Raw genomic sequence first — 72,089 nt, 5'->3', positions numbered from 1 at the left:
ATTTCTGCAGCGCAGAAGGGATTCGAAGAGAGCTCGTAGCTCCCCATAACCCACAACAGAACAGGGTTGCTGAGCAGAAGAACAAAACGATCGTGGGTGCTGCATGGGTGATGTTGCATGATCAGAGCCTACCCCTTCACTTGTGGGTGGAAGCATGCAATACTACAGTATATGTGTAGAACCATTGTCCTCACAGGATACTTGGCATGAGTACACCCGAGGAGGCTTATTCTGGTAAGAGACCTGATATTTCTCATTTGAGGATTTTTGGTTCTAACGTTTACATGCATGTGACAAATGATGCCAGGAAGAAGCTAGAGCCAACCGCAGAAGTTGGGATATTTATGGGTACACTGATACGCCCCACAACTATCGTGTGTATTTTCCAGACAGACGCAAGACTGTTGTGTGACGAGATATAAAATTTCAAGAGGAGAAAGCCATGAATTGTTCGCTTGAGAGGGAGCCACACTTGCATGCAGATGAGGAGCTATTAGTTCCTAAGGATGAGCTTCAGGACATGGATCAGCCACATGATGAAGTTCATGGAGTGGAAGAAACCACTCATGCAGCGCCAACCATCAGAGGGCGAAAGCGCTTGACAGAAGCTAAGCGACTGGATCAAGATGCAGAGAAGGTTGTAGGACCACCTACAGCTCAACGTAGATAGAGACAGTCACTTGATCGGTACACTGGATACATGGCTCTTGTGAGCAAATGTGTTGTGACTGAGCCATCCTCTTTCGAGGAAGCTGTGGAGGATCCCGCATGGGTAGATGCCATGGTGCAAGAGTATGATTCAATTGTCAGAAATAGTGCATGGGAGATTGTCCCAAGACCGGAAGGGAAATCAGTGGTGGGTTCGAGATGGATCTACAAAGTTAAGCAGGCAGCTGACGGGAGTGTGGAGAAGTACAAGGCAAGATTTGTTTCTCGAGGCTTTTCACAGATAGAGGGGATCGATTATGAGGATACCTTTGCACCTGTCGTAAGGTATTCTTCCATACGGATGATTCTTTCTCTCTTAGCACAGATGGGGTGGCACATCCATCAGATGGATGTGAAGACTGCATTCCTCAACAGAGTCATTGAGGAGCAGGTGTACATAGAGTAGCCCGAAGGTTTCGAGATCTTCAGCAGTGAGTTGCATGTGTGTAGGCTCAAGAGAGCACTGTATGGGTTGAAACAAGCACCACGTGCTTGGTACACACGGATAGACAGTTATTTCACCGGACTTGGATTCTCCAAGAGTATCCTAACCTATACCAAATTGTGGTGGAGGGTAAGTTGCTTATCATTGTACTTTATGTAGATGATTTAATTCTAACAAGTGATGTGCTGTTGATACTTTCATGCAAGGATGATCTTGCTAAGGAGTTTGAGATGAAGGACTTGGGCCTCTTTCATTATTTCCTGGGATTGGAAATTTGGCAGCGCAGTGATGGACTATTTATTTCTCAGGGTAAGTATGCTCGGGAGATACTGGAGAAGTTCAACATGCATGGCTGCAAGCCTGTTGATACTCCTCTTCCTGGAGGTTGGAGGAAGGAGGATGCTACTTCAGCGGAAGTAGTGGATGCCACTGTTTATCTACAGTTGGAGGGTTGCTTATGTATCTGGTCAATACATGACCCGATATATGCTATGCTGTTAACCAACTTTCACAAACTATGGTTAAGCCAACCAAGCTCTTCTGGAAGGCAGGCAAGCATGTATTGCGTTATCTCAGAGGCACATCGGGATATGGATTGTGGTACAAACAGGAGGATGAGGTGAAGCTATGTGGCTTTACGGATGCAGATTGGGCAGGGAGCCTGTTGTAGATCTGATCCAAAAGATACATGATAACAGAAATAAACCCAAGAAAGAACAAGATCAAAATAGATAGAAATGATTCTCTTTATTAATCAAACCCTTAAGGTAGGGCAACACCATACATTCACTCCTTAAGGAAGGAGAGCACTCCACAAGCCATATGCATCTTCATACAATAATACTTCTCTTCATATCTCTCCATGTGGAGTCTTTAGCCTCTATATAGGCCTCATACATACAATACCATGGGTCATTACCATGGTTCCCTCATACCATCAACTAATACCATGGGCCCATTACATTATTATTAACTACTTGTGGTCCCTTACATGACATGGGTTAACCGCCTTATTTATTACTATGGCCCATCCCATTATTACATTATTACCTTGGGTACCTCCCTTGGTACCCCATATTATCCCCCCTAGGTATATAACATTCCACCCCCCTAAGCATGTTTCGTCCCCGAAACATGGGAAGAACACAAATAATAAGATCTACTCAAAAGAGTAGTCCACTGATACCATGCACGTGCATCTAGCCATCCAAGAGAAAGGTGAACTCTCGATCTCGCTGTTGCCTCGCTCGCTTGAGATGGAAGTTGACCGTGGCAGCTCTTCTGTGTTGATGTGTAGTGGGTGGATCTTCTCTCCTCGCTATCCGTCATGGGACTACTTGGTTTCCATCTTGATGGTTGTCTTGTGGGGTGATGTGGGTGATGATATGTTGAAGTTTTAACCCACGATGGCTTTTTCTTTACTTCACCCTGCTGTGGTGCCTGTTGTGGTGTCTTCTTTTTCAATATGACTTCAACCACTGAGCCCTCCTCTGATGTATCATCACCTGTAACCTTTTCTTCTGCAGCCTCTGTTTGTGTTTGATTGTCGATCATCAAAGGCTCATCATCTGATATGTCATTCCCTTGAACATCTTCTGCTTCAGCCTCCATGTGCTCTACCTGTTTATGGATGGAAATATCCTGTAATGTAATTTTGTTCTTTTTATATCATAGCTTCAGGAATTTCTTCTGCACATTAATATTGATAGTACCCACGGATTCCATCCAAGGGTATCCCAAAACAACATCCATTTTATCCATCTCTGAAGCATAAAAATCACCATGCAACACATATTTATCCATAGAAATCTTCAAATCCTTGTACACTTGAACATCCTCATTATCAACCTGTGTATGTACAATTTGTTTTACTGGGACTTGCAATTTTTTTGCCAAATTAACACTGATAAAATTATGTTTACAACTAGGATTGATAGAAACAATGATCTTCTCTTTCTGAATCAATCCATGAATCTGCAATAAGGATATACCAGTAGGAAATAACCCCACATGTTTCCCCTTATCTTGTTTTCTAGTCTGAGACCATTTGTCCATAAGGAGTTTTTCCATTTCTTCATTCGAGAATTTGGACAAGCCTCTAATGCCCAGTGAGTTCCACCATATGGCGGCCTCTTCTTTCAAAAAAAGTGGTACCATAAACCTCCATATCTCCTCTGTATATATTTTCTTTAGGCTTTGTATGAATTCTTCAATAGTAGGGCTATCATCTTTTCCAGCAAAATATTCCATGAAGAGGGTTTGAAAAAAATTTCACTTACTTTGGCGAAAATTTGAAATTGTCACAGTTTCGTCAATATTGCTCAGAATCTCTATTATAACCTGTTTTTGGAAATGGAGCAACCATTCTGCATCTGCCCATGTGATAGAAATCCTGATTCAGACACTAGAATTTCATATCTGCGCTGCTACTCTCCCGCCGTCACCCAAAATTTCTGAAAAAAGAGCTGATTTTAAATCAACGATATCTCCCTCATCTGGACTCCGATTCGACTTTTTTTTTTTTGAAGTTGGGTATTTTTTCCCAAAGAATCCAGATCTGCAATTAGATTTTGCAGATCTTGTACCAGGACGTCTAGATCTGCGCTGCAAAATCTCTGCCCTGAAAATTGTCTGCAACCCCACTGATTTTTAAATCAGCGATATCTTCTTCATCCGGACTCTGATTCAACCGATTTTTTTTTTGAAATCGGCTATTTTTTCACCAGGAATACAGATCTGCAATTAGATTTTGTAGATATTGCACCAAAATGTACAGATCTGATCTGCAATTTCGCCACCCAAAAATCCCTACAAAAATAAAAAATTTCTCAACGGTTTGCCCAAGAAAGTGCTCTGATACCAATTGTTGTAGATCTGATCCAAAAGATATATGATAACAGAAATAAACCCAAGAAATAACAAGATCAAAATAGATAGAAATGATTCTCTTTATTAATCAAACCCTTAAGGTAGGGCAACACTATACATTCACTCCTTAAGGAAGGAGAGCACTCCACAAGCCATATGCCTGTTCATACAATAATACTTCTCTTCATATCTCTCCATGTGGAGTCTCTAGCCTCTATATAGGCATCATACATACAATACCATGGGTCATTACCATGGTTCCCTCATACCATCAACTAATACCATGGGCCCATTACATTATTATTAACTACTTGTGGTCCCTTACATGACATGGGTTAACCGCCTTATTTATTGCTATGGCCCATCCCATTATTACATTATTACCTTGGGTACCTCCCTTGGTACCCCATATTATCCCTCCTAGGTATATGAGCCCAACAGACAGAAAGAGCACATCTGGAGGGGTCTTCAGTATCGGGTCGATAACAGTTTCTTGGTACAATAGGAAGCAGAGACTCGTGGCACTCAGTTCAGCAGAGGCTGAGTATATGGCAGCAAGTTTGGCTGCATGCGAGGCTATATGGATGAGGAAGATCCTGGTCGGGTTGTTCGATTCATACTTGGAACCTACTGTGATTTATTGTGATAACCAGAGTTGCATTAAACTCTCGGCTAATCCAGTATTTCATGATAGATCTAAGCACATTGACATTAGGTACCATAATATCAGAGATTGTGTGCAGCGGAGAATCATGTTACTTTCATACATTCCAACGGAGGATCAGGATGCTGATATCTTGACGAAGGCACTCACCAGGAGCAAATTCGAATACCACCAAGGCAGGATAGGGGTTGCTGATAATCCATATCTTGTTGAGAGGGAGTGTTGAGAATGCAACAAGATGATGGAGCTTAGTGGAAAGTCGTCACCTTCACTAAGTGGGCCGTAGGCTATTTTTGGCACAAATTCTATTTTTAGACATATGGATCATGGTCTATGAGTTGCAGGATGCTATTTGTGGATGATTGGTCATGTTGGTAAAAATAGATGGACTTCTATTTTTAGACATATCGGCAGTTTCTATTTTTAGACTGCTAGGCTAAAAATAGAACAGTCGAATATTATTAGCTCATAATAATATTTGGACTATAAACATTATCTTATCCTCTTGGAGCACTTCAGTTTGAGCTACAGATGTGGCACATGCAGCTGTCAGAAGGAAATATGCTTTTCTTGTGGGTCAGTTGAGCTATTGCATGCAGGACTGCAGTTAAAACTCACGTGGTTGAGTTTGGTGGAGTTGATGGAGTTGTGTTCAGTTTGACTTGGTTAAACTAGTTGTATTTAGTTTAACTGCAGAATACACTAGTGATGAGTGATGTGAATTAATTTTTGATTAATTCACTAATTATTAACTCATAAAGCAACTAAAGAATACATCAGTTAACTCAGTGCATGGACAGTTCAGCGGAGACAGGTGTTAGAGGTTAAGATTGTTGTCAGTTGTGACTATAGTTGTGCATGAGATCTTGCACAATCAATGGGATTGAGTAATGCCAATGAGGATTGCGTGGTTCAACTAAGGAAATACGAGTTTGCTTCATCCATTCATCATTATTCTCATGCAGGATTGCACAGTGGATGCAGGCAAAGTAGTAGAGGAGATTTGAACCTGTGATTGATTCATATCTGAGCTAGTTTTGTGTGTAACAGGTGGAGATAGTACTGAGTACCTGTGAGGAGTATTGTACTATGTATTGTTACATTTTTTCAATCATTATAATATACAGATAGTGTGGGGTTTTCAGTTGTATGCTTTCCCTGGGTTACATACTGTGTTAATGTGTGCATGTGATTGATGTTTCATTGTTTTTAATGCTGCAAAATTGATGATCAACGTAGAGGAGGTTATGTATTATGCATGTATTCTGCAATAGTGTATAATCAGGATAATCTCTGTGAATAAGTGTCATATTATTCAAAATTTCTACAAAATTTGAGAAATTGATTTATTGATGGCTAATCGCTTAAATCCATGGAATGGAATGCTTTCTAATCTACAACAAACTCAAGAAACCAAAATGAAAATTGCAGGTGCTTATAAGGAATCATAAGCAACGATTTACTCAACAAGAAATCCTAAGCTATGCAATGATCAAAAGATAAATATTTTTTTGGGGTTGTGAGAGTGGGGCCCTCAAACCATGATTCCATGAGGGAGATGAGGAAGAGGCCATTGTCAGAAGTATTTTCTTTCACTACTATAACACTGATCTAATTCTCCAACTAATGGAAGAAAAACTAACTTATCATTCAAAGACTTGTAAATCAAACAAAGCAGAGATAACTTCAATAGCTAATCTATAATTCTAATCTAAGAATACATGTACACAAAAAGGAACCTCTGCTGCTAGGGTTGGAAACTAACCCAAGAGATTCAACCCTCTGAGTTAACTCAATGCTGGATCAACGAAACCCTTTTCATTAACACCAAAATGTCAAAAATAACATGAGAATAACAATCACAATATCTCAGCTTGAAATTGCCTCTTGGCTACAATAAAAAGTCGAATCCTAATGAGGCCCTAGGCCTTCTTATTTATACAACTGAAGCTACCAACAACTTCCTAAAAATTAGGGAATCTTGGCTCCCAAACTCGAGATTGACTTGTCTTCAACTATCACTAGATTGGCTGCTAATTAACTCAATTGGCTTGGCTGCTTGTATGTTAGGGTCCCACCCTAACCCCCTTATTTATGTAATGGGATCGAGTCATAGTCAAGAGTCAATAAAACCCATATTAATAATTGTAAGTGGTTAACCTACAATTAATGACGGGACCACAGTTAGTTGCCAATGGGCCGTAGTATTAGATAGATGGTATTAATAAAACCCATGGTATTGATCCATGGTATTGCATGTATGAGTCATATATAAAGGATAGAGACTCCCTGCGAGGAGCATCATGTCTTATTTTTGTATCGAGCTCTACTCTATTGGAGGTTGCCCCCTCGAAGAGGCCAGTGAACATTGCTTTCTGAATAATAAAATATTTGCTGTTGTCTCTCACTATTCTATGTTCTGGGTATCTTTCTTCGCATATTCTGTATTTGGGTATCTTTTTCAGGTTAAGAGCATAACAAGTGGTATCAGAGCACTTTCCAGGGCTGGTGGGATCTCCATTTCTTAGCAATTTATTTTTTTTGGCTAGAGACGTGCTCCGACGTCTTTAAACCACGGGATCAGTCGTTGAGCGCATAAACCTGCGGATTTGGGGAGGCATGCACGTAGGAAATACAAGAGGTGGTCATGCTTGTTGGACTCCCTTGTAATCCCTGTGGGTACCCCTTCGAGTAGTAGCGCATTAGATAGAACCGCGTACGGACTATCTTCCAAGTACTTTCTGGGTATATCAGAAGCCCCTTAGCTCCTCCGCAACCTCGCCATAGATAAACTGTCGGCCGTCTTGCTGCTACAGTACACCGAGAACAGCACTCGGAGAGATTACTCACCTGTATGATAGGGTAGTCGGGTTGTACGGCTAAGGGTACGGTTGATCCTCCTTAGTTAGAGCCCTGAAACATTGGGCTGAGTACTACTGTCAGACCCTTATGTATATTGTGATCTGTAGCACCTGACACTCCTCGAGACCATAGTTCCCTTTTCTATCTTGGGATCACGCATCATCTTTGCCAGATCCGCTCGTGCAAAGGGGTGCAGCAGCAGCAGACATCAGTCCCGTAGTTCCATGTTAGCAGACCAACCATTCTGATCTATTAGATCCATCAAATCCACAATAGCAGTCTGTTCCGCCGCCCAGAGCTATCCGATCCGCCATTCAGATCTCTCAGATCCACCAAATCTGAGTAGTTGTGTGGGGTTCCTATACCGAGGCATAATTTTCGCAGGACTTTTGGCAGCATTGACATTTTGAGGATTTGGCGACTGCAATATTCATAAGGAAGGAGTAAAAAGTCTGAGATCTCCCAGGGCGCTTATTGGTGATCTAGCCCATCAGAATCAGGATGACGAGCTGAGCACAGTGGTACCATTCAATTCTCATTGAATTTTTTTTTTTGGGCGGTCCCAAATCTCAAGAACATCTGATCGGTGCATGGTAGAAACTAGAGCTCAAGCTATGGCCAATGAGAGGATTGACAAACTTGAACTAACCTTGCAATCCATCCAAAGTCAACTTGACAGACTATCTACCCTAATCTCGAAGGGCAAGGAGGAAGCCCACGAGGAGGCGTATAATGGCAATGGACACAGTGAGGGTGAGTCTAGCCACTCTCCTCACGTTTGGGGCACCCACCAATAATACCGTCAGCGACCTCCCAAGTTGGATATGCATAAATTTGACGGTTCTCACCCAGCAGCATGGATAACACAAATGGAGCAATATTTCAATTTGAATAACATCTTAAATAATGAGACTCAGCTTATGGTGGGGAGCATGTACTTGGACAATGAAAGGTGGCAATGGTGGGAATGGCATCAACGTTGCAATGGACCTTTTCTGGCTTGGACTAACTTCAAAAAAGCTCTTACAAACCGCTTTGACCAGGAATCTTCTTTTTTGGGTTGTCTTACTAAGCTCCGACAGGCTGGCACAGTGGATGAATATATTATAGCCTTTGAAGCCTTAGCCTTCCGCACTAGGGTTCTCTCAGATGTGTTCTACACGGAATGTTTTATTAGCGGTCTTAAAGAAGCCATAAAAGCCCAAGCCCTACTGCACCACCCTCCCACATGGACGGAGGCTTGCAAGGTAGCTCGTAACGTGGAACGTGCATTAGCAGCCCAGTACAGTCGCCCAAATTTCTCCGCTAAGGGTTGGCCCCCACAGGCTCACAACACGACTCAAACACTTAAGGTCCAAAAGGTGTCACCTGCAGAAATGGCCGAAAGAAGAAAGCAAGGATTATGTTACTACTGTGATGAAAAATACTCCCCAAGTCATAAATGCAAGGAGCCAAAATTTTTTCAAATTGATGCCACTGACTATAACTCATCGGAGGAAGATCCACCACTTGAGGAACATGAGGCGGTAGAAGAGGACAACAAAAAAGACAATGTCCCTGACGAACCAGTTATTTCGCTACATGCTTTGGTAGGGATTTCTTCACCTCAAACTCTCAAAATCAGAGGTTTTATTAAACATCGCCCAGTAGTAGTCTTGATTGATAGTGGAAGTACACATAATTTCATCCATCACAAAGTCGTGGAAGCAATGCATTGTTTTGTACGAGCAGTTTCTAACTTCCAAGTCCAAATTGCGGATGGGGGCACAATGAAATGTGAAGGCTGCTATGAAAATGTCAAACTTCAAATGGGGGATTATCAGTTGAAGACCCACATGTTTGCCATACACATGGGAGGGTGCGACATTGTCCTCGACGCTGAATGGCTCCGCACTCTTGGGCCAATCACAATGGATTTCGAGGAGTTATATATGAGTTTTAAGCAGAACAACTCCACACATACCCTCCGTGGACTCCAGGCGGGAGCTCCCTCTATCATCAGCTCGCATAGGATGGAAAAATTGCTAAAAAAAGGCCATCATGGAGTTATAGCTCAATTCAATGCTATCCAGGCAGTCACAACCAAGTCTCTGCCGATTCATCCTGAGATGCAACAGATTTTAAATAACCATCTGCCGGTCTTTGACAAGCCTCATAAGCTTCCACCCTCGAGAGGGGAACATGATCATAGCATCACCTTGGTTCCAAGGGCCAAACCCCCAAATGTGCGCCCATACAAATATCCGTTCACCCAAAAGAATGAAATAGAAAAAATAATCAAGGAACTTTTGGAAGCAGGTGTCATTCGTCCCAGCATTAGTCCGTATTCATCACCGGTGGTCATGGTGCTCAAGAAAGATGGGGAGTAGTGGATGTGTCCAGACTTCAGGGCCCTCAATAAGTTGACAATCAAAGATAAATTTCCCATCCTGGTGGTTGATGATTTGCTGGATGAACTCAATGGGGCTCAATCCTTCACTAAGCTGGATCTGCGCTCAGGCTACCACCAAATTCGCATGAAGGAAGTCGACATTCCAAAGACTACTTTCCGAACTCATGAAGGCCATTATGAGTTCCTAGTCATGCCATTCGGTCTTTGTAATGGCCCATCTACTTTTCAGAGCCTTATGAACCACCTTCTCAAACCATATCTCAGGAAATTTGTCCTTGTCTTCTTCGATGACATCCTCATCTATAGTTGCACTTGGGCCGCACATCTTCAGCGTGTAGATCTACTCTTACAACTGCTCCGCAAGCATAAATTATTTGTTAAGATGTCCAAGTGTTCGTTTGGCATGGAAGAAGTTGAGTATTTGGGCCACATTGTGGGGAGTGAAGGTGTCAAGGTGGACCCCAAAAAGATCCAGGCAATGCAGGATTGGCCTCAACCTAGGACCTTGAAGAGCCTGAGAGGATTTTTGGGTCTCACAGGCTATTATTGCAAATTTGTCTGCAATTATGGTCGCATAGCGAAGCCCCTCACTCAACTCCTGAATAAAAATTGATTCTTCTGGAATGAGGATGCACAACAGGCCTTTACAACTCTCAAAAATGCCATGTGTTTCACTCCAGTCTTAGCACTACTTGATTTCACCAAATCTTTTGTCATTGAATGTGATGCTTCGGGTACGGGTATTAGGGTAGTCTTAATTCAGGAAGGACGACTTTGGCCTTCACAAGCCAACAACTAAGTGGGAAGAATATGGGCCAATCTACCTACGAGAAGGAAATGATGGCCATCTTACATGCAGTAGAGACCTGGCGACCTTACTTATTGGGGCGACATTTCCAAATCCGCACAGACCATCACAGTCTTAAATATTTTTTGGAGCAACGCCTATGCTCTCCACAACAAAATAAATGGCTTGCCAAAATGCTGGGATATGATTATGAGATCATTTACAAGAAAGGGCAAGACAATCGTGTTGCAGATGCTTTATCTCGCCAATTTGAGGAGGAAAGTAATCTGCTAGCAATTTCCCTCCCCATTCCAGAATGGATTGAAGAGGCTCGCAAGGAATGGTTTTCACATCCCGGGCTCTCCCAACTCATTTCTCAATTGCAGGCGGATCCAAATTCCACCAAGGGCTACTCGTGGCAGGATGAGATTCTTCGCTACAGGGACAGAGTCGTAATATCACCAAAATCCACCCTCAAAAGTCGCATTTTGGCAGAATTTCACTCATCCCCCATTGCAGGACATTCAGGCTTTTAGAAGACGTATGCTCGCACCAGAAGATCATTTTTTTGGATAGGCATGAAAAAGGACATCTTTACTTTTGTAGCAGAATGTGATGTCTGTCAACACCACAAAGAGGAGACCATCAACGCTCCAGGCACATTACAACCGTTTCCCATCCCGACATCAATATGGACGGAGGTTTCTATGGATTTCATTACAGGTCTTCCAAAGTTAGGAAACAAGTCAGTCATCATGGTGGTTGTGGACAGAATTTCGAAGTATGCTCATTTCTGCGCCCTACCCCACCCGTTTACACCGACTTTGGTCGCTTAATCTTTCACGAATCAGATCTTCAAATTGCATGGCATGCCCACTTCTATTGTGTCCGATCACGACCCGATCTTCACCAGTAATTTTTGGCAAGAACTTTTCAGGCTACAAGGCACTCAACTAAAACTCAGTACTTCCTATCATCCACAAACAAATGGTCAAACTGAAGCTGTCAACAAATTTCTGGAAACCTACCTTAGGTGTTTCACTTCAGAAAAGCAACATCTTTGGGTACAGTGGTTACCTCTTGCTGAATGGTGGTATAACACCAACTATCATGCCACCACCAAAATGACTCCCTATGAAGCAGTATATGGTCAACTCCCTCCTTCCCCTACTTCTTATATCAAGGGGTGCTAAAAGGTACAAGCAGTGGATCAACTCCTACAACACCGCGCAACCATGCTCGCCCATCTTAGAGAGAATCTTCATCAAGCTCAAAACCGCATGAAGCAACAGGTAGACCAGCATTGCTCAGAGCGCCAATTTCAAGAAGGGGATCAGGTCTTTTTGAGTCTGCAACCATATAAGCAAACATCACTCAAAGACAAGGGTTGTCAGAAACTATCTCCAAAATTCTATGGACCATATCAATTACTTCAGCGCATTGGAGAAGTGGCGTACAAGTTGGTTTTGCCACCTATTGCAAAAATCCATCCAGTTTTCCATGTCTCATGCCTCAAGAAAGTGATTGGGAACAATTACAGAATTCAAACCAGTCTACCTGAATTGGACGAAGAAGAGTCAATCTGGCTCCAACCTGAACAGGTCCTAGACACACGAGACAGGCACCTGTGGGGCCGCATGATTAAGGAAGTCCTTGTCAAGTGGAAAGACACCTCTCCAGAAGATGCAACTTGGGAACTAGCCACTATTCTTCAGCAGTTTCCGTAGCTTCAGCCTTGAGGACAAGGCTAGTCTTAAGGGGGAGGGCATGTTAGGGTCCCACCCTAACCCCCTTATTTATGTAATGGGATCAAGTCATAGTCAAGAGTCAATAAAGCCCATATTAATAATTGTAAGTGGTTAACCCGCAATTAATGACAGGACCACAGTTAGTTGCAAATGGGTCGTAGTATTACATAGATGGTATTAATAAAACCCATGGTATTGATCCATGGTATTGCATGTATGAGTCATATATAAAGGATAGAGCCTCCCTGCGAGGAGCATCGTGTCTTATTTTTGTATCGAGCTCTGCTCTATTGGAGGTTGCCCCCTCGAAGAGGCCAGTGAACATTGCTTTCTGAATAATAAAATATTTGTTGTTGTCTCTCACTATTCTATGTTTTGGGTATCTTTCTTTGCATATTCTGTAATTGGGTATCTTTTGCAGGTTAAGAGCATAACATTGTAACTCCGAGCTAATGAGATCTGGTGGAGGAATCTTCAAGTGATTGAGGAGTTAAGGAGGGAGACCAAATCTCCTCAAATCCCTCTTGCTTGTCTACTTCGAGTTCCTGCACTTAAATTAGCCCAAAACTGCTCCAAATCGTGCAATTAATGCACATTAGGCCACATGACATAACATCTCACCTTTACCCTTCTCACTAAGCAAAATATAATAAAATATGTAAAGAAATGTGAGAAAATGTGATTTTAATAAGTTGGAGAGTGGCATTAAAGCCCATATAATTTACCTATTGATGAGCCTCATAAAATGGCTTTAATGCTTGCCTCCTTTTCGGCTTGTCCTTCACCTTAGCTATGAAACCATGCTAATTATTATTATTATTATTAAAATTATTATTATTATTATTATTATTTTTAAATTATTATTATTATTTTTTTAACTTTTTTTTTTATTATTATTTTTTTATTTTATTTTTTTTAGATTGTTCTATGTTGTTTCAATTACTTCATCTCAATTCAATTCTTCATTTAGCATTGCATCCAATTATTGACAATGTTTCAAATCATAATTAGTAATTCGAGATAGAACAATATATGCAATGACAAAGGAGACAATATCACAACCACAAGAGACACCAAATTAGTCAAAGACCATGGAAAACCCCACTAGGGGGAAAACCCTTTCAAATATTCTTCTTATTAGATTGTCATAAAATGTTTAAGCAGAGAGTACAATGAGCCCAAAACATAATCATCCAACAAATATTTACCCAATACAAATTAGAAGCATACTTCCATAATTACTGTACAAAGGAGAGAGGCCTTCCAACCTTCAGACATCTGCAGTCAACTTCCAAACCCTAGCTGAGAACCCCAGTTAGACTCATCAGGTTATTCTGTGAGCGACTGTGTCTTCCCAGTCACTCCCTGAGACACTGTGAATGAGCTACTATGACTTCCTAGTCACTCTTTGAAGCACTGTTAGCAAGTGACTGAGGTAAGATCTGCCTAGAACTATATCGTAGCTTCGATCACACCCTTCAAGATGTTATATGAGCGACTGTGGATTCCTAGTCGCTCTCTGAGGCACTGCGAGCATGTGACTACAATCGGATCTGACCTACGGTAAACGTGCGACTGGAAAACAAAAACCCTAAACACGTGTGAGCCTCAGACCTATAATTTCAGACCTTGCGTGAGCTTCCTTTGTCAGACCTGTGCGAACCAAACACTAGAAGAAGAAAAGAAGATGCTTCATGATGGTGATCAAATGAGTTTGAGTTCTCTTGTACATATATGCTTCCATGGGGGTCCATTTGATGTTGAGGCCAACCTGTCTAATTGTACATGTGTGTGAGGCCGACCTGTCCCAATGTATATGAGTGGGTACATAAGTTCAAAAACCAACTTCTGCTTCCAAATGATCTTTAGGTCAATTTTGGTCTTCTCGAAAAGAGGAATTCAATGCAATCATCATCTCTATCATATGAGCTATCCAAGGTGGAATTTTACCCTAGTTGCATAAATTAACATCCCCTACCAACCCTCTTGAAGCTCTTAATTTAGCAGTATAGATGCAAGATAAGGGTTTGTGCAAATGGAAAGATATTTTGATTTGGGATGAACATGGATGCTGGAAAGGCTGGTTCAAGCCTGAGATCCCTCCTCATCTAGGAACTCAAAGGGATGCTTTGATTAGCATGTTAAAAAATATGGCACCAATATCTGTCTCTTTGAAGGATCAAAACTCATGGAATTTAGCCCCACAACATACATACTATGTCAGATTGGGGTATTCCCATTTAATTAAGTGGCTACCTCAACCCCTAGTGCAGATTGTGGACACAAATTTGGAGTAATGATGGTATCCCAAAGGTCAACAACTTCTATTGGTCCCTTGTTCATCAAAAAATTCTCGTCGTCGAGAACCTATGAAGGAAAACAAATCATGGCCCATAAAGATGTGTTCTATGCCCTAATGCCGAGGAAAACATTCCACATCTATTTTGGCTCTTATACCCTTTTTCCTTGGAGGTCTAGTGGTTAGTGTTCGTGATAATTTCTCCTATTGATTCAATCTATAGATCATGGGAGCAAATATTTCTTCAATGGAGATCCATGTATCCTTTTGCCAGGAAAGCCTCCCCATTGCCTCTTCGTTGTTGGGAAGGCCTTCCAAAGTACCTATGTTGGTCTATTTGGATCGCCAAGAACAGATATGTCTTCAAAATTGAGATCCTATCCCCATAGTCAGTCATCCTCAAAGCTTCCTCCATGCTCTTTGAGGCTATTTCTACTAGAGGCTTCAACATAAAAGAGATTGATGACTTGAACTACGAGGAACATGATTGGATAAAACTGGGATTGGATCAAATTCCCCCCACCAAATATAAGCTTCATCCTAAAAGCAATAAGGTCACATGCATTGGGATTAGTCAGTTGGATTTTAGCAAATGGAGATCAGAATAATCCCAGTTTACTCTTTTTTTCGATGGGGCTTCAAGAGGAAATCTGGAGGAGGTGGGAGTGAGAGGGGATCTTTTTTACCCTGATGGAAAAATTGTTTCTTAATTTGCTTGTGGAATCTAGAAAAAAATAACCATGCGGAGTATTTGGCATTATGGAAAGGATTGGAGACAGCTAATGATCATAAAATCACTAGAATTAGACTTTGGGGACTCCATGTTAGTCATTCAAAAACTGACCAAGGAAAAGAAAAAAATTGGTTTTGTGTCCTCTCCCCTTACTTAAAGAATTCTTGCCTTCACCTTGTTGTTTGATTACTTGAAATTCTCCCATGTGTTTAGGCATTTGAATTCTAAGGTTGATTTGTTGGCAAATATAAATATTACCCTGGGTTAGAGAAGAATAGAGTTGGATCACGAGCTTCACATTGCCCTAGTCCCTTAGTTATGTTGGGTTTGCTACGATATATTCAGGCTAGCTAGGGAGTGGACCCCCTCATCATTCTCCGCTCACCATGTAAGTTCGAAATCCCCAAGTGCAATCATTCCTAAATTGAATGGGAAATCAATGATTTATTGTGCTCATACATGACGCAGTTGACTGTCTTCACCCCTCAAGATTGGATGGGCCTTGTTTTTCAGTGGCTCCTCCTTTTCTTGCCACGTAACTTGCATGACCCAATCCTGGTGTCTTAATACAATTACCAAGTGGCAGATATCCTCACATATTCTCCTCAGCATATGTCTTGTCTATTTATGCTACTCTCGGTGGGATTTGTTGCAGATCTCCTCGATCGTGGTGATTAGTCTATTGCAAGAGGATATGGAGCTAATTCAATTGTCTTGGGATATCTCCTCGATGTTGATTTTTTGTCCTGCTGAGGTTATGAAGATGGCTTTGGAATTTGTGTTGCAACCCGGCTCGTGGCATGGTCTCGACTTTGGTTATATATTGAATCTCTCAGCTTCTCAGTTTACTCAATTGATTCATTCAGCCATTGATGTGCGCAAATCTTTCAACAAAGTATTAAAGAGTTTGATGTTGGATCCCTTTACAAAGATGGTGAATAATCCTGCTTCTCTTGAGAATGCCAATGCAGACATTGTGCTCGATAGGCTTTTGGATACTTCTCAAGCGTTGTTGGCTTCTATTCAAAAATTGGAAGACATGGTCGAAAGGCAACAATGCTCCTTTCAACTCTTTTTGGAAACTTCTTTGTCACCACTTTGATATGGAGAATTATCTCAAAATTCCGAGAGAGGTGGTTCATTCCCTCTATGTGCGTGTGTCTGAGTTGGAAATGATAAGTAATGTCATTGACCGATAGGGTTCAGGAGGTCTTGGTCCCAAAGATGCCATGGAAAGAAATAGAACCCACCATTCTAGGGGGGTTGATGCTACTAGCCATGGTCGTTGTTGAGGTTCGTGGTCTGAGAAGCTAGGAGGTGTCTTGTAGAAATGGTTTGATGTTGTTTAATTCTCTGGTTCTTTGTGATATTATGCAAATTTGGTTATACTTTCGGGTCATATCTTTAGATTAAGAAGGTTTTATAGCCTCAAGCCTAGTAAGCATTTTGTCTAGTCTCATAAAGTTAGAAATTTTGTATATGAAAAACCTATGTAAGGGTTTTGGTCCCAGTTCCAACTTTTGTTAATATAAATACCCTTACCCGTTCTTTTAAAACAATAGAAAATAATTATATGAACATATTTAACATATTAAAATTTAATATCTATAAATATTCATTTATAAAATGAGAAACAACACACACACACTCTTTGTAAAATTAAATGTTACATATAAAAGTTAAATAATACCACTCATGTCTAGGTTCAACACAAACACAGACATATGACTCTCATGTCTAGGCACAACACAAACATATTGGACTCTCATGTCTATGCAAAGCACAATCACAAACATATTTGTATTAAAAGTGATTTGCATCCACCACTGTAAAACAAATATTATTTTCTTAATTTAAATAACTTTTGGACAAAAATTTACATGTAGTTTAATATTTATATTATAATGATATTTTGAATAACTATAACAAAATGATTTTTAATAAAAATATTTATATTTTGATTTAGTAATACTGAAAAATAGTATTTATTAATACCAAGAATAATTTTTTAATCTAAACCTTTGATATAAAAACTCATTCTCAAACTCACATTTCTTTGAAGTTGAAGTTCCAAAAAAAATGCCCCAAAGTTCCCATAATTGTTCCCAACCAATTGGGGATGTTTCATTCCCATTCTTAAACTCCATGGATCCCGAGAACACACACGAAACACATGGCATGAGTTTAGAAAATACCAAGAACAATTCCCATGCAATTATGCTAAAAACTTAGTGTCTTTCTTGAATGTGAAAAATTATCTTAAAAATGTCCATCTCCTTCATCTAGCTTTAATAACACCGGGAACAAAGTCCAATTCAGTGAAAAACTTAACTAACATTTAAACACAATTAACATATTAAAAAAAAACACTCTAGAAAATACATGAAAAAACTATAACATCACATGTTTATGTTCATTCTTTATTTCTCAAAAATTACATTACAATGACATTTTGAATTTTGACTCAAAGGAATTTCATAAATTACAAACACACAAATTTGTGATTTGTGATGTATTCACTCTCCTTTGTAGAAAGCATCCCTTCTAAAAATTGTATTCATGAATTTATAGGCAACACTTGTTGGGGCCAGTTCAAAAGTTAGGTGTCCCCAACTCTTCAACACTCTTATTTTCCTCTGTTTTGTTCTAGGTAAAGTTCATATAATGTTCCTTTGTATTCGTGTCTGGTCTTTTCTTTCTTTTCTTTTATTTTTAGTGTTTTCGATGATGTTGTGGCATTTTGTAGACAAGCTGTAAATATTGAAGGATGTTTTATTTTTAGTGCTTTCATTGACGTTGTGGCATTTTGCAGGCAAGCAGTAAACATTAGAGTGTGGGGTTCATGATTGAACACGTGCAAGGCCCTTCACACTCTACTCTCCAACCTTGTCATCCACTTTATAGTTTCAAGCTTTATTTCAATAGCAAACTTCAAATTCTGCAACTGTTGGACAATTACTTGTTTTTCTTTTTATATTAAAACTATTTTGGGAACTTTTTTTTCTTTCTTTTCTTTTCTTTTTCTTTTTTCTTCTTCTTTCTTTCTTCTTTTTTTTTTTTTTTCTTTTTCTTTTTTTTTTTTTTTTTTTTTTTTTCCGGAGAAAAAATCTGTAACCTTTTATTAAAAAATGAAAAGTTACAATTGCAGATGCATGATGCATTTCCATAAGCTGCCCAATGGGCACGAGTGCCATGGCACCCTTCGCAGCGTTACATAACTAACGTGCAAAAAAATGATGAGAAAAGAAGAGAAAGAGAGAGAGAGGGGAGAGGAGTGAAAGCAAGAAAAAACTGAATTACATATGTGAGTGAGACTCACGCTTCAGGTTTTTCTTCCTTTTTTCTTTTCGACCTTGCGCCACTCTCCTTGAGTGGGCTCGATCGAGGCTATGACTAATTGTGTTTCTGCTTTCTGCGGACCTAATTCCTTGTCTGAGTCTGATGTGTCTGATTGGTGATGCCGCTTAATCCCTCCCATGTTCAGGTCATCATTTGTCTTCTCTGCCTGATTTGGGTGCAACTGTGAAGCCTTGGTGTCTGGTGTGGTTTCTTTCTGAATCCTCGTTTCATGGGAAACCTCAGCTTTCTCTGTGGTAGTATCTTCCTCTTCAGCTTCTGATTCTTCATCTTCTGAGACTGGAGGGGAAAAGAACCATCCTTTCTTCTGCTTTGCAAGTGTCCTGTTTGTCTGCAGAGCCTGCACCTGAAAGCAGTATTTTCATAGTCTAGTGCTTGCAACCAATTTTGTTGTTTGTAGATCAGCCTTATGTTGTCAGGCAGCCCTTTACTTAGATCCACTTCCACACAGATTCGTGCGAAAGTGAAAATCCTTTCGTCGATCCTTTCCATATCTGTTTTGATGTATTTCCCTATGCTGTTCCCGATTCCTTCCAAAACTCGTTCACTCCAGAAGTGTAGAGGAAGGTTGTGTAGACGGACCCAGACCGGCATTTTGGAGACTGTCATTTTGTTTGGATCGAAGTCTGTAAACCATGGGGTCATGAACAGGCCCGCCGTTCCCCAGAACCAAGGCCTGACATTGATGATTGTTTCTCTGACTTCCCTGGATGCAAACCTGACTATGAAGAACCCTTTGGAGCATAAGTGTATATCACATTCCATGGTCCAATTGGAAAAGATCCAGTGAAATAGATTCGTTGGTGTTGGCCAGAAGCTGTTGAATCGGCATATTAGGGCCTGCGATTCATATGACTTAACATAATCATCCAGCCCTGTGGAGTCAAAATTAATGGCTGGAGTTTTCCCTAGCTGGTCTACTATGTAAGGCCTAGGTGTATATCTGCCTTGATCTGGAGAGGGCCCTGGATCTCTACTACCTTGAAGGATGTTTTTGTAGGAGGGACCTCCCTTAGGTTGGTGCTGAGAAGCTGACTTTTTCCCTTTGTCTCCTCCTGAGCTGCTAGGCTGGCCCTGAGGAAGGGCACCTCCTCTCAGTCTGAGGTTCACAAAAATGGTTTCTCCAGAGCTGATCTCATAACTTGCCAAAGTTCTGTTATCCTGGAGAGATCTTCTGCCATTTACCAAGTGTTGGATCTGACCAGGATATCCAGTCAGAGCCCAAATTTGTTGCTTCAGCTGCAGAACATTACTCTCTGCTTGTACCCATACTAGAGAGGATTGCTTATTTGGGGTTTTAATGAAAATCTGAAATCGAGCTTTGTTTACCTGATGTCTGCGTTTTAGCTGAGATCCTGATCCTGAGCCAGTGTCGTTGCTGATTGCCTTGCGATCTGACTGTAAGCAGTACTCCAGATCTGGGCTCTTGTTGGGATGTTCCTTCATTTGCATGTCGCGATCTGCGATCCCTCTGTTGAATCGATGTGTAGATCCTCCGATCTGCAGCATGGGTTCTTGGGAGTCTTGAAAACTGCTCGTATCAGGTAGATCCAGCCTGGATCTACAAGGATGGGGCCATGCATTTGAGTGAAGAGGCAGATCTGCCTCATACGATCCCCTGTCTTTGCATGCAGTAAGCGCCTGAGGAGGTATCCGCCTGGCGCACAGCAACCTGGCCGATCCCGTGAAAAACTTTTCGATCTCTAACTGTTTCCAGCCCCCAGGATGGGTTCTGGGCCCCAAGTCGAAAGATATCTGCAGATCTCTGACCTCGGTCGACTTTACTAGCTTCTCCGTCAGATCGGTTTTATTTTGCCCATCGAGCAGTAGATGATTTGGACGAGGGGTGACTGCTGCGTCGAGGAGATCCGATTCTTCCCAGTCGATTGGCCTCTTGCTCAGGGCGTTCCCGATATCTTGAGAAGGGTCGCAACATACCAGTATCGTGCTCTGAAAATCGATCCTGTGAGGAGCGAGGGCTGCATCCTTCCCTCCCACGCCGCCTCCGACGACCGCAGTGACAAGGGTTTCCTCCCCTGCGCAGAAAAAACTCTCAGCGATGGCCATTACTCTCCGATGGAGGTGTCCTTCGACGGTCTCCCTATTTTGGGAACTTAAATAAACACATTATTTGATTTTGTATACAATGGGCACAAACTTGTTTTGAAGACTGCATTCAGATTTGGTTTGCCCTTCTCAAACAAGAATTTGTCATACCTTTCAGATTCATTCTCTTATCATTTTAATTAATATTTTTCACCAATTTCATTTTGCATTTGTAAAGTTTCCAGAAATAGAAACATGAATTCTATTTTGAAATGAAAGTATTGTGTATCATAATAAGAGTGAAATAAAAGTATTATGTTTCATAATATAAATGTCTTCTTCCATCTTTTTCCATAAACTTAAATATACTGGTCTTCAAACAAGCTCAAATAATCACATTTCAAGGTCGACCAAATATCACTGCAACTCCATACACATGGTATTGCAAATAGCTAAAAATCATTCTATCCAATCACAAATACATAGTCTACCTCTTCTTAAGATTAAGGTAGGACAGAGTTTACGTTTAAATCTCTAACCAGATCTTCATCATTATTGGTGTCGACTTTATTCCATAGTGTTAGGGTTTAATTTAAATGTGTTGTGAACATTTTTAGTTTGATTTTTTTGGGTATGCTTTAAACATTTCTATTTAAAATGGTTGTTAGGTTAAGTATTGAATCTATTTATAGATTCAAAATATTATTTAACAAAATAATTTAAAAAAAAATAATAATTTCACCAAATTTCTGGTAAAAAAGCCAAGACACCTTTTATATCATCATAATGGGTGATAAATTGGGATGGAATTTGACGGGCATTTTGCCCGTCATTAGGCATTTTGACCGTATTTGACGGTTGGATTTCGTGGATGCCCTTTTTTGTGAAGCACTCGGAAGGGTAGAACACTTATTTTTGACGTTTAAAAGATTTTAGGAAATTACGCCTATTTATTTTTATTTTAGATGTATTAGTGTTATTTTAGCAAGTTGACAACTTGACATATTCTCACTGCAAGTCTGCAACCACGATAGATTTGCCACTAATTAAAAAGGGAAACTTCCTTTATTAGCGTTTAAGAATATTAGTTGTTCGAGTATATCAGCGATGGCGGCTGATTATTGATCTGAACATCCTTTCCATCTTTCTTTCTGCTCCCTTAGCGATGGCGGATGATTATTGATCTGAACATCCTTTCCATCTTTCTTTCTGCTCCCTTTTATAGAGTACACCACCTTTCTTCTACATAAAAAACACCAAAAAAAAATAGGGCCAAGGTCGTAAAGTACCAGTAAAAATGCCAATCAGCGCCATTGTTGCCCCTCCATTTCACAGTTCGGAACGCAATGGAAATTTATGATACAGATTGATGGTGGCGTGGCTTCATCCTCAAACTGCGCAAGCGCAAAGAAAGAGCTCTGGGCTGTTTACTTCCCACAATCGCACTCTCAAGGAATATGCTCATTGAAAGCTACCCAGCGGAAAATGGGATCGGAGGAAACTGCGAATTGGCCCCTCAGGTTAGGCATTGAATTTTTTTCTTCAGACACTCCGAGTCTGAGTCGCTGCCAACTTTTAATTTTTTTATTTCATAACCCTTGGCAAGTGAATTTGAGTTTTATTAAGTATAATTTATTTTCCTTTAATCTGAATATATGAACCAGATATAGATGCATCTTCGGTGTATAATTAAATTTGGGTAATTTATTTCTGTGCAAATAAACTCCAACTTTCCACCTTTGTCATCTTGAATTAAGTCAGCCGCTGGTTTTTTTTCTCTTTTTCTGATAACCAATAAAATAAAAATCTATCACAAAAGAAATAGAGAGAAAGAACTGAAATAATAACAGAGGTGGAAATTTCATCATTAATCAAATCTTATTGAAATTGGAGATTCATCATTATCTAAAATCTCATATTATGCAATCTTGCAATCTCTACATGTAATAATGATTTGAATTTTTATAAATATAATCAATTTGTATCATTTTTTCCTTAAAAATCACCACATTCAACTTTTATATTTATTTAATACTTCTCAATCCTGGACAAATGGCGAAAATAATTTGAATTTTATCACCATAGAAACAATATTCACTATATTTTCTTTTAAAATCCTAAAAATCATCAGTTTCAACTTTTCATTTATTTTATACTTCTTCATGAAAGACTAAATATTATAATAATTTGAATTTCATAAAGTTTAAAAATCATTTGTAATTTAAACTTTTCAATTATTATATGCTTCCCATTGGAGGACTAAATTTGATAATGATTTAAATTTTAACTAACAAAAACAACTTCCATTATATTTTCCTAAAATTTCGTCAGTTAAAACTTTTGATTTATTTTCGAGTTCTCTGAGAAAAACGATTTCTATATATCCGTTTTTACAACTCTTCATTCATCCATCTATTATATACTCTCTTTTGCACTCATCCATTTATTTGAAGACAAATTTTAAATTAGATCTGAAAGGCCAAAAAAAACTAGTTAATAATTATAACACCAATCTATAAATATCTACAAAAAAAATTATTTTCCCTTGAAATTAATTAGTTAAATACTAAATGCAATAATAATTTGAATTTTATCCCGCATAAACAATTTCCACGATATTTTCCTTGAAAATCGTCAGTCTCAACTTCTCGTTGATTTTAGACTTCTCAATGGTTGAATTTTATTAAACATAAACAATTTACATGATATTTTCTTTATAACAATTTACATGATATTCAAGGCATATAGGAAGTCCATATTGCCTTCTTGTTAGTATTCAATTTTATTTCTGGTTTTTAATTGAGTTTTACATTAAAAGTTAATTCATAAGAGATTTGATGTACCATATTTAATTACAAATATTCTAAGTTGTACGGAAACAAATACGGATACATGGTTTGAAACGGATACGACAAATTTTCAAAACAAGGAAATGACATGCATATATATATATATATATATATATCATTCATCTTTTAGAATCTAGAATCTATATCTAAAAATGCATAGTCATCGTCATGAATTCAACATAAACAAATCATCATCATTAATTCAGCATAAACATTGTCATCATCATTAGTGATTATTATAACATTCAACATATTATCATCATCATTAATAATGTAATAAAAAATGCTACATCCTTTGTGCTTTCGGGTCCAACTCCTTCAAAGAACGTGTCGTGCATGGCAAATGATATCTATCTTCCTTGCATGACAATTAAAAGGCCCATGGGATAATTGGAATATTCCATCAAGACCTATTTGAACATTTCAATCTTCTCAATGTCAGCTTAGTCTCATGACTATATGCAGTGACAAGATTGGCTAGAGAAGATTTGTTATATTGGAGGGATTTATGAAATCAGGAGCAAAATCAATGACAATTAACAAAACCTTAACCAAAATGAAAATTAATCGCTCAAATAAATCTCTTTATGAAGAGATTCATCAAACCCTTTTATTTGCATTTTTGAACATCTATCTTTTTCTTAGTAAGAATCCTTGATAAATATATGGAGTGTCGTTGTTTCTAAAGATTTAGAAAATACTTTATGAGACTCTGTTTATAGTGAGTTTATTTGCATATTTGATTTCTTCATTTTTATTATTTATTTATGGCTATACAAATTTTCAATTTTTTTAACATTTTAAGGGTGGATTTTGGTCACAATTTTGGTGGATCCGTTTCCGTAAATCCGGAAACGGATCCAAAAAAATTAAATCCCTTGGAAACGTATCCAATTCCAAATCTAAAGTTTCCGATTTTTGAAACGGCACAAAAACGTTTTTACAGCGTTTCGGACAAGAATCGTATTGGTTTATGTACCGGAAACGGGGATCCACTTGAAAATTCTTCAGGAGTTTCCAGTAACTTAGCAAATATTATGTTACAATTCTGTTAAATAAGAGTGCCAGGCCGCTGTGAGCTGTGTGATCATTGATTGGTGAAGGGTTAATCTATTATGAGAACATCATTCTTGAAGGGTAAACTTTTAAACATAACGTTTGTTGACGGTAAGCATAAAGATCCAAAACGTAAAAAAAAATTGTATGACGGGTAAAGAGAAATCCAAATTCCAACCTTGGTGATAATCATGAATATGTTTTAACAAAGATACACGGTAGCTGTGTGAAAATCAATTAACAATTTCTGTGTGGAAGAGTGCAATGGAATGCATATTATCAACCTGTAAAGACAGCAGAACCACATTTTGTGTTTTTACAGGGACCTCTTCATTTTCATAGGTTGGACATGCCAAAACAGAGACAGATTTTGCAATCCCAAAGCTTTTGTTTGTAAAAAAGCCACTTCAGCAATTTGTGGACCCTAGTTTATGTAAGAAACCACTCCAGTTGTCTAGGGGCCATTTGCAAACCAAAACCATTCAATATCCTATTATAATGGATCTAACGGCTCGACAATTCCAATTACTTAGTACATAATAAAATCTCAAATACCCTTCTCGCAATACTTTGCGAAATTTCATTTGTAGATAAACACTGTAAACTATTACAAGAGCAGCCATTATAAGCACCAGAAGGAAAAACACTGAAAATGTTGATAGTATACATTATCAAAAAAATTACTGTAAGAACACCATATGGGCTTAATAGGACTGTGCATGTATAGCTTAAATGCTGCAAACACCTAACGTAGCATTTGAATGGCAGCTCACTGTCAAAGAGCTGTCAGAGTAACTATGACAATAGCCTCACTGGGAAAATGTCAATATCTTCCCTAGCTCTGTACATGTTTCATCATCCAGATTGCTTTTGCAGAGGCTTCAGCTAATGCACATTGAACCATCAGTTTAACACACTGCAGACGACAAAAATTAGGAAGCATCAAAGCCTATATATACTAATGATTGTTTTTGCAGAGGCTTCAGCTCTGCACATTCAACCTTCAGTTTAACACAGTTGAGACAAAATTTAGGAAGCATCAAACCCTACTATATACTAATGACTGCTATTGCCGAGGCATCAGCTAATAAACATTCAACCATCGGTTTAACACAGTTCAGACAAAAATTAGGAAGCATCAGACCCTACTATATAATGATGACTGTTTTTGAAGAGGCTTCAGCGAATGCACATTGAACCATCAGTTTAACTTAGTTCAGGCAAAAATTAGGATCAACGTCAAACAGTTCCCTACATAATCCAATACGATGTTGTTCACCTTGACCAAATATATACTATAAACAGCTCACAACCAGCCAAAACAACCCTCAAAATTGCTGAGGGAACAACGTACAGAACACAGATTGAAGATGTACACTTCACGAACTCCGGGAGAGTCCAACAAACACAAGAAGCTCTCAGTATCGCAGTTGACAATAGCTAGCCCCGAAGCCCTACTTTCCCTGAAAATTACAACTTCCGAACCCCTGCAACCCCAATTGCGAAAACAAAAAATCCGCTATGCTAAAGCATATTGCCCTTCGCAATTATCACATCCGAAACCTTAAAACACATTAGGTTAAAGCACTACTGCCCTGTAAATTATCACTTCCGAACGCTAAAACCCTAATGCTCCTTCTCTTTGGGACGTCGTTACGCTACAGCCCTTGTGCTCCTATATCCACTCGCTAAAACCCTTAAACCCTTATGCATGTTCTCGCCGAGTTTTTGTCGAGATGCATCAAGTTTTGTTCCATGTTCTCCAATATCCATGGGCTTCCACTGCCATTTTTTTTTTAATCATCGTTGAAAAGTTTAAATTTTCATGAACTAAATCAATATGTAATTTAACAATTTTTCTTAAATTTAAAAATAATAAATAATTCATTTATTAACTTTTCTTATTGAATTCGTCCAACTTCTTCCTATTGAATTCATCCATTAATTTCCTTAAAAATCATATCTTATAATTCAAATGTTCACAGATGATGTCAAATCCCACTCTTTTATAGCATGGCCTCTTTTTGATGTCATAATTAGTAACCACTATCAAGGCCATTAATTGTTTGATGTCAAATTCCACTCTTTTATAGCATGGCCTCTTTTGGATCATGATCATGGTGGGCCACACGTTCTCGAAGTTGTATGCTACTGTTTTACATAGGAAGCTCTCTAGTGACCTTGAGCAGAGACAACTCATAGTTAGGGGACAGGCAAGATTTCGACCAGCTCATCAGACCATTGAACACATCTTCACCCTTCGCGCCGTGATTGAGGAGGCACGACATCGCTCTTTGAAAGTCTATTGTTGTTTTGTAGATTTTCGGAAAGCCTTTGACTCTATTCCGAGGGAAGCCTTCCTCCAGAGACTCAAAGATATTGGCATCTCAGCGACGCTATTGATAGTTATTACGCGCCTATATGAGTCCGTCCTTGGCTGTCTTCACATGGTTCATGGGATGTCTGATTTCATCCGAAGCACTATTGGGGTTAAGCAGGGTTGTCCATTGTCCCCTACCTTGTTTGGGATCTATATTGATGAGTTGGAGGCTTTTCTACACGAGCATATCTAGGACACTGATGGTTGCCTTCTTCACCAGGTCATGATAGCTATTCTACTCTTTTGCAATCTTCGACAGTGGACGGTCAACCTGGGTAAAACCAAGGTTATGATCTTCAATGGGGTGAAGAAAACTTCGGACCTTCACTTCCTATTCAAAGGGGAGGAGGTTGAAATCTCTAGCATGTATACGTACTTGGGGGTGCAGTTCTCAGGTCCCCGCTTCAGTTTGTGACCAACGCTTTAGCCTCAGATCAACAAAGGATATGGATCCTTAGCCCTTCTCGAGAGACAGTGCTTTCGACATCACTTCCAGTACATCTCGTCCAAGATGAGCCTCATGGACACCTATGTTACCAGAAACGGTACGGGAGCATTTGTTTCCAGGAAAAAACCCAAAGAAAACGGAACGGTACGGAAAACGCCGTTTTGTACGGTCGTTTTTGTTTTTCAATGCATGAAACCAGTTTCTCCCGAAACGAATGGTTTTTTGACACGGTGTTCTGAAAAACGTTGTTCGTTTATTTATAATGCTTATCTCATTCCAAAGGTTGGTTTTCTAAGAAACTTTGCTCTGGTTCGTTTTGTAGATAGTTTTTAGGGGCGGTTTCATGGTCTGTCGTAGTTAGCTTAAAATTTCTTTAACAATGTTTATTTAGGGATTTTGTTCATTAAAATTATATTATTGGGATGTGCTGGTTATTGTTATGTTTTTTTAATGTTTTAATTATTTTTTCTTAATTTTCCTGTTGGTTTTATTTAAAAGTGTATTTAGTGTAGAGTTTTTTATATAGTTTTAGTGTATTTATATTTAAAAATTATCTCTTTATACAAAACTATAAATTTAAATGCACACGGTTATATTATATATTATTTTTATTATTATAAAGATTAATTATTATTATAATGGATTAACAATAAAGTTTTGAAAGTTTGATGGTAATTTTTTTTAGGTTTTGTCTAGTTGTAGCGTTTATGGTTTTCAACCCTTTCGTTTTTTCTATGCAAAATGTCAGTGGAGGGAGCAACACTTCTTCCTATAGCAAGATAGTTGAAGGTAGTAGTAATTCTAAACAACCCTCTACTTTTGGCTCAATTCCCCAATCCCAATGGAGCTCAATTCAATCTTCACCATCCTATTACCCAACTAGGGAAACTACATCCTAGTAGTTGCTTACCAAATAGTACAATATAGCCCAAATTTGAGGTCTGCTCAAATAATATGGGAGAATATACACATGATATGAGAGATCATGTACTCATCTAGAAATTTCTAGGGATATGGCCTTCAAAAAAATCCCACTCTCACTAGGTCCAAATCAAGTGGAAATGGAAAGGTCAAATCAAGCTTGAGTTCAATGCCAAAGGTTTCTTCACTATTAGAGGATCAAACATGGGTATTTGAGAATGACCTATGTAAGCAATACAAGCTTTGTTTCTCACTATGAATATTCGAGAATGCTCTATGTGAGCAACAAAACACTATGAGCAACTATGTATGAACCACATTATTGGAGAATGCCGATGACGTATACTTTGTTTTATGTTTTTCACATTTTTCTTGCTTTTTTCTCTCTCCTCGTTTCTTGAATGCGAAACCTCCAAACTTCGTTTCTCGTCCCGTTGTCGTTTCTCGTTTCGTTTCCCGTTTCTCGTTTCTGGTAACATAGATGGACACCTTGATTCATCCCACTGTTCTATATGGCTTAGAGATTTGGGGACTGTCTTTACTTGAGTCAGATTGGGCTTCAGTTGAGAGTCCAAACTCTTCTTCTCCGACACATCATTAAATGCAAACAGACAATACCTCAGCACATCATCCTTGTAGAGTTTGGAGCTCAACCCTTTCGGCTTGAGACAGTGTTCAGTTTGGTCCCATTCTTGCATCGTGTCCGGGGATTTGCAGACTCGATAAAGAGTAGGGACCATTACCCTTACTTGGCATATTGCTCTTTTGAGAATATTGCTCGTTCTACTCGCTCCGGTCGGGCTAGATGTTGGTTTACCAGAGTTTCAGGTCACTTAGAGTTAGTGGGCATTCAGTGGGATTGCCCCCCTCCTTTCTGATATTCCTTGGATGCTCTTGGTCACCTTCTACCTACTAGACAAGAGTTGAACAAGATCATTAGGGTAGACATCTATAGGCAGTTCGTCTAGGTCACCTAGGTAGATCCTCCAGGAGGGTTGCACCCAAAGATGGCCTTCTATGCTGAGCATTTCTTGGAGTTGAGAGACGGGCTCATTATTCGACCCTAGTGTACGTTTCACCACTGGATGCATGCTCTTCGCATTCCTCTAGGCCAGTTCAAAGTAGGTTCTCATAGACTTCAGGTAGAGATGGACCACTAGATTGATAGGCCAGACAAAATCTGTCAGGGATGTCATTTATAGGAAGTAGAGACCGAGGTGCACTTCATTTTTGGATGCCCTATCTATTATGAGATCAGAGGAAGGTTCCATTGCTTGTTCAAAGACTCTTCGACCCTAACAGACTTTTTCAGGTATCCTGATCAGAGATGTTTGGCCTTATATATGCAAGACGCTGTTAGGTTCCGAGCACATATTCTTTAGCCTCCCATCATAGTAGACCCCACACAGAGGATCATGACATTTTCAGGGTACTGCCTTCAGACAAGGGCACAAAGAGAACGATTGATACTGTTTTATATCCAGACTCTAGGTCAGTGAGGATCCATGGGACCTCACCCCACCACACAAGACCCCAACAGCTAAACCATCTCAGATCGTCCCTAAGAGACAGACTAGGTCTTCCAGACCTCAGCAGTGCACAAACTCCCCTAGACAACGAGTTAGTAGACAATCCATACCTCCCACTGACCCTTCATCATGCCAACAAGCTTTGTGGAATTTTTTCCAGTGCTCTTCATTGAGTCTTGGATGTTAGGAGAGATGGGTGTGATCTTCTTCGTCAGGGCATTCCATACATTGTATCTTTTATGTTCCTGCATTGTACCTTTTATATTCATGAATTGTATTTTTTATAGGAGACCATTTGGTTCTCGCGCATTTTATGGACAACATTGTACTCAACAGTCCCTTTGACCTACCTTGTGGTCATTAGTTGGACATAAATATAATTATCTTATCTTATCTTATCTCCACAATGTTATAACTCACTAATGACACTGAAGAATTGTGATCACAACCATGGCACTGAGCTAAATTTGTAGGAGATTGTGAGGATAATTAAGAGCCGTAATTACAACGAGTCCAACATACAGAGCCGTAATTATAACTATCATGTTGTATTTACAATCTAAGTCATTATTCTTTTGAGCATAATAAACACATAGGAATACCATTTAAGGACAAGAGGATATTAACAGCCAATCACTGATTGAGCGTGCAAAAATGCCAACTATATTTTTATGACACCCACATCACTCTCCTATATCAAGGTCACTGCTACTGCGAATGGCTGTTACAATTTTTGTCATGTCCCCCATGTTAATTTATTTTCCATTTATGTCAATATCCTGTTAATCCTGCGTGGTCCCATTATGTGTAGATATTGTTCTCTTATGTATGTTTGTATGGTCTTAGATGTATTTGTATCAAGCAGTTGCAGTGTCACTGATTATCATTATTAGCAATATGGCCTTTTGCTACTATGATTTTCTAAGTTTGGAAATGCAGATTCCAACACTGTTTTCAATGGAGGAGGAAGACAGTTTGCTAAATTCTAGTTATGAATCTGCTTTTCCATTTCATGGGCATGAGGAAAATACAGAAGGAATAGGGAACTTTGTATCACAAAATGAATCTACCCTTGCCCTGTGAAAGGTGTTTCAGACAACCATATGGTTGTTTCTTCTATGGGTGCAATTGTTGGAGGACAATCTGTTTATCATAAGAGTTCCTTGCAGCCTTCTTTGGATTCAAACAGTCATTCTATGAAATCTAGTGTTCTTGCTTTGGAAGTATCTAATGGCCATAATCTTATTGTACAAAAGAAGAAGAAGAAAGAAGTCATGAGCATTAAAGTGAAAAATGGAGGTGTTGGAAAAAAAATTGTGGGTTGCTCCTCTGATGACAATCATCCAGTCAAAGCCTTCAAAGGGGTCAGGAGGAGGCCTTGGGGTCAATTCTCGACTGAGATTAGAGACCATATTGGAAAATGTAAGCATTGGCTTGGCACATATGATACTGCAGAAGAAGTTACCAAGGCCTATGATGCTACACCTAGGAGACTAAGGGGGCCCAAAGCTAAGACTAATTTTTCTCTCCCAAGTGATAATATGCCCCCTCAAACCCATATGCAATCTCGCATCAATACAACCTTATCCAATCATGCATACTGTAATGTAAGCTCTAATCATGAACAACTTGATGGAGCAACAAAGCATCAAATAAAATACATCTATTGACAGCAATACATGTTTCATTGGGCCAATATTTTGAAAAAAAGATATGATGGTTTTGATTTCCTAGTTATATTGATGCAACCACATATATAGTTTGTTGTCATAAGTAGTACCTTATCAAGATGGCCCGAGGAGTAACATGTTACTTTTAGCTGGAACAAATGAGAAGGTGTAATGGAAATTTTGGTCTATGCAGCATATATATAACGTTATAATGAAGCCTCTTAGCTTAAAATTGTGATGAAACAGAAAAATGCTTTCATGTTTCTAATGGCAATTTAACAAAATATACATGTTTGTTAAGTAATGCCATCTGGCATCTTTCTTCTTAGCATGTTCTGTAAACGTTGGGGTACTGCCTATTTCATAAAAGTTATGCATGTTAATGTTTCTACGGTTCATACTCTGATACTTGTATCTCACATCAGATGGTAACAAAATGGGGTTGATGTCTCTATCATTTATGTTTTATGATACTTATAATTTGAATCAGATTGTAAAAAAAATGTTATTTTTTTCCAAGGAAATCCTAGCTAGGAAATCCAGGACATGTTTTTCCACATTTTTATGATACTTCTAGTTTGAGCCAAATAGTATCCAAAAAAATGTTTTTCAAGGAAAATCTCTCCTGGAAATCTAAGGGATGCTTTCCTATATCTCTGTAATACTTATAATCTGGATCAGATAGTAACATTTTTTTAACCAAGGGGATGCTTCATATATTAATGTTTCCATAGTTAATTTCTAACTGGGAACAAAAAGCAACAAAGAGGGTTGATCTATCTAATGTTCATGCTATATGATACTTATAATTTGATTTCTATATTATTCATGCTCCGTGATCCTTATAATTTGAATCAGATGTGGGTAAACCAAAAGGATACTTCCATCAGATAGTGACTTCAGTTATCTAGGGGCCATTTGCAAACCCAAAACCGTTCAACATCCTATTATAATGGCTCTAAAGGCTCAACATTTTCCAATCACAAAATACATAATAAAAACCTAAATACCCTTTTAGAAATAAGCGAAATTCCATTGTAGATAAACACTGTAAACTATTACAAGAGCAGCCATTGTAAGCACCACAAGGGAAAACACTGAAAATGTTGATAGTATACATTAACAAAAAATTACTGTGAGAACACCATATGAGCTTAATAAAACTGTGCATGTATAGCTTAAATGCTGCAAACACCTTCGAATGGGTTTCCTACCTAAAGTAGCATTTGAATGGCAGCTCACTGTCAAAGAGCATCTGTCAGAGTAACAATGACAATAGCCCCACTGGGAAAATGTCAATATCTTCCCTAGCTCTGTACATGTTTCATCATCCAAATTGCTTTTGCAGAGGCTTCAGCTAATGCACATTGAACCATCAGTTTAACACAATTCAGAAAAAAAATTTAGGAAGCATCAAAGCCTATATATACTAATGATTGTTTTTGAAGAGGCTTCAGCTCTGCACAATCAACCTTCAGTTTAACACAGTTGAGACAAAATTTAGGAAACATCCAACCCTACTATATACTAATGACTGCTATTGCCGAGGCATCAGCTAATAAACATTCAACCATCGGTTTAACACAGTTCAGACAAAAATTAGGAAACATCAAACCCTACTATATAATGATGAATGTTTTTGCAGAGGCTTCAGCCAATGTACATTGAACAATTGGTTTAACACAGTTAAGACAAAAATTAGGAAACATCAAACCGTACTATTACGAATGATTGTTTTTGCACATTGAACCATCAGTTTAACTTAGTTCAGGCAAAAATTAGGTAGCATCAAACCCCACTACATACTAGTATCAAACAGTTCCCTACATAATCCAATAGGATGTTGTTCACCTTGATCAAATATATATTATAAACAGCCCACAACCAGCCAAAACAACCCTCAAAACTGCTGAGGCAACAACTTACAGAACACAGACTGACGATGTACACTTCACGAACCCCGGCAGAGTCCAACAAACACAAGAAGCTCTCAGTGTCGCAGACAATAGCTAGCCCTGAAGCCATACTTCCCTTGAAAATTACCACTTCCGAACCTCTGCAACCCCAATTGAGAAAACTAAAAATCCGCTAATGCTAAAGCATTATCGCCCTTCGAAATTATCACATCCTAAACCCTAAAACACATTAGGTTAAAGCACTACTGCCCTGTAAATTATCACTTTCGAACACTAAAACCCTAATGCTCCTTAGGAGGCCGTCGCGCTACAACCCTTATGCTCCTATATCTACGCGCTTCCACTAAAAGCCTTCTTTGTATGGATGTTCTTGTGGACTTTTTGTCGCAATTTTTGCTCCATCAAGTTGTTCAGAATTAGCGCTTACATTCCAGCATGCATGACTGGAGAAGGTTGTATTGATGTGAGATTGCATATGGGTTTGAGGGGGCATATAATTACTTGGGAGAACAAAATTAGTCTTAGCTTTGGACCCCCTTAGTCTCCTGGCAGCAGCATCATAGGCCTTGGCAGCTTCCTCTGCAGTATCATATGTGCCAAGCCAATGCCTGCATTTGCCAATACGGTCTCTAATCTCAACCGAGAATCGACCCCAAGGCCTCATCCTCACACCCCTGAAGGCTTTGACTGCATGATTGTCATCAGAGGAGCAGCCCACATATTTTTTTCCAACACCTCCATTTTTCACTTTAATGCTCATGACCTCTTTCTTCTTCTTCTTCTTCTGTACAATAAGATCAAGGCCATTAGATCCTTTCATAGAAAGAACAGTAGATTCTATAGCATGACTGTTTGAATCCAAAGAAGGCTGCAAAGGACTCTTCTGATAAACAGATTGTCCTCCAACAATTGCACCCATAGAAGAAACAACCATCTGGTTGTCTGAAACATCTTTCATAGGGAAAATAATAATATGATCAAGCAGATTATCAGTACATTCAGCTGGTGATACAAAGTCTCCTATTGCTTCCGTATTTTCCACAGGCCTATGGAATGGAAAAGCAGATTCATAACTAGAGTTTAGCAAGCTGTTTTCCTCCTCCACTGAAAGCAGCATTGGAATCTGCATTCCCAAACTCAGAAAATCATAGTACCAAAAGGCCATATTGCAAATAATGATAATCAGTGACACAACAACTGCTTGATAGAAATATATCTAAGACCATACAAACATATATAGGAGAGCAATATCTATACAAGATGGGACCAATCAGGATTAACAAAATAATGGCATAAATGAAAAATAAAATAACATGGGGGACATGACAAAGTTTGTAACAGTCAGTTGCAGTAGCAGTGAGCTTGATATGGGCGAGTGATGTGGGTATCATAAAAATATAATTGGTGTTTTTGGCCGCTCAATCAATGATTGGCTGTTAATATCCTCTTGTCCTTAAATGGTATTCCTTTGGATCTAATATGCTCTAAAAGAATAATGGCTAAAATTGCAAATGCAGCATGATAGTTGTAACAGTCAATTGTAATAACGACCCTGATATATCAGGGTGCTGTTGGCCTCATAAAACTGTGGATAGCACTGCAGTTAGTTATTGTGTAGGCGTGATCAGTCAAGCAATGACTGGCTTTTAATATCATGCTAATGCCTCTCTCTATGTCGGATTTTTTGTGATTATGGCTCTTAATTATCGGCACAAACTCCTACAAATTTAGCAGGTCAGTGTCATGGTTGTAATCACAATTCTTCAGCGCCATTAGTGAGCTATGACATTGTGGAGAATGAAACAATTAATGGCCTTGATGTGAGAGCAGCAATATTTTCCAGGTCGCGTGCGTTTACTTAATATGTAAGAAATCAGTGGACTTTAAATCAGTCATTGTTCAGGACAATTTTTTTTTAAAGGAGTAATCTAACTTTTTGCACACACGTTCTCTTTCTAAGAGCTATAGAGCCCTTTTGATGACCTCATATTTTTAGGTTTTTCTCTAAAGCAAATATTTTGTCTAGAATTTTGATCAAGAAATTTACAATTTTGTGTAGTCTTGATCCTTCAAACATCATGGTCAAACTATCCACCTTCACATTACTTTTAAACTCGTTAAAATTGTCATTATAAGCTAGACATTCCATGATGAAATGTCATTCCATTTCAACGGTTCCTTTTGAATCAATGTAATTTTAGAGTGCAATCATTACATGGTAAAGTTTTTTCTCTCAGTAATGCATGACTCTAAGAATTTTTATAATTTGGTAAGACTAATCTTATACACATTAATAAATTCTTCTCTCATGATACATATTGATTAAATTTCTCTTTCATGATAAGATTTTTCTCTAGGTATTTATGAGAGGTAGATAAGTAAGATTTAGTCTTCATCATATTATTGGGTCAAATCTCATGGCTAAAGGTTCATTGCAGAGCCAACCAGTGCATCTAGGCTCCATCAAAACTTTCTCACAAGATATGTTCTAGGATTAAGAAGGAAAAAGAGATTTTTTTTTTTTTTTTGCATTAGTGAGGAGATATTGTGTGGGGGATGGTGGATACCAAGCAACATGTTGCGCAGATGCGTGACAGATCGTGCAGATGTGTGATGGAGGTCACGAAGACCATGCCATAACTGAAAGATTCTTTCATCAACAATGTATCCTCCAACTATGTAGGGTGGTTAGACACAAACAGTGGTGGTGATTCAACCCAGTATGGTCAAGCAAACAGCTATGACTCAGGACGTAAGAGGATAGCTCATCAAGGTGAGCTGGCTAAAGATTCCTTGGAGCACGATGCTAGAAACTAAAGCTACAAAAAGAGTTGTTGTCAATGATAGAGGGTTATGTTTGATGTTATTTTTGTTCCACGATTGGATGATAGTTCTATTGTTTTGGTTGTACTGCGACTTTGATAGTCTGTTAATCTATTGTTAATATCCACTATGGTTATTGTAATGGTGTTGGCCAAATAATGTAATATAAATGATGATAGTCTGAGTTCTTGCATTTAGGTGTATAGAGCTTGTGTACAACTTGTACTACCGATGCTTAATATAAATATGAAATATCCAATGTTTTTGTTCTAGTTCCATGGTTTTGTCGCTTATGTATTTTGTACCAATGGTGGGATCAATGAATGAGTTACAGAGTCTTTATAAGGTTTATAGTGAATGTTCGGTGTGGATAGTTTATGGTTGAAGTATATTGTAAATAATTGTGTCACTGTATATAAATGAATGAACTATGTTTCCTTTGTTTTGCATTGGAGTTGGATTTGCATTCGCATTCGCACAATGAATTCCTATTCAATGTTTATGTTTTTGGTTAAACAATGTATTATGCTCACCCAATACACCTCATAGTTGCTGGGAATATTTCAATGTACGCTGTAAGGGTGTATGAATGCATTTCTGTTTAATGAGTATCTTTGCAACATATGGTAGTTGCATTAGTTCGAGGTGGGTTACTTTGAACCAGAGTCGTCTTTATTTCCCCTGTTTCCTTGCATAACCTTCAAAGGTTTTGCAAACCATCAATATACCTTGAGTGCGACCTCACCTACTCGCAGGTGTGGAAAAATGTTGATATATGGGGGGGCTTTCTTGGCATATTTTTAAACCTTTCGTCACTCTCGCACGCCAAAAAATGGTTCTTTTTCTAGGATTTGAAGGTCTATGTTAGAGAGAGGATGTGGAGGCCAACCAGAGAAGAAGTAGAATAGTGGTTGGACCATAGATAACATGAGTTCATGGTGGAACAATATAGGAATCTGCATATAGTCTAGAAGAATGGTTGTGGAGGTACATTTTTTCTGATTTCCACAAGATTTTCTTTGCGGAGTTCCTTGTCATCCCGTGGGAGTTGCTCAAGTGACAAGTAGAGCGACAAGGACTATGGACTCAGCCAAAGCTATACAATTGGATGCCATAACTGCTACAAAGGGTGACCATAGTAAGTAACCTAGTATCTAAAGTTGTTGATTTTTGGTTGGCTAGCGTGCTAGAAGGCTATATAGTTGAATTTGCAATAGAGTCCACTCAATCCTTCAACGCAACTAAAAAATAAAAAATAAAAAAAAGAGGCCATGCTATAAAAGAGTGGTATTTGACATCAACGGGTGAACATTTGAATTATGAGATATGATTTTTAAGGGAAGTTAATGGATAAGTTCGATGGGAAGAAATTAATAAATAAATATATTTATTTATTTATTTTAAATTTACTTTTTATAAAGAATTATAAGAAAAATTAACTTTCAATCTTCATTAAAAATTAAAAAAATAATAATAAAAAATTAATTTATTAAAATAAAAATAATTGATTAAATATTAATTCATTTCATTTCTAAATAAGAATATGGTTAATGTGGGGACTCATGGCAAATTTTAAAAAATAATAAAAAATCAATTTATTAAAATAATAAATAATAAATAACTAATTAAATATTGACTATCTCCATTTCTAATTGAGAATATGCTTATAGTTGGGACCACATGGAAAATTTATTTTTGAATATGTATCTCATAGAAACATTAGATTCTTTGGTCACATAAAGAATAATTACTTTAACATTATTGGTGTTGAACCTTTAAGGAACTTTAATATATATGTTTAGATAATACTTGTCAATGACTTGTTTTAATTGAAGGATGAGTAAACTGTGTGGTTGTGGGTGTTATGAAACCAGCTCAAGAAAAGACAGAAAAGATAGATCCACGCCTTAGAATTCAGCCTCTTCGAGGGGGCAACCTCCTTTACATTACATAAATGAACAATTCTTGGATGATACAAATGAGAAAACCTCCTTTCTATATATAGGAGTCTAAGGAGTCACAATATAATCCAGCCGACCTAACAATAATAATATAAAGCCACAAAAATAACAATAGAGGGATTCTATGGGGCACAGAAATAACAATATGGGGGTAATAGTGGCACAACAATATAAATAAGGGGTATAACTACAATAGTAATGGGGTAATCACTAGTATTATAGGGACCCAACATGCCCCTCTCCTTCAAAAAAGTGTTGTCCTCAACGCTTGAGCAGTTCTGGATACTTCTGCATAAAATTCTCATCCTCCCATGTGGAATCTTCAGCGGATAAGTTCTTCCACTTGATAAGATACTCTGAAATTGATCGATTTCGTAGCTGTCGAGTTCTTGTTTCTGTGACTGCTTCCGGTTCCAATATAATTTTTCCTTCCTCGTCAAGTTCTGGCAATATTGTTTGAACTGGGAGCTTGTCGCCTATAACCTTCTTTAAACATGAAACATGGAAAACTGGGTGCAATCGAGAAGCTGCAGGAAGCTCCAATTTGTATGCCATAGTACCAATCTTTTCCAACACCTTGTACGGACCATAATACTTTGGTGATAATTTATTATCCTTCTTAGCTTGCTTTAGGGACATTTGCTTATATGGTTGTAGCCGTAGGAATACCCAATCACCTACATCAAAACTTCTTTCACTGCGATGTTGATCTGCCTGTTGTTTCATTCTATTTTGTGCCAACACGAGGTTATCCTTTAAGAGTTGGAGGACTTGTTGTTGATGTTCGATGTGATGTTCCACTGCCTGAACCTTAGAATTTTCTCTTAAATATGATGTGATGGATGGTGGTTGATACCCATAAAGTGCCATAAATGGGGTCATTTTTGTTGCTGTATGGAAGGAAGTGTTATACCACCATTCAGCCAGAGGCAACCATTTGACCCATTGTGTCTGTTTATCAGATACAAAGCAACGAAGATATCCTTCCAAACATTTGTTTACTATCTCAGTTTGCCCATCAGATTGAGGATGATAAGATGAGCTATGAGCTAACTGAGTACCAAGACAAGAAAATAATTCTGTCCAAAAATTTCCAGTGAAAATGGGATCTCTGTCACTTACAATAATCTTTGGGTTTCCATGTAGCTTTTGAACTGTTTCCATAAATGCAGTAGAAACTGTACTGGCTTTAAATGGATGTGATAATGCACAAAAGTGTGCATACTTGGTAAGTCTGTCAACTACCACCATGATGACACTCTTTCCCTCAGACTTGGGTAAACCTGTGATAAAATCCATTGAAACCTCCTCCCAACGTTGGCTTGGAATGGATAAAGGTTGTAATAGACCCGGTGTCTTAATTGTTTCAACTTTATTTTGTTGGCAAACCAAACATTCCGCCACAAACTTTTGAATATCTGATTTAAGGCCATCCCAAAAAAATTCCTTCTTAACCCTGTGGTAAGTTTTTAAAAATCCTGAGTGCCCTCCTAAGGGAGAAGTGTGCAATTCCATAAGAATCTTTTGTTTTAGCTGGGAATTCTTACAGAGGTATAAGCGATCTTTGTACCATAACGAATCATTTTGCCAGCTAAATGTATCAGAAGTACTGGAATCTTGTTGTAGCTTTCGAATAAGTGCCCACACTTCTTCGTCATTCTTCCATTCCTCCTTTGCTTCGTTTATCCAATCTGGTTGGATAATAGAAATGGCACACAACAATGCTTCCATATCCTCATCCTTTCTTGAGAGTGCATCTGCCACCACATTTTGCTTCCCTTTTTTGTAGATGATTTCAAAGTCATAACCCAACATCTTTGTGACCCACTTTTGTTGCTCTTCAGAGGATAATCTTTGTTCTAAAAAGTATTTAAGGCTATCATGATCCGTTTTTACCTTGAAGTGTCTTCCCATTAGGTAGGGTCGCCATTTCTTAAGTGCATGGAGTATTGCCAACATTTCCTTCTCATAAATAGCTTTGCTTAAAAACTTTCCCTTGATTGGACGACTTTCAAAAGCAATGGGTCTTTCATCTTGCATTAGAACAGCACCAATTCCATTTCCTGAAGCATCACATTCCACAATAAAGGTTTTTGTGAAGTCCGGTGTAGCTAAGACCGGTGCTTGGCACATTGCCTCTTTAAGATGTTTAAAGGCCTTTGTTGCTTCCGGAGTCCATGAAAATGAATCTTTCTTCAATAATGTTGTTAGAGGTGCTGCTATTCTCCCATAATTCTTAACGAACTTGCGATAATACCCTGTCAACCCGAGAAATCCTCGCAGATGCTTTATGGATGTGGGGATTTTCCATTCCTTAATGGCTTTAATTTTGCTAGGGTCTACCTTAACTCCTTCATGAGATACAATATGACCCAAATATTCCACCTCCTGGACTCCAAAGAAACATTTGGATCTTTTTGCATATAATTGTTTCTCCTCCAATAGTTGTAGCACCTTGTCAACATGTTCAACATGATCCTTCCAAGACTTGCTGTAGATTAGTATATCATCAAAAAATACTAACACAAATTTTCTAAGGAATGGTTTGAAAATTGAATTCATCAAACCTTGAAATGTTGAAGGTGCATTGGTAAGGCCAAAAGGCATGACCAAAAATTCATAATGACCCTCATGAGTTCTAAATGCCGTTTTCGGAATGTCTTCAATCTTCATTCTGATTTGATGATATCCCGAACGAAGATCCAACTTGGTGAAGTAAATTGATCCATGCAATTCATCCAGTAATTCATCAATGACAGGAATGGGGAACTTATCTTTAATAGTGAGCTTGTTGAGCTCCCTATAATCTGGACACATGCGCCATGATCCATCCTTCTTGTGCACCAATACTACTGGAGCTGAGAAAGAACTTTGACTCGGTTGAATTATACCAGCCTCTAGCATTTCTGCAACCATACGTTCAATTTCACTTTTTTGGACATATGGATATCTGTACGGCCTGATGTTTGGAGGAACACTTCCTGGAATCAGATGAATAGCATGATCATGATCACGCATAGGTGGGAGACCTTTGGGAGTCTCAAATACCTTGGAATGATTGTCCAGGACTTTTTGGAGATCTGGAGAAATAGATGATTCCAATGTGGAAACATCTAGCGAACATAATTGTGCAATTACACCTCTTTGCTCCTTTTTGAGAAGCTTTGTCATGCCATTAGAGCTGATTATCTTTCCTGGTTTCCCTGCAATACCCCTTAATTCAACTTCCTTTCCTTCCACAGAAAATTTCATGAAAAGTTCTTGAAAATTAAAAGCTATTGTACCCAAGGATTGTAGCCATTGGACTCCTAGTACAACATCAGCACCTCCCATTGGAATGGAAAGCATTGGGCTAGTCAATACATATTCTCCCATGGATAGCTTGATATTATGGCACTTTCCAGAACAATTTATTGTTCCTCCATTTGCAATCATCACTTGACACTCTGGTGCTGGATATAGGAAGCAATTCAATTCTTTTGCTACCCTACAATGAATAAAATTGTGGGTGCTTCCTGAATCAATCAACACTATTACCTTTTTCTTCTTGATTTGTCCTTCTATCTTGATGGTTTGAGGAGTGGTAATTCCTGCCAATGCATTACAAGATATGGTTGGATTTATTTTTCTTCATCTAGGCTTTGTTCCTGGAGTATATCTTCTTCTTTTGACCTTTCTTGCTCCTTTTCTTCTTCCTCTTCACAATCTATGTAGAATAATTTCTTCTCAGCACACTTATGACCTTTAGTGTATTTGCTATCACAACTGTAACAAAGCCCTTTTGCTCTTTTTTCTTCCAATTGTTGTGGTGTCAACCTTATAGGTTGTGGAAGACTAGGGGCAACAACACTTCCATCTTTATAGTTGTGAGTGGTATGCTTCCTGGTTGCCATAATTTTGCTTTCCATTTTTCTTGCTAACCTGAATGCCTTCTCTAATGAATCAGGTTCCCAAAGGCGAACATCATGTTGGATATTATCCTTTAAAGACCCTATGAACACATCAATCCTATGCTCCTCTGGAATATCTTTTACCCTTATGTTCAATTTTTGGAACTCCTCAATGTGCTCCATTATTGAACCCTTTTGTTTGAGACTTATCAATTGGCTAAAAAAAGTGTTGCTTTTTGTATCTTCATAATGTGCTATCAATTCTTCCGTAAAAATTGCCCAAGTGATAAATTGTTTACGAGAACAAAGCCATTGATACCATACAAACTGATTTGGTTCCAAATATACAGTTGCCATACGTACCTTTTGTGTGTTTTGCACATTATTGAGATCAAAGAATTGCTCCATCTGTAATATCCATGTGGCGGGATCCTTGCCATCAAATTTTCGCATATCGATTTTTGGAACATGGTGAGTCTTTGATCCAACATTAGAGTCTATGGAATCATGATTAACATTTCTTTTGTTCTCATCATGAGTTTCCTTTAGTACCCTTTCACCCTTAGGGACTATTTCTTGTAGCAACTTATTCATATTTATCTTCAATTCGTCCATGTCTGTCTTCAAATCTATCTTCAAATCATCCATCTTAGCTTCCACGTCAATCATCTTAGCTTCTACGCCTTTCTTTAAACCAATGTTACTTGGGAGCGGGAGCGGAAGCGGGAGCGGGAGCGACCATTTTCAGAAGCTCCCGGTTTGGGAGCGAATCCCGGAGCGATTTTTTAAAAATATATATATTTTTTATATTTTTTAATTTTTGATACATATATGTCAACAAAAACATGTAGAATGATGAATTAGATATAAAAAACATAAAAAAGCATAGATTGAACCATATAACAACAATCATCTAGAAGTTATAATCTTCATCAACCACATCCGCAAGTTAGTAACATAGTAACATACAACATATTGAATCTCATGATTCATCAATCTTAAAGTTTCAAGCTTTCAAAATTCAATATATAACATTTATCATCATTGATCACCAAAGTTGTACTTGTAAGCTAAGTGTAACCATTACAACAAATAATATCTAACATGAAATGAAATGTTATAAAATGAAACGAAATGAAACAACTTTCAACTTTCATGAAGCATCATATTCATAATTCATTACTAATGAGTTATAATTGCCAACTTCAAACTTAAATTGTCATATATTGTTTAAAAAAATATCATAATATATATGAAAGAGTCAATAGTTATAAAAGCTACTAGAAACTAGAGAAGAGAAGTAAATCTATTATCTATTTCTTATGCTTGGGCCTCTTGCCACCACGAGAAATGTCTAATTTTTTAGTCTTGTTGCAAAATCAGGATCTTTGTCATTAATATCACCCTCCAAGCATTAATATCCAGAGGTATCTTTGTCATTACCTTTGTATCTGTATAGGGATCTTTGTCATTAATATCACCCTCTAAGCATTAACATAAGATAGAAAAAGCATAGCATGTCAAGTCAAGATTTTGTTTGAGTGATGCGTACATTTTTAGAAGGGTCATGATAGAGGAGTTCGACAACCAATGTCACTAACATCAAGGTACATAGAGGGATTGGTACTCTTGATTAAATATGAGTTCCATACCCTAATACATGACAAAATTCAATGGAAACATTGCAATCCCCCAATCCTGAAATCCTGAAAAACTGATAAGTCTGCTGGATTTTGAATGAAATCTAAAATTCTACTTTCTCCATATGAAATCCAATGAGGACGAAACCACTCTCAAACATCCTGAGTCATTTCATGGTAATGTTAAAAATTTAAGTAAAAGGATGAAAATGAAAATTAAAGAAAATGTCACTTTTACTTTAAGAATTTAACATTACCATGAAGAGCATATCAATACTAGGGCCTAGACTTGATCATTAAGTTGCCCCACTCAAAAACTATTTGTTTCTTTCAAAAAAAATTGCATTTCGAACATTACTACAAAAAAAAAAATGCAAAAAAGGCAAAACGCTCCCGAAAACGCTCCCGAAAAGGCAGGGAGCGAAATTTTTTTTAGGGAGCGCACTCCCGAAATCGGGAGCGATTTCGGGAGCGCGCTCCCGACCCGCTCCCGCCCGGAGCGCGGATCGGGAGCGGGAGCGAGGGGGGGGGGCGCTCCCCCGCAACACTGCTTTAAACAGTCCATCTTAGCTTCTACACCTTTCTTTAAACCATCCATCTTAGCTTCTACATCTTTCTTTAAACCATCCATCTTAGATTCTGTTCCTTTTTGTGCAAGGGACAGTTGTTGCACTTGGTCTTGTAATTTTGATATATCATGTTGCATTTCTTCCTCTTCTTCATGAGTCATGCTAGAGCTTTCAGGTTCCTTACTAGGTGTTTGCATTTTCTTTCCTCGGGGCATCAGTTACCGATAATAATGCTCTACTATGCCCTTTGAATTTCTTCAAAATAAATTTTCAAACCAAGCTTAAGCAAAAATTTAAGAAAATCTACACACCTTTTTTCACTTTGTAGGAGCTCGATATTGCCTCTGATGTATCTCTGTACTTTCCAATCATCTACTTCTAAATGTGTGAGCTGTAGTAGCCCTCTGTGTCCTCTTTCCAATGCCACAAGTCTGACCCAAATTGGATTCTCCAAGGAAGAGTTATGTGAAATCTCCCACAGTGACTTGCTTATAGACTAGTTCATTAGAGCGAACTTGTACGACGTGCCACGAGTCACTGTTTCGACCTTTGGATCTAAAACATGCATACAAGAAACTACAGTCTGTCCTATTTCTGTACCTTTTTATGAAATTTCAATCCGATCCTCAGAGAGAAAGTTATGACGATTTTCCCCAGGTCACCTATTTTGAATGTAATTCAGGAGTCTGCAAAAAGATCAACTTCCTCAGATCATATCTCCGAAAATATTGCGCGAAAAGCTCTAAAATTTGGACCCAAGGTTCAGCGCCAATTCTTCTCAAATGGGTTTTTTTTGCGACTTCTGAAACGTCACAGAAAAAAAGTTATAGCGAAAATGCCACGATGACCTGTTTGGAGCAGCGAAACCCTAGAATCCAAAGCTCTGATACCAAATGTTATGAAACCAGCTCAAGAAAAGACAGAAAAAATAGATCCACGCCTTAGAATTCAGCCTCTTCGAGGGGGCAACCTCCTTTACATTACATAAATGAACAATTCTTGCATGATACAAATGAGAAAACCTCCTTTCTATATATAGGAGTCTAAGGAGTCACAATATAATCCAGCTGACCTAACAATAATAATATAAAGCCACAAAAATAACAATAGAGGGATTCTATGGGGCACAGAAATAACAATATGGGGGTAATAGGGGCACAACAATATAAATAAGGGGTATAACTACAATAGTAATGGGGTAATCACTAGTATTATAGGGACCCAACAGTGGGGCAACTATCAAGGGGTTGTGAGCTAATCGAGAAGAACTTTGATCCAGGTGGATATTGGTGGCCACCCGATAAGTCCACTTGGACCCCCACCATTGTTTCTTTTAGCTTTTTAGTTTCCTTAATTGTAGCACAGTTTACTATTTTTAGCAGTTTTTCAGGTACTGAACTTCTGGAGCCGTTTTGAGGCCCTAAACGACATTTTTTGGGAAAATTGGGAGCAACATGGGTTTATGGTCCAATCTTGATCTTCCCAAAGTAGTAGTTCTTGGATATATCTTTCTAACGAGATATTGTGCACATCAAACGGAGATTGTATGCCAAAGTTATGACCCCGGGAAGTTGATGTACCAATTTACCCAAACGGGGCCCATAGTTTGGTGTTTCATCTTCTAAGGTTAGGTTTTTGGATGTTTAGGGTTTTCCATTGTTTCTCAACAATAAATAGGCCTTCAAGCCTCATTGTAACATAGTTCAGAGGCATGTAGCCGCCACATCTCTTCTCAGAGATAAGCTACCATCGCCCTAGCTAGTTTATTTCCATTTTTGTTTGTAAGCATATTTCAGTATTTTACAGTAATGAAATGAAGTATTATTTCTACTGCATCTCTATATGTATGGTTATATCTATAATTTGTTGCATTCCTGTTTAAATCCGGATCAGTGGTATCAGAGCGGTCTGCTCTTTCTCTGTCTTTCTTTGCATGTCCCCAACGAGGTCAGGATATAAGGAGTTAGGGCTTGAACTGGTCAAACCTTTGCAAGACCAGCCTCGCAAATCCTGATGGCCTCCCATGGCGGATGAAAAGAAAGACGAGGGGGTAGGAGATCCTATCAAAATCTTGCTCGAAGAGGCCCTCGAGCAACAAAGGAACGCAATGATGGACAACTTTGCCCAGATCCTTCAGCGGCTACCCAGGGGTGACACATCTACTTCCAGCAGCTACTCTGGAAGCGCCACACCCTTTAAGGTACAAGTTAACTTTGACATTCCCATATTTGAGGGTCAGATAGATGCAGATGCCATAGATAAATGGTTAAATCTGCTAGAAGGGTATTTTTCTGTTCATGATTTTTCCATCGGGAAAAGATTACTTTCGCTCTTCTCAAAGTCGCACCCCACGTCAAGTATTAGTGGGAATCCTACTGCGAGCAGAAGGATGAAAGTACAGGCTTGATATTTTCAGCCACACCCACTTGGGATTCATTCCAGACTGCCATCAAGGAGCAGTGCTACCCTGTCGAAAGCTATGAGGATCAATAAATAAAGTGGACCACGCTGCGGCAGAAAAGGAACCAAGACGTGCTGGAGTTTACAAATTTTTTCCATACCCTTCACACAAAGTTGGGTATCAAGGATTTGAAGCAACATTTGGTACTCAAATACCACAACTACCTGCACAAGTACATCCAGGAAGAAATAGAATTCCTGAACATCTCCTCGCTCAGCATGACATACCGATATGCTGTCAAAATCGAGCAAAAGTTTAAACAGAAGAAGCGAGACTTTGGATCTGCGAATCCGAAGCAAGGGAAAGGTGACCCCAAACCATAGAACAAAGGACAAAGCCAAGGCGGGGTGGCCCAAGATAACCTGCCAAAGTTGCAAGCAAAGAACAGCGCCGCGAAGCCGAAAAAGGACACAGGAAAGTGGTGTGAGTTCCATAAGAGCTCCACTCACAACACAAGTGAGTGTCGGGCCAAGCAGTCATTGGTGGCTGAGCTAAAGGTTTTAGAATCAGATGCATGTTCCGACTCTGAGTCAGAACCCGACAAGAGGAATGACAAAGGGAAGCATATTATCGATGCGGAGCCCAACGCCACCGTTGCCACCACGAAGATCCAGAAGGAGGAACCCGAAGATCCAGAGGAGGAGGAGCGTCTCTTCCACTCCCAGATGTGGGTAAAGGGCTCCCCGCTACAGTTCATTGTCGATAGCGGGAGCCAAAAGAACCTCATTTCAGCAAAGGTCGTGAAGCGACTGGGCTTACCGACCACAACACATCCATAACCATACACCATCGGGTGGCTTCACCAAGGACGAGATCTTCGCGTAAGCCAGCAATGTTGCCTTCCATACAACATTAAGCCCTTCAAGGATGAGGTATTGTGTGATGTTGCTCCCTTTGATGTTTCTGATGTATTATTAGGAAAACCATACTTGTGGAAGCGACATGTTGTGTATGAATCAAGGCCCCGTGCTATTATTATTACTTTGGGAAATAAGTTGTATAGGATACCAGAGGTAGCACCGCCCACTGCCATCTCTTTGGTTACTGCAAAACAATGTAGTAAGCTCATTTCCAAAACCGGGAAATTTGTTTTCCTGATGATATGCCCTCAAAGAAGAAGACAGTGGCCACGACCTCCAGACAGGGCCCCTTTGCACGACAAATACAGATGGACAGGGTCATGGAGGATTACGAGGACATCTTCACCTCCCCCGTAGGGGTTCCTCTGTACTGTTAGGTCAAGCACTTCATCGATCTGACCCCAGGTGCACCGCTGCCCAATGGACCAATTTATCAGCGCTCCTTTCTGAAGAACGATGAAATCAAGAGGCAGATTCAGGAGCTGTTGTAGAGAGGTCACATCCGTCCGAGTTCATCACCCTGTGGGAGCCAGATCATGTTTTTATAGAAGAAGGATGGGACTTGGAGACTTTGTATTTACTATCGGGTGCTGAACAAGATCATTGTCCTTAATAGGTACCCGATCCCATACAGTGATGACCTCCTGGACCAACTGAAGGGGGAAAAATATTTCAGCAAGATCGATTTGAAGTCAGGATATCACCAGGTACCAATTGAACCCTCTGATGTGTGGAAGACTGCCTTCAAAGCCAAGGAGGGCCTTTTCGAATGGTTGGTTATGCCTTTCAAATTGACGAATGCTCCTGCAACCTTCATGAGTCAAGTCACCAAGGGAGGAGTGAAAGCAAAATTATTTTGGTTTGAATCTCAACAGAAGGCATTCACAGAGTTGAAAGATCGCCTCTGCTCGACACCAGTGCTCGCATTACCAGACTTGAAACAACCATTTGAGGTTGAGACAGATGCCTCTAACTATGCTATTGGGGTCGTCCTTACTCAACATGGGCATCTAGTGGCATATCACAGTGAGACACTTTCAGACACAGTTTGGAAGTATCCCACTTATGACAAAGAGATGTATTCCATTGTACAGGTCTGTCGACAATGGAAGCATTACATTTCGGGGAAGGAAACAGTCATCCACACAGACCACCGACCCCTGCAGTTCATACAGACCCAAGAGAAATTACATAATGATTGCCATCATAAGTTGTCCACATACCTGCAACAATTCCATTTGAATATCAAGTATAAGAAGGGCAACACCAATAATGTTGCGGATTGCCTTAGTCGACCACCGATCATGGCGTTAACCACTGTGCTCAACTCTTGTGGGCACAAGACTTCTGATTGGCCACTTCTCTAGAAAAGCGAACCAGAATTCAGCCACACATACCAGACACTCTTGGAGGGTTAGCATGTTCCAGATTTTCACCTCCAGGATGCCTTGTTATGCCACCTGGGTCACCTTTGTGTTCCTTCAAGCGAGCGTGCCAAGATGAGTTGGGAAGCACACTACAATCGGGTTGCTAGGCATTTCGGGGTCGAGAAAACGGTGGCAGTACTGTAAAAGTATTTCTATTGGCCAAATCTTAGCCAGGATGTTGGGAAGTACGTCAGATCATGCACTGCCTACGCCATTGCGAAACCGACCATTAAGAAGCAAGGCCTCTATACCCTATTGCCTACCCATACTCGACCTTGGGAGTCCATCTCCATGGATTACATGTCAGGCCTTCCTTCTACTAAGCATGGAAACGACTGTGTTTTTGTGGTCGTCAACAGGTTCTCAAAGATGGCCATTATGGCGGCCTACAAGAAGAATATCACAGCAGAAGCCACTTCTAAAATCTTATTTGAACAAGTGTGGATACACTTTGGGATCCCACAGTCTATCATCTCAGATCGGGATAGCAGGTTCCTCAGCACATTTTGGTCCAGTCTCTAGTTGATGCTGGACACCAAACTCACTAAGTCCACAGCCTTCCATCCTCAAATTGATGGCCAGACAGAGGTTGTGAATAGGATGATCGTACACATTCTGCACATGTACAACTCAAAGCATCCATGCACATGGGATGAGAGCCTCCCCTATGTTCAGCACAACTACAACCAAGCTTTCCACAGCTCAACTAGCCACAACCCTTTTCAGGTGGGCTTGGGATTCCAACCACTATATCCCATTGATGTGGCCATGCTATTTGTAGCTACTCACGTAGATTTAGCTCATGTCCAGTTCGAAACAGATAAGGCAACCAGCTTCATTGAGCACATCCAACATATTCGCCAGCAGGTCCATGACATTCTGGAGAAATCAAATGCCAAGTACAGGTAGCGACATTATCAACATCGAGTGCCACACAAGTTTCAGGTGGGCGACAAAGTCTGGTTGCATTTGCAAAAGGAACACCTTACCGAAGCCTATCGAAAACTCAAACCACTCCGATATGGCCCTTACACCATTACCAAGGTTGTGGGAGACAATGCATTGGAGCTTAGCATTTCCCCATTCCTTGGCTTGCACCCAGTGTTCAATGTGGACCGCCTTCGACCATACTTTCCACCATTACTAGACACATTCGACATTGCAGAACAACTCACACCCACAAAGTTAAATCTATATTGCATGGAACAAGATGCAACTGATCGGATCATGGACACACAGATCAAGCACACTCGCCAGCAGAATATCCAACTGTATCGAATTGTCAAAGCAGGGAAACTCCTTCACCAGGGCAAGTGGCTCACTAGGGACCAAGTTCACCAGAAGTTTCCTCATCTCATGGAGGAACTCAACACAATGGGGACCATTGCTTCCTAAGGGGGGAGGAATGATCCAGGTGGATATTGGTGGCCACCCACCAAGTCCACTTGGACCCCCACCATTGTTTCTTCCAGCTTTTTAGTTTCCTTAATTGTAGCACAATTTACTATTTGTAGTAGTTTTTCGGGTCCTGAACTTCTAGAGCCGTTTTGAGGCCCTAAACAACGTTTTTTTGGGAAAACTGGGAGCAACATGGGTTTATGGACCGATGTTTCTCTTTCCAAAGTAGTAGTTCTCGGATAGATCTTTCTAACAAGATATTGTGTGTGTCAAACGTAGATTGTATGCCAAAGTTACGACCCTGGGAAGTTGATGTACCAATTTACCCAAACGGGGCCCACAATGTGGCGTTTCATCTTCTAGGGTTATGATTTTGGATGTTTAGGGTTTTCCATTGTTTCTAAACAATAAATAGGCCTTCGAACTCATTGTAACATAGTTCAGAGGCATGTAGCTGCCACATCTCTTCTCAGAGATAAGCTACCGTCGCCCTAGCTAGTTTATTTCCATTTCTGTTTGTAAGCATATTTCAGTGTTTTACAGTAATGAAATGAAGCATTATTTCTACTGCATCTCTATATGTATGGTTATATCTGTAATTTGTTGTGTTCCTGTTTAAATCCGGATCAAACTTTGTCTAATCAAAGGCATTTTAAGAAATGGAAGGATTGAAGGAATTTTGGAAATTCAATAGAGTTAGAGATATATATGTGTGTTGAATAGCTTATAATGTGTTGGGTGTTAAGATTGTTTCCTAAAAACCTAAACACTTGTCAAACCAGGGGTTGTACACTTTGAGGTACAACATAGTCAATGCCAAGAGACTCTGACCAATCTTGCAAGAAAACAAATCCTACCTCCAAACCAAATCATCAATCTTATGAGTTCTGGAAAAAGAATGAAAACTCTAATCTTCAATTCTTGCACAATTGTGATGGAAATTTTTAAAAACACCTTGATCAATTTGGACACTAGCTACCTTGCTCACAAACACTTCAAAAAAACTAAGATTACAAACTAAATAAAATCCTCAAAATGAACACAAGCCGCAATCCCAATAGCTCAAAAGAGTGGTTAAAGGAATCATACATGCTATCAAAACATTCATGCACTATATAAACTTTTACTCCTCTATCAATCCAATTCCTGCACTACTCACACGTTGTTCTATTGTTTACCTCTCCACTCTCTTTTATGCACTGAACATTTAAGAAAGAAAACATAATGATCTCAATGTGTTTAACTAAATGTAAAATCATGCATAACAAGGAACCTTACTTTGTTTCAATCTTCACAAGCCAGAAAGGAACTTCCCAAATCAAGAAATTGTGATTGTGCCTAAAGAGGAGATCTATAATAAAAATCCAGTGACACTTAAATAAAAACGTGGTTCAAAGTAATATCAAACTAAGGAGTTATCTCTTCAACAACACTTCGTACACCAGCCTATATGATGTCAAATAATTCCATTCATATATAGATCTAATCACAAAACATACCTTGTTTATTCACTATATCTTTGCACCATAACAAAACTGAGTAATGCTTCGAGTCTTTGATAATAAATTGTTCAAGTATTCACCTATGATATGACTTTGTTCCAATTCAAATGAAACGATTTCAACAAACAAGTCTCCAGTCATAAGGAATACAAAGAACCTATTCCTGCACTAATACACAATGGAGTTAAATAGGTCTTATATCGTTATAGAACTTAGGGTTTAGTAGCTTCAATGTCGTTTTCTTTATAACATAGGGTCAGATCAAGTTACTCTCATTCAAATATCCAAAGCAGAACAAGGGTTTTGAAAGAGTAATATTGTCAAACACTGACACTCAACCATTAAATCCCTTAACCTAATCTTCCAGAACTTCAAGGAAACTTGTTTACATCAGTTCATCAAAATACATAGAAACATAAGAGCCACTTCAAGGTTTATTTCGTATAACCCAGGAAAAAAAAAAAAAAAACCTTTCGAAGGCATATAAACAACTTTTTAAAATTTTATTTGTATGTAAGGATATTCAAATGGTTATAACACTAATATACCTCATGAAAACAAAAAAAAACCTTTGGAAGACAGATAAACAACTTTTTAAAATTTTATTTGTATGTAAGGATATTCAAATGGTTATAACACTAAAATACCTCATGAAAACAAAAGACTCCTTCCCAAATCTAGGATAGACATACTCAAAACCACGCACACTTCACATCTTCAAAAAAACAAAGCTCCCAATAATTATTCACAAAATATCATTCCAGCGATTAGAGATGTAATATATGATCAGTAAGTTTACACACCACAATATTGTGTTTAAAAGAAACAAATCACTCAGCGCTAGCTAATAAAGGGTCAACGACATGGACTAGTTGGGCCCTAACCAACCAGCTTGTGCCCTTGTTAAAGAGACACTAAACTACAGAGTGAAATATATCATTAACAAGATTGATCAAAAATAGGAAAGGAACCTAACATTGGAGCTATTTTTATTAAAAAGTCTCCGTTCTTAATACATTTCGTGCTTGGTAGTCCAGCCCCAGAGAGATCTAGGCGATACAAAGTTCTCAAAATTAGCAGTACACAAAATGACTGTGTTGCTAATATATATATATATATATATAGTCTAATGAGTTGTTAAGAGATTTTCATGGATCCTAAGGATAAAACAACGCGCTCGTCACTTCTAGCCTTCAGTGGACAACTTGAAAATCACAACCTCTTTTCTAAACAAATCCAGTCTGAGATGGAAGCGAATCTCGGTGACCATTGATAGCTTGTTCAAAGATCTATTGTTAGGAGCACGTTACCAACATTTTTTTATTTTTATTTTTGTATAGGATGGCTCACTATGGCCATGTATTCACAATTAATATATATATATATATATATATATATATATTTGACATGATAATTATATAAGTACCACTAATGAGCTCCTATTAATAATATCCATATCACTAAAAATGAAGGCAAGTGACGCTTATTCTGAACATGAACCATCATATATGAAGCTTGACCTCAGATTCTCAAACCATGAACTTTACAGGAGGAATATTCACACAAGCTTAAGACAAAATAAGCTAAACTTTGCACATTCATGTTCTTTTAAGAGGGTTCCTACACTAAGGAACCATTCTTACACTGAAGAGTTGTTCCTATACTTGAAAGAAAAATTACCTTCCATGCATGAACTGTTTAGGAGAAATGGTTATTATTGATTGATTATTTTGTGCTAGACCAATACTGATAATTTCTTCCTATGATGGACCAATATTGATACAAAACTGAGCTCCTTTACATTATAAAATTCTCAATTCTAGGTTGAATGTTGCCATCTTTTACACTTTTCTTTGAATCACGTAGAGTTTTCAAGAAAATCATCAAAGCTTAGGAATAGAGGGAATAAGGAAGAGGCTATAGGAATGCATTTAAAGAATGGGAGGGGATATTATCAAGGACATACAAAAATAAAGGCATAATGGAGTAAAGATATTAAAGAGGGGGTAAATAGAAAAAGGGCAAAGGATTACAATTTCAAGGGTAATAAATAGGGAAACATAAGCGGGACAAGGGATCAATTTAAAAGAATATGCAGGGTATATATAAATATAGAGAGAGAAAGAGAGAGAGAGAGAAATGAAGAATTAAGGGGGATCACAGAAGCAGGAAAAGAGGTGTTGTCGCGCGGATTGGCACGACAACGCTCAGACCGGGGGCTGTCACTCTGATCCCCGGTCCCTCCGTTTAAGCCTGTCTCCCACGGCTAAGGGGGGTAGACCCTGTGAGGAGATGGAGGCCAACTGCCAAACAGTTGGGCTGGGAGACGAGATGCACGATTGAGATAAGCACTAAAATGACTTGATGAATTGAGCAGATCAGTGCCTTAGGAGATCTAAATGATTGCTATCTAGATGACATAAGAACATGAACCACGGACAGTAATCATTTATCATCCAATAAAGAGAGCAATGCTTTAAATATCTTAGTAAAACCACAAAGCTCTTCAAATAACGATATCCAGCAAACTAAGAGAAATAAATTGCTTTAAACAACAGTGAAACCAGATATCTATTTTGTGCTCAGATCTCAGCGTGAAAGATATGCAGTGATAAGAAAAGACTGAAACTGGCAAAATAAATTTTCCACAAAATTTTCAGGTAAAAAGATTTAAAGCTAAATTTTCCAGCTAAATGCCAATCCTAAATTTTTTTTATTTTTTATTTATGAGTCCTAAATTTAAATCCTATTCTAAATCTAAAGTGAAACGAAACTTCAAATCTTTAACTAGAACAAAATGAAAACATTATGCCCCTTTTTATATATATATATATATATATTTTTTATAGAAAATGAAAAACTAAAAAAAAAAAATCCTAAAATTATAAATTTAAAATCCAAATTAAAATCTACTTTAAATCCTAAAGTTAGAACTAAAACTAAAAAAAAAAGTGCACACGTAAATGAAACTAATTAAGTCAATTTTCGATTTCTTGTTTTATAAACTAACTAAAACCTAAGCTAACATAGGACTACGCTGATGGAAAAACGCAATCAAAAGAACTATATGACCCAGAACTAAAATCCGAAAGCAAACGTGGATCAAAACCTATGAAGATTTGCGCTGCCACGGGCTCAGCTTGAAACAAAACTCAAAAAAAAGAAAGACCCTACAGTTCAAGATGCATTCGAGTTACAGCTCAAAGAAAATGTGGAAAGAGCACGAGACTTAGGATGGAATCGCATAAGCAGACCCGCGCAATGTCTCAGCCGCCGACAGGAGAGAAAGGCGTGACCGAGCCTCCGCGACAGAGGAAGAATTGGACACGTGAAGAAACTCTGAAAGGGGACGGGTGACGACAGGGATTTGCAAAGACTTGTTGGTCGATCCACGCATAACAAAATTATGAAGGCGTTTGAAAGCACCGAAGCGTGAAACGGCTTTCGGGGCAGGGCTTTCGAAGGTGCAAATGCTGAAGGAGGAAAAATACGTGACCACACCAAACTTCAATAAGATGATGATAACCGTGAAAAACTCTGGCGACTGTAAACAAAAAAAAAGGGGTCGTGATTCTGAAGAACTCGAAGACTAAAATACGAACCAGCTTTGAAGCTTAATCGTGATGCCGTGTCTCGATACCCTATGCGGAAGAAGCAATAGAATACGTCGTCATGTTTGAGAAAGCAAGAAGGAAGGGCGAACTGTGCATTCACCGCATTCTCCCTTGGTTTGACGAGGGCATAGACTTGATCTGATGGGTCTGAGGTTGCAGGCCGATGCAAAGAAATCCAACCAAAAGAAGCTCATGCGAAAAACTGCTCAGATGTTGCACAGCTTGGCGTGATTAGGGACAGAAAAATGAGAAAACTAAATCGATGCACGCTGATGATCATAAGAGAAAAAGAACTGAATCGGAGTTTTGAAAACGCAGAGGAAGATGCCCAGCAATGAAATCATACATAAAAAATTAGCGTGGGGGGCTCAAATTCGAGGGAATCGCAGACATGAAAGAAACCCTACACAGGTTATGCGTTTGACAATCCTGAGGAATAGCTTTGGACGTATAATGACACGATGATCTGCGTTGCCAGCAGAAAAATAAAAAAAATTTGTAAAACGTTTAGGAACTTACCTGAGCAATAGAGTATTGTTGCCAGACTTTGATTTGAATCTGATGATTTTTCCTTTTACTCAGTGACGAAACAATTCACCCTTATGCCAATTCCCCAGAAACGCTTTTATTCTCAGGACAGCAGTACGATAACCCTGAAAGACAGACAACAAGATCTTGGCAGATATATGCAGAATTTCAGAGTAAAGCCCTTCAAAAATTACCTAAAATCAAAATTTTCACAGCTCTAGGACAGCCAAATTTAACAATAATTGCAGTAATGTTTTCAATATATCAGAAATTTGAACTTTGCTGTGAACAGAAGGAAAATCTCTCATGTAAAACAGAAAATAAACTCTTAATGATTAACCCAGGGCCAAAATCAGTTAGGCTCTGCAAAGAAAAGCCTGTGGGAGTCGGCTGGTTCAGCCCAGAACTTCCCCAAACGCCCACAAATACCCTTCACTTAAAGATTTCCTGCACACCTCAAGCAAACATCAGCAAAGAGGGCAAGAAATGCTGCTAGATTTCAAGAAATAATGGAGATACCTGCCATTATTCCAGAAACCCTAAAACATTCAAACCCTAGCACGTGAGCAAGATACCTGTACTCACAATACTCTGAAAACCAGCTATTATTAACTGCTGAAAACTGAAATATGCAGAAAAACAGACATCTCACAGCAATTCCAGAGAGTAACACCAGCCAGTTTTGAACCCCAAAGTCTTTTTATTAACCAGAAAATCAGATTACAAGAGAGCTTTTTCAGTACAGACTCACAGATCAGATAAACCTGTAAAATGACCCCCTAAGACCCTATAAAAAGGAAATGATCCCAACGGCTAGTTTTGAGTGATCCATGTTGAAGTGATCTCAACCGTCGATGAGGATTAAGACATCTCTTAATCTCATCCGTTGATTTTATTAAAAGAGATATTTTGAATGCATTCACCAAAAATAGTATTATTTTATTTTTTAGGGTTTTTTTTGCTTTATTTCATGAATTTTTTATTATTTTTTATTGATTTATTTTTTTTTTTTTTTTTATAATTTTATAATTTTTATTTACTTTATTATTTTAGTATTTCATTTATTTTCTTAAATGGATCATTCGAACTAAGCCGTTGGAAACATTACCTAGGACCTAGGACTTAGGACTCATGAGGGGATTTACAACATTTTTCAACCCTCAAGACACATTTCATCACGATTTTTACAATTTACATCTCAAAGGGATGAACCCACTTAATACAGACCCTCATAGAACACCCAGTTCTGCGACACAACTATAATCTAGCAGATTAACACACTAAGATTCTCCTAAAGTTCTAATGACAAAATCCATCTCGGCTTTGGGGTCAGGTTTGAAGGAAAACTCTGCCGATCGTAGATCGGTGAGACGAAAAACCTCCCGGGACGTAGATCATCATTAGAAAGTTAGGTCCACCTAGGCAACTTTACATACATGACTTTGATCTGCTTAGATTATTTACAATTCATACATGCAGACTGGGTTTACAACAAAAATGATCAAGCTGTTGATGACTGTAGGCTGGCACGGACACGTCGCTCAGGAGCTACCCTTCTCTGCCAACAGAAAGGAGGTGTACTGCATGGTTAGTTGACCGTTAGTGGTCCACATCTGGCTCTACTTGGGGACACGTTGCTGCACTGGTAGGAATGTGAAAATCCAGAATCTGCATCCATACAACACACAAATAAAAATAAGTAGCGTCCATTCCAAAATCATCATATACATTAAGTACATGAAAGATAAAAGCTCTTCATTTATTGACTAACTAATAACATGAAAAGTAAATCTAATCCTAAAAACAGAAATGAAATGCTGAAAAGACAAGGAGTAGGGATAGAAATACAATACAAAAGATGCCCCATGGTATCAAATATCATCTCTGAAGAACAGCTTGAGCGTTTGGCCGTTCACTGGTAGATCAAGTGGTTCGCCATCCAATCTGCTCAAGTAGAATGAGTTTGGCCCAGCTATATCTCTAATGATGTATGGTCCCAGCCACAAGCTGTCAAACTTTTTATGCTTTCCTGGTTTTTCATTTTTGCGATCCCAAAGTAAAACCATATCTCCAACCTGCAAAGATCTAGATCTAGAGCATTTATCAAAGCTTTTCTTAATATTAGATTGATTTTTACATATAGTTTCGAAAGCTGTCCGACGAGTCTCATCTAATTCCACAATCTGATCTATCCTATTCTGAACAACATCTTTATCGGTGGAAAAGTTTTGGAGAAGTTGATAGGCTGGCAATTTTAGGTGCACAGGTAAGGTAACATCCAAGCCATAAACCAATTCAAAGGGAGATTTACCAGTAGATTTCTTCTTAGTAATTCTGTCTGCCCACAAAGCATACTTGATTTTGCTGTCCCAAGACTTCTTGTTATCTCCTACTATATTCTTGATAATGGTTATGAGATTTTTATTACTTGATTCAGCCAAACCATTACCCTGAGGATAGTAATTCGACGAATGAGATAAGACAATGCCATATTTGAAACAAAAAAATGTAAACTCTGAAGAACTAAAAGCCTTGGCATTGTCCGTAGTGATCTTAGCGGGGACACCAAATCTAGTAATGATATTATTTTCAATGAAATCCATGATAACCTTTTCAGTGGCATTCTTAGCAGGAATGGCTTCGACCCATTTAGTGAAATAATCTGTAGCAGTCAAAATCCAAGAGTAGCCATTGCTAGAATTTTCATGGAACTTCCCTATGAAGTCCAGACCCCAATGCTGAAAAGGTGCCTCTACAATAACAGGTTGTAGAGGAAGGGCAGCAAGCTTCTGCTTCCCAGTGAACAGTTGACAGGCTTGACACGTTCTAACAAACTTGTGCACATCAGAAAAAATCGAAGGCCAATAATAGCCAGCTCTCAGGATTTTGTGGGCGGTAGTTCTAGCAGCATAATGACCACCACAAAATCCTGAATGAAACTCGGAGATTAATCTTTTGGACTCAACATCGTCAACACACCTAAGCACTATGCCCTCAGGATTTCTCCATCCAAGGCCATCCTTCATAAGGCAGTACTTAGTGGCTTTTAGTCTAAGAGCCCTTCTCTTATGAGCGACTAAGTGGTTAGGACATGCAAGATTTGTTAAGTAGTAAACTATGTCATTATACCATTCATGCTCAGCTAACCTTCTTAATTCCGGTGAAGAAAGATCGTCAAGGCAGAACAAACCAAGAGTCTTTTCATTACTTTCAGTTAACATTTGAGCTAAACCTTGGCCTTTGATCAGCTTGGTGGGTCTAATTTCTAAATCATACTCCTGTATCTTAGTAACCCACCTAGCACGAGTCCCTAAGCAATCAGCTTGAGTTAATATGTCCTTAACAGCAGAATGTGGGACGAAAGAAATGATCTTAGAATAACCCACATAAGTTTTAAAATGCTTAAGAGACTTGACCAGGGCATAAGCCTGCTTTTCCATGGTATTGTACTTCAATTCGGAGTTTTGAAGTGCTCTACTCATGAAAGCGATGGGCTGCTCATGACCATCTTTATTCTTTTGAAGCAAGACACCGGAAATGGTATCTTCAGAAGCGAAAGAAAAAATCATGAAATCCTTGGAGTAATCAGGACTAACCAGGACAGGAGCTTTCGCGATAGCAGACTTGATTTCTTGGAAAGCCTTTTTGCCCTCTTCTTGCCAGACAAATTTCGCATCTTTCTTCAGAAGACTTTGAATGGGCTTAGCTATTTCCGCATAATTTGGGATAAATCTTCTAATAAAATTTATCTTTCCAAGGAAAGACTGAAGGGACTTGAGGTTATGCGGGAGAGGAATCTTTTGAATTGCTTCAACTCGCTCGGGATCGACCTTGACTCCTTCCTTAGAAATGATATGACCCAGTAATTTCCCTTCTGTTACCCCAAAGACAGATTTAGCCGGATTCAAAGAAATTCCATATTCTCTGCATCTATCGAAAACTTTCCTAAGATGATCTATATGACTGATACCATCTTTAGAGAAAACAGTAAGATCGTCTTGGTAGATTTCGATAATTTTCCCGATTAACCCTTTGAAGGCATAATCCATGGCCCTCTGGAATGTAGCTCCAGCATTTGTTAACCCAAATGGCATTCTGATGTATTCAAAAGTGCCCCACGGTGTTGTGAATGTGGTCTTGTGTCGATCTTCCTTTTTAACCCAAACTTGATTATACCCAGAAAAACCGTCTAGCAATGACATCATTCCAGACCCAGTTATTCTTTGCAACAAAGTTTCCATTTTTGGCAAAGGGTAATTATCCTTTTTGCACGCTAGATTAAGGTTTCTAAAATCGACACAAAGTCTTATTGTACCATTCTTTTTCCTGACAATCACTAAATTCGAACACCATGTCGAATGCCTAGTTTGAGCGATGATCCCTGCTGCAAGCATTTTCGCAAGCTCTTTCTGGACCAGGGGGGCTAACTTAGGATTAATCTGCCTAAGTTTCTGCCGAAAGGGTCTATCATTTTCGTCCTTTAATGGAATGGTATGCTCCATAATATCCTCCCTATAGCCCTTCAACTCATCATAGGAAAAAGCTAAAACATCTCGATATTCGCGAAGTAAATCGGTTAACTTTTTCCTTTCTTCCAAACTAGTACCTTTACCGATTTTAACTATTTTCGGATTTTCAGAAGTACCAATGTTAACTTCAAGGTACTCACCTGGGTCCAACTTGTTTTCTTCTCTCAGCTTCGTGGCATCATGCCGATCAAAATGTTGCTCTAAGGCAACCACATTTCTGGGAGTGGGATTTATGATATGTCTATGATCTAAAGACCCATCCTCGCCAGAAACTAACCGGAAATCCTCAAACTCGTCTAAACTATTGAGAAAACGAACGACTTGTTTTTCATCATTAAAAACTTGCCAATGCTCTGAGTTGTCTGGAACAGATGGTCTGAATATTACTTCCATTTTAATTTTATCGTTAATTAACTCGTCAGACAACTGGAAAGTGGTAGCAGCTACGGCAAGTTCATCTGCCGAACTATTTAGCTCTCTAGGAATTGCTTCAAGGTTAAGGGGGGCATCGAAGTGCTCCATAGTATCCCACACAGCATTTCGATAGTTTCTCAATCTCTGATTTCTACATGTGAATTTGTTTTTAAGCTGCATGATAACCAGATCGGAATCCCCCTTGATGCTAAGCAATTTAATCTTCAAAGCTTTGGCCAATTCAAGGCCCAACAATATGGCTTCATACTCAGCGACATTGTTGGTTGCTTCAAATTCTAGACGATAGGCAAACTTGAATACGTGACCAAGGGGAGACTTAAGCACTATTCCAGCGCCCTTACCATGACTAGAGAACGCACCATCGAAATACATATACCAGACTTCATCTTTAAGACTTTTGACCTTTTCATCAGGAGGAATTATGAAGTTGGACATGATAGCATAGTTCCCGATGTCAGATTGCTCTCTAATTATTTCGTTATGAGGCTTTTTAGGATTTTCAACATGAAATTTCCTCTCAGGCTCTCTATTTAGTCTAACGAAACCGTCACCGCTAGGAGAAGGAATCATAGCATATGACCAATTCATCTGAATGCTTCCCCCTAGATCAGAGGCCCACTTTCTAGATAACAGCATACCCCAAGCATCAGGTACATCAACGACAACAATATCCATAACAACCATGATGTCTGGGTAAACCGAAAGATGAACTTGCAAATCCTTGATTAAACCATGTACTTCGATTTTCTTAGAATCCATGGCACATATATTATAGTAGGGTCTGGAAACTCTTAAGTTAAGTTGTTCCATAACCCTTTTAGTCATAACACAAGCAGATGCACCTGAATCCAACATGCAGTTATTCAATTTATACCCATTGACTAATAAGGTGATAAAGAAGGGTTGATGATCCTTGTTATCAGCGTCTACGCTTTGCAGATAAATAGGAGCATCATGATAGTCAACCTCACGAATCTTCTGTTGAGAAGCGTTGACTTGAGGACCCTGAATTGCTTTTAGTAACTTGTCTCTTTGGGAAGGGATCTTAGCGATCTCAGATACGGGAACCCAGATTTTAGCATTATTAAACCAACTCCCCAAATCGACATCTATTCCAGAGTTTATACCAGGGTTTAAAGTTCGAGGAGGAATTTGGTTCCCGCTCTGATCTTTATCCCTTCTCTGGTATGTCAAACCCTTATCTCTAGCAATTTCCAGAATTTTCTCAGGAGAGGGTTTCTCACCATATAACCTGGCCAAAATGTCATCTTCGTTTTCGAGGTTATTTATACTAAAAGCAGATTGAGGATTCACAACATCATAGCTTTTTTCCTTAACCTCTATCCAATCATTCATAGGCAAAGGAAACTTGCTCCCTACTACGTTTATTTGCTCACCTGTCCCAAACATTCCATTATCTAGAAGTCTTCTGATGATGGGACAAGAAGACTCTTCGTGAAAAGCATCGCAAGCACGACAGTGAGGAGGAGCATTATCAACCAGATTCGTAAACGGATTAGGAGGCCTCTGCTCACTAGATTGACCCTTTTTTTGCCAATTATTGTTTCTGTTATTATTATTTCGAGGTTGAAAACTTTGTGATTGCGCTCTTTCCATTTGAATCAACCTATTCTGCAAAGTGTTTATCTCCTTGTTATGATTAATTTCCATGGTTTCAATTTTTTGAAGTAACTTGAGAACAAGTGCATTTTCAGGCTCTTGGGCTGCTTTTCCCTTAGGTTCCTTTAGTTTTGTAGCAGCCCTATCATAACCTGGGATTTCAGACTTCCCAGAAGCTGCCTTGTCCTTTTCAAGTTCTATAGCTAAGGCTTGGCAATCTCGATAATCACCAAGTTTGGCACGCCTTAACTCATAAGAAGGTTCAGGACCAAAGGCATCAATGTAAAAATCTTGGAGAGTTTTATCTGTAAGTTTATAGTCTTGAGGTAATTCTCTAATAATACCATTAAACCTTCTATTAAATTCTTCAACAGTTTCATCCTCTCTCTTTTTCATTAGAGTAAGAGCTCTTACAAGATGTCTTCCCTCTCTCTTGTCTCCATATTTTTCTTTAAATGAATTGATGATTGCTTGTAAAGAGTCAAATGAATTTGGAGGTTTTTCTGTAAACCAGTCATAAGCATCACCTCCTAGAGTCAAGATAAAAAGAGTCATCCTGACATCCTCATGATCAAAATCAGGAGATCTAGCATACTTAGCCAACCATATGTTGAAATCTCGCAAATAGGAATTAGCAGTAATAGCATTGTCTCCTTGAAAGTTAGGTAATTTGTCTATCCCAACAGATGGAATATCATTGGGGTACCCTGGGATGTTAGAAAAATCACAAGGGGCATACATACCCATGGTGCTACGCCTAACTTGACCCCTAAAGAGCAAATGAACGTCAGAAAGGGCTTCTTGTCCAAGATTTGTAAGGAGTGTACGAGAAGCGAGTTTGTGTGATCGCACCCTGTAAACCTTTTCAGGATCAGGAGTGGGGTTGCACAGACTGCCTGGATGTCTTCTAGTGTACACTCTTGCAGATAATATGGGAAGTGGAGTCGCCACTTGAACAAGAAGTTAAGCACAGCCAAGCTTGAAATGAAAGAACCAAGGACAGAAAAACTCTATCCCCGGCAACGGCGCCAAAAAATGTTGTCGCGCGGATTGGCACGACAACGCTCAGACCGGGGGCTGTCACTCTGATCCCCGGTCCCTCCGTTTAAGCCTGTCTCCCACGGCTAAGGGGGGTAGACCCTGTGAGGTGATGGAGGCCAACTGCCAAACAGTTGGGCTGGGAGACGAGATGCACGATTGAGATAAGCACTAAAATGACTTGATGAATTGAGCAGATCAGTGCCTTAGGAGATCTAAATGATTACTATCTAGATGACATAAGAACATGAACCACGGACAGCAATCATTTATCATCCAATAAAGAGAACAATGCTTTAAATATCTTAGTAAAACCACAAAGCTCTTCAAATAACGATATCCAGCAAACTAAGAGAAATAAATTGCTTTAAACAACAGTGAAACCAGATATCTATTTTGTGCTCAGATCTCAGCGTGAAAGATATGCAGTGATAAGAAAAGACTGAAACTGGCAAAATAAATTTTCCACAAAATTTTCAGGTAAAAAGATTTAAAGCTAAATTTTCCAGCTAAATGCCAATCCTAAATTTTTTTTATTTTTTTATTTTTTATTTATGAGTCCTAAATTTAAATCCTATTCTAAATCTAAAGTGAAACGAAACTTCAAATCTTTAACTAGAACAAAATGAAAACATTATGCCCCTTTATATATATATATATATATATTTTTTTTTTTTTTTTATAGAAAATGAAAAACTAAAAAAAAAAAAAAAATCCTAAAATTATAAATTTAAAATCCAAATTAAAATCTACTTTAAATCCTAAAGTTAGAACTAAAACTGAAAAAAAAAGTGCACACGTAAATGAAACTAATTAAGTCAATTTTCGATTTCTTGCTTTATAAACTAACTAAAACCTAAGGTAACATGGGACTACGCTGATGGAAAAACGCAATCAAAAGAACTATATGACCCAAAACTAAAATCCGGAAAGCAAACGTGGATCAAAACCTATGAAGATTTGCGCTGCCACAGGCTCAGCATGAAACAAAACTCAAAAAAAAGAAAGACCCTACAGTTCAAGATGCATTCGAGTTACAGCGCAAAGAAAATGTGGAAAGAGCACGAGACTTAGGATGGAATCGCATAAGCAGACCCGCGCAATGTCTCAGCCGCCGGTAGGAGAGAAAGGCGTGACCCAGCCTCCGCGACAGAGGAAGAATTGGACGCGTGAAGAAACTCTGAAAGGGGATGGGTGACGGCAGGGATTTGCAAAGACTTGCTGGTCGATCCACGCATAACAAAATTATGAAGGCGTTTGAAAGCACCGAAGCGTGAAACGGCTTTCGTGGCAGGGCTTTCGAAGGTGCAAATGCTGAAGGAGGAAAAATACGTGACCACACCAAACTTCAATAAGATGATGATAACCGTGAAAAACTCTGGCGACTGTAAACAAAAAAAAAGGGGTCGTGATTCTGAAGAACTCGAAGACTAAAATACGAACCAGCTTTGAAGCTTAATCGTGATGCCGTGTCTCGATACCCTATGCGGAAGAAGCAATAGAATACGCCGTCATGTTTGAGAAAGCAAGAAGGAAGGGCGAACTGTGCATTCACCGCATTCTCCCTTGGTTTGACGAGGGCATAGACTTGATCTGATGGGTCTGAGGTTGCAGGCCGATGCAAAGAAATTCAACCAAAAGAAGCTTATGCGAAAGACTGCTCAGATGTTGCACAGCTTGGCGTGATTAGGGACAGAAAAATGAGAAGACTAAATCGATGCACACTGATGATCATAAGAGAAAAAGAACTGAATCGGAGTTTTGAAAACGCAGAGGAAGATGCCCAGCAATGAAATCATACATAAAAGATTAGCATGGGGGGCTCAAATTTGAGGGAATCGCAGACATGAAAGAAACCCTACACAGGTTAAGCGTTTGACAATCCTGAGGAATAGCTTTGGACGTATAATGACACGATGATCTGCATTGCCAGCAGAAAAATAAAAAAAATTTGTAAAACGTTTAGGAGCTTACCTGAGCAATAGAGTATCGTTGCCAGACTTTGATTTGAATCTGATGATTTTTCCTTTTACTCAGTGACGAAACAATTCACCCTTATGCCAATTCCCCAGAAACGCTTTTATTCTCAGGACAACAGTACGATAACCCTGAAAGACAGACAACAAGATCTTGGCAGATATATGCAGAATTTTGGAGTAAAGCTCTTCGAAAATTACCTAAAATCAAAATTTTCACAGCTCTAGGACAACCAAATTTAACAATAATTGCAGTAATGTTTTCAATATATCAGAAATTTGAACTTTGCTGTGAACAGAAGGAAAATCTCTCATGTAAAACAGAAAATAAACTCTTAATGATTAACCCAGGGCCAAAATCAGTTAGGCTCTGCAAAGAAAACCCTGTGGGAGTCGGCTGGTTCAGCCCAGATCTTCCCCAAACGCCCACAAATACCCTTCACTTAAAGATTTCCTGCACACCTCAAGCAAACATCAGCAAAGAGGGCAAGAAATGCTGCTAGATTTCAAGAAATAATGGAGATACCTGCCATTATTCCAGAAACCCTACAACATTCAAACCCTAGCACGTGAGCAAGATACCTGTACTCACAATACTCTGAAAACCAACTATTATTAACTGCTGAAAACTGAAATATGCAGAAAAACAGACATCTCACAGCAATTCCAGAGAGTAACACCAGCCAGTTTTGAACCCCAAAGTCTTTTTATTAACCAGAAAATCAGATTACAAGAGAGCTTTTTCAGTACAGACTCACAGATCAGATAAACCTGTAAAATGACCCCCTAAGACCCTATAAAAAGGAAATGATCCCAACGGCTAGTTTTGAGTGATCCATGTTGAAGTGATCTCAACCGTCGATGAGGATTAAGACATCTCTTAATCTCATCCGTTGATTTTATTAAAAGAGATATTTTGAATGCATTCACCAAAAATAGTATTATTTTATTTTTTAGGGTTTTTTGCTTTATTTCATGAATTTTTTATTATTTTTTATTTATTTGATTTTTTTTTTTTTTTTTTTTTTTTTTTTTTTTTTTTAATTTTTATTTATTTTATTATTTTAGTATTTCATTTATTTTCTTAAATGGATCATTCGAACTAAGCCGTTGGAAACATTACCTAGGACCTAGGACTTAGGACTCATGAGGGGATTTACAACATTTTTCAACCCTCAAGACACATTTCATCACGATTTTTACAATTTACATCTCAAAGGGATGAACCCACTTAATACAGACCCTCATAGAACACCCAGTTCTGCGACACAACTATAATCTAGCAGATTAACACACTAAGATTCTCCTAAAGTTCTAATGACAAAATCCATCCCGGCTTTGGGGTCAGGTTTGAAGGAAAACTCTGCCGATCGTAGATCGGTGAGACGAAAAACCTCCCGGGACGTAGATCATCATTAGAAAGTTAGGTCCACCTAGGCAACTTTACATACATGACTCTGATCTGCTTAGATTATTTACAATTCATACATGCAGACTGGGTTTACAACAAAAATGATCAAGCTGTTGATGACTGTAGGCTGGCACGGACACGTCGCTCAGGAGCTACCCTTCTCTGCCAACAGAAAGGAGGTGTACTGCATGGGTAGTTGACCGGTAGTGGTCAACAAGAGGAAAGACATAGTACTCAATTATGGAATGATGATGTCCCTGTCAAGATGATGTTGTGACTTGTAAAAACAGTTCATTGCAGTGGGATTTCCATGCTATCAACATACAAATAAAACACATTGCCTACCCTAAGCTTTGATAAGGGTTGTGTTTATACTGGTTGTTTTTTGTTGCCACCAAAAGATGCTTGTAGAAACCTACTTCTTCTAAGAGATAGGTTATACATGCATAAATATTCAAGTAGAAATCCCATTTATTGACAAAAGGAGAGTCTTCCCACCAGTGTCCTAGTTTTCAGATAGAACCTTACACAACTGCGCTAGTAAGCTGATTTTCATATATATATATATATATTTTAATTTCTTTTTCTGATTATAATTTTTTAATTTCTTTTTCTGATTATAATTTATATATATATATATATATATATAGATATATTTTTTTTAATTCAAAGGAAAAGATATCATGAAATACTCACAGTAGGTCGGGTATCAGCTCTTCCCACCATATTCAAATATGTTTGTTGTTCAACCTACTTGACAAATTCTTCCTTGGTGAGGGGTTGTTGATATAACCTAAGTTGATGCCCATTCACTTGATCTGAAAATCACTTGTGAGTGACTTCAGTTAAATAATTATTGAATTAAGGGATTACAGAATCATGTGCTGGTGTGTGTCTATGTTATTTTAGGCAATGGATCGATCAGATTGCAAAATACACAACACTGCAAAAATGGAAAATAGTAAGGAAAACATAGTAAGCAAATGCAAGAACACAACAATTAATAAGGAGTTCACACTATTCTCCAGGGCTACATCTCTGGTCCAGCTTTCACTGGTGGCCTTCTTTTTATTGTGTCTTTAAAGCAGAGATTTACAATGAGGAGCTCAATTTGAGTCTCCTCAAATAGATGATGTTTGGTAGGGTGGTTCTTGGATTCCCCAAGCCACTAGAGTGCACAGACTCTTTTCCTTTCCAGATCTTGACCTCTCTGGTCTTTAATGGGAGGAGCCCAATGTGGTACTCAATTCCTGATAAATCCTCTCAGGGATTGCTTGAACCTCTCAAGCTTTTTGTCTGCTCGATGTTGCCTTAGGTCAGCTCGGCTCTCTGTTTCTGCTTCTTGCTTTACTGCATTTTCTTCGCTTTCGCTTTTCTCTGTCTTCGTCTTCTTCTATTCTCTTTTCTGTTCTCTGTCTGTTCATGGCTTAAAGCCAATTTGTCTTCAACTGTCCACTTCCTCTTTTGCCCCTTTGGTTCACCTGCCGTTGTTCGCTTGGAGTTCCCTGCCTCTGCGTCATCGCCAACGTCTCACAGGGAGTGGCCACTTGTCCTCTCACGAACTGCGCCAACTCATCCTCAATGGATCGGTAGTTCAGTTACACTGTGGACTCATTCGCCAACTCAGTGGTCAAATCGGACATCAAACTTCTCTATACTGCGGCTTAATCCCCTGTCAAATCCGGTTCCCCCATCGAGCGCAATCTCCGCCGTCAGATCCTACAACATTCGCTCATTTCGCGCGATTGACTTGCTCGACCGTTAGCGCGTGATGAGAGGCGGTTTTCTCTCTCATCTGCCAGACACGCGTCATGCGCTAAATGGAATCGCTCGCTTTCAGCCAAATCCGCTTACCGCCCAAGGATGCCCCCAATATACCGCTGGTTTTGGAGCGCGGGTCCCGCCTTTCGCCTTAGCGCCTTCCCCACGGTTTCCCAGCTTCCCATGCGACCGAGCGCTCGGGCCTTTCCTTCTCGAGGGGTTTTGCCCATCAGAAATGGCCTCCGTTTCCCGATCCGGGCTTCCCAAGTGCCAGTTTTGCCTCCTGCGTGGTCTCCATGGGCCTCGGTCAGCGCGCTTTGATCGAGGTCCTTGTCGTTCCTTGCTGGCTTCAAATTGCCATTATCCAGAGGTTTTCTTAGTCGCTCTTTATCCATAAATTCGAAGTCTGTCCTGTTTTGATACAGTCATGGCATTTTGATAATCATCATGGATCCAATTCGGATCACAGCTTTCCCACTGAAAAAGCTTTTGGACCACCAAAAGTTGGTTTTCAAGCATCGACTAAGTGAGGGTACAATTGTCTCACTTGTCCAATCTCTATCCACTTTGCACTACTTGGCTTTGAACCCTTGAGCCCAATTCTGAGGTACTCAACATCTCCCCTACGCGTCGTCCTCACCTTCCTGTCCAGAACTGTGTCTTCTTGTAATTCATTAAGATATTCAGGTAGCAGGTCATCAATAGAAGGCAATTGACTCTGCTCTTCGGGATCCTCAATCAGTGAGGGTTCAAACAATCTCAAGCAATCTGCATTTACGACTGAGTAGATGTGCATGTAAGCTGGTAGATCAAGGCGAAAAGCATTTTCACCAATCTTCTCAAGTATCTTGAAGGGTCCATACCTGATAGGCTTTAGCTTCTTACCTTCACCTTGCATCCTGTCCTTGCTAATATACAGCCAGACTTGGTCACCAACTTGGAAACTATGCTCCATTCGATGCTTGTCATGCCTTGCCTTGTATTTGGCTTGGCTCTTTTCCAGTTGTTCTTGTACTGCCTGGTGGATCTCTTGGATCTGTTCAATGAACCTAGTTGCCCTGTCCACATCACTATGTCCCTCAACTGTGGTGTCTTTACCAAAGACAAAATCCAAAGGAGACCTTGGTGTGAAACCAAAACAGGTCTGAAAAGGAGATCTCTATGTAGAAGAATGTTTTTCTCTGTTGTAAGCATGCTGCACATAACACAAATGTTTGCCCCAAAGCTTAGGATGTTTGCTGCAATATCCTCTGAGTAACTGGATCACTGTCCTGTTAACTACTTCTATTTGGCCATCAGTTTGTGGATGAAAAGTTGTGTTTTTCTTCAGTTTGGTGTCCATCAGTTCCCACAGAGTTGACCAAAACTTCCCCACAAATCGAATGTCTCACTCAGATACAATGGAAGTGGTTAATCCAAAATGAACCCATACATGTTCAAAAAATAGTTTTGCAGTTTGTTCAGCTGTAATCTGTTTATTACAAGGTATCAAAATACACATTTTGTTGAACCTATCCACAACAACATACAGATAATTATGACCTTTCCTAGATTTAGGCAGTCCTCCAACAAAATCCATGGAAACACTTTCCCAAGGGTGAGAAGGAACTGGTAATGGAGTGTACAAGCCTAGTTTTCTATTGCTGGGCTTGCTTTTAGCACACATAGTACACCCTCTTACATATCTAGAAAATGTTTCATTCATTTTTGGCCAATAACAAAATCTTTGCAACTGTGCAACTGTTTTACTTACCCCAAAGTGATCTGATATTAAAGAAGTATGTGCTTCTCGAATTAGCTTTACTCTCTCAGTTTGTGGAATGCATAACTTCCCACAATGGTATAAAAGTCGGTCCTTTACATGATAATCCAATTCTTCTACTCTTTTGCCTTGATTTAAAGTTGCATATACATCTTTAAAGTCTATATCTTGAGCATATTGTTCAATGTAACTCTCATGTGACATAGAATTATGCTTAAGTATAGTGGATGCATTTATAATGGGTCTAGATAACATATCAACAACTTTATTATGTATGCCCTTTTTATGTCTGATGACTAAATGAAACTGTTGTAGAAACCCCATCCATCTATAGTGTCTTGATTGCTGCAACTTAGTTTGGCAATGTAGATATTGAAGTGGTTGATGATCAGTATGTATTACTGTTTTTTTGCCCATTAAGTAATGTTTCCACTTTTTCACACTCTGTACTAATGCATACAATTCTTTATCATATTTAGGATAGTTAACTACAGCAGAATTAAAGGTCTCAGAATGATAACATATGGGTTTACCATGCTGTATCAACACTGCTCCCATGGCATAGTCACTGGCGTCTGTCTGGATCTCAAATTGTCTTTGAAGATCAGGCAGTGCTAGTACAGGTGATGTACTAATCTTTTCTTTCAAGGTGTCAAAGGCTTTCTGCTATTTGCCTCCCCGCCGAAACACCTTGTTCAATCCTGTTAAAGCATGTAAGGGAGCTGCAATTAAGGCAAAGTTAGAAATGAACTTCCTCCAATATTATGCTGCTCCTAAGAAGCTTCTAACTTCGGTAGTAGATTTGGGTTTTGGCCAGTTTACAATGACTGCCACCTTAGAGGGATCTATCTTAAATTCACCACCCCTACTATATGACCCAAATAATTCAGAGATGTTTTGCCAAATTCACATTTTGAGAGTTTAACATGAAGTTTTTCTCTTTTCAAAACATCTAGTGTCTGCTTAGCATGCTTTAAGTGTTCTTCCCATGTTTTGCTAAACATCAGAATGTCATCCAAATACACAATAACAAAATCATCAAGAAAAGGTCTGAGTACATCATTCATTAATCTCATGAAAGTAGCAAGAGCATTAGTTAAGCCAAATGGCATAACCAACCACTCATACAATCCCTGCTTTGTTTTGAAAGCAGTCTTCCATGCATCTTGGTCTGCAACTCTAACCTGATGGTATCCACTGTGCAAG

This window comes from Pinus tabuliformis, chromosome 4_2 (genome assembly GCF_031772625.1).
Source record: "Pinus tabuliformis cultivar Carrire ecotype Pingquan chromosome 4_2, CPIR1, whole genome shotgun sequence".
NCBI lineage: Eukaryota > Viridiplantae > Streptophyta > Pinopsida > Pinales > Pinaceae > Pinus > Pinus tabuliformis.
Note: the sequence above shows the minus strand (reverse complement) of the source record.